The 71,330-nt window shown below is 40.0% G+C and overlaps 5 protein-coding genes and 1 long non-coding RNA gene across 16 annotated transcripts; 4 read left to right on the top strand and 2 right to left on the bottom strand.

Annotated features, from left to right (window-relative positions):
- The first annotated feature begins 5,105 nt into the window (after nt 1-5,105).
- On the top strand, nt 5,106-6,002 carry LOC113272800. Its single transcript, XM_026522598.1, has one exon. It carries the CDS (start codon nt 5,106-5,108, stop codon nt 6,000-6,002), a length of 897 nt encoding a protein of 298 aa, XP_026378383.1.
- A 367-nt stretch (nt 6,003-6,369) lies between these two features.
- Nucleotides 6,370-7,225, top strand: LOC113272801. Its single transcript, XM_026522599.1, has 3 exons — nt 6,370-6,672; nt 6,789-7,017; nt 7,122-7,225. Exons 1-3 carry the CDS (start codon nt 6,370-6,372, stop codon nt 7,223-7,225), a joined length of 636 nt encoding a protein of 211 aa, XP_026378384.1.
- Nucleotides 7,226-21,252: 14,027 nt separating this feature from the next.
- Nucleotides 21,253-25,273, top strand: LOC113276119. Of its 8 annotated transcripts, XR_003324021.1 has the most exons (9): nt 21,253-21,550; nt 21,643-21,698; nt 21,982-22,175; nt 22,308-22,377; nt 22,745-22,913; nt 23,733-23,864; nt 23,970-24,054; nt 24,341-24,382; nt 25,017-25,273. It is a non-coding gene; the product is annotated as an uncharacterized LOC113276119 (long non-coding RNA). The 8 variants fall into 8 exon arrangements; XR_003324022.1 differs by lacking the exon at nt 22,745-22,913 and adding an exon at nt 22,699-22,744 and having other exon boundaries at nt 23,733-24,054; XR_003324020.1 differs by having other exon boundaries at nt 22,745-23,875.
- A 415-nt stretch (nt 25,274-25,688) lies between these two features.
- On the top strand, nt 25,689-28,389 carry LOC113276120 (translation initiation factor IF-2-like). 4 transcript variants are annotated; one of them, XM_026525701.1, is made up of 3 exons: nt 25,689-25,825; nt 26,158-26,752; nt 27,932-28,389. In XM_026525701.1, exons 2-3 carry the CDS (start codon nt 26,286-26,288, stop codon nt 28,134-28,136), a joined length of 672 nt encoding a protein of 223 aa, XP_026381486.1. In that variant the 5' UTR covers nt 25,689-25,825; nt 26,158-26,285; the 3' UTR covers nt 28,137-28,389. The 4 variants fall into 4 exon arrangements, with proteins under 4 accessions (XP_026381486.1, XP_026381489.1, XP_026381488.1 ...); XM_026525704.1 differs by lacking the exon at nt 27,932-28,389 and adding an exon at nt 27,658-27,864; XM_026525703.1 differs by having other exon boundaries at nt 25,693-25,825; nt 26,332-26,752.
- On the bottom strand, nt 28,342-29,848 carry LOC113272802. Its single transcript, XM_026522600.1, has 6 exons — nt 29,783-29,848; nt 29,518-29,702; nt 29,174-29,192; nt 28,840-29,046; nt 28,511-28,726; nt 28,342-28,404 (listed from the first exon to the last, which is right to left on the bottom strand). The coding sequence occupies exons 1-6, from the start codon at nt 29,846-29,848 to the stop codon at nt 28,342-28,344; spliced, it is 756 nt and encodes a 251-aa protein (XP_026378385.1).
- Nucleotides 29,849-59,757: 29,909 nt separating this feature from the next.
- LOC113272803 lies at nt 59,758-60,567 on the bottom strand. The gene has a single exon (XM_026522601.1). The coding sequence runs from the start codon at nt 60,565-60,567 to the stop codon at nt 59,758-59,760; it is 810 nt and encodes a 269-aa protein (XP_026378386.1).
- Between the last annotated feature and the right edge of the window lie 10,763 nt (nt 60,568-71,330).

Below are 71,330 nucleotides of genomic sequence, written 5' to 3' on the forward strand. Positions count from 1 at the left end.
TGTGGCAGACTTCTATTGGGAGGTGATGTCGCGACAACGTGAATTCATCTGTGGGATATATTTATGTGTTGTTTCAAAATGAAAATGGGGGTCGGACATAGTGCCGCAACTAGAGAAGGGTTTTTAAGTTTTGTTTTCTATTCTTCGTTTTTATTAGCTAGAGTTTGATTTATTTATATTGATTTATGGTTTTTTGAGAAAACCATGTCTAGCTAATCCATGTTAGGGTGAACGGATGAAGTTGTAGGTGATTTATTTTATGTTCTTGAATAAAGTTTCTACCAATTGAACTTAATGATAATGTTTGTGATTCTCTTTCAATGTTTCACCTTCTAGCTATATTTTTCATGTTCTATGCCATGTATAGTCCATAGTTAGATTAGTAGAAGAACTCATTGAACCTTTGGAATAATTGAATTATGAATTTCATTGGACTATTTATGCCATGTATATCTAGTGCTTAAGAATTCTACATTAAGGTGACAACAAATTACCATATTGAAAATGATAATTCTTGACAACGATTCTTAATGAAATATCTTCCGTGTACAAGTAGCTAGGTTTGCTATTTTACATGAGTATTAGAGAATTTTGTGATTGAATACAAATAACTTTCCTACAACGGATTCCTGAAACCTTAACACTTTCACATCTTTGGTTACATATTTATTATTTTGCTATCATTTTTTCCTAATTTCTGAAAACTCTCAAAAGCATCATATTCGATTACTTGGTTTTTTTGGTATTAGTTGGTAGAGTATTTCACACTCCTCGTGGGAACGACCTGTACTTTCCATTGTCTACTAGTTAGACACTGTGCACTTGTAGTTTATTATTGTAGGTTTCCGAGCCTACCACTAGTCTTTCTAGAGAAACTGAAAACTCTAAGTTCGGGGGTGATTATCATTCTCCGTGTGCTTTAACTCTTAGAAAGGTCCCTCACTTGGGACTTCATACTATCTCTCTCGAACCTAATAATGTACAGGAAGAAGTTCAGTTGTTAGAAACCCATCCTCTGGTTGATGTGGTTTACCCAGGCGATAATACCCAAATTGACTTTGTTTTCCCACCAAATATTTTTCAGCCAATTGTGGGAACCAATAAGTTTCAGATGTGTCAGTTATTAAGTTTTGAGACTAAACCTAACTACTTTAGCATATTAGGGTCGACACATTTGCTTAAGGAAGACCGCCACTTTCATTGTGGTCAACTACGTGAGTCAAAGTTGATTGACTTTAAGGATTCGCAGTTATTTAGGTTATTATTATGTGCTTCTAAGTTTTTACTTGAGTTTTTCTAGACTCTAATACCTGCATCGGATCTTAGCTACGAGGAAATGAAATCCATGAAAATATTTTATCTAGACCCAGTTACAGAACCTGAACCTGAACCACATCTAGATTTGTCTAGATGTAGTTGTCTTAAACAGGAAAATAGACAAGGGTGTGCTTTATTTGTCAGTTTTATGTTGCAGATTCCTTTTATTTGTGGTAGCTTTATTTGGTTTTGATGATCCACAAATATTCCGGCTACTACTTTATGATTTTATGAGGTGACTAATCCTTTCTTAGTCTGGCTGAAGACTTTAAACTTAGCACTTGCTGGGAGGTAAACCAAGTTTTCGATACTCTGGTAATATCCTTCCCCACTTCCTTTAGATAGTAACAATTTCTCCTTGTTCATGTTTTTAATTTTATCTTTAGAACATTGAGAACAATGTTAGATTTAAGTGTGTGGGAGTGGTTATTAAATTTTTATTTTTCTTTTTTTTCAGGAATTTTCTTACATATTGTGACCAGCTCTTGAGCGGGTCTAAAAACAAAAAATTATGATTATTAGGGTTATGACCAGCTATGTAGCGGGTCTTTTCTTTTTTCTTGCATGTTATGACCAGCTGTGTAGCGGGTTTGGGAAAAAAAACCTGCAATATAGCGGGTCTCTCTCTCTCTCTATATATATATATGACCAGCTGTATAGCGGGTCAATTTTCTGTTTTGCTCGAGGACTAGCAAAATGTGAGTGTGGGGGAATTTGATGAGCACGCAAGTGTGAGCAGTTTCACCCATAAATACATTAGCTGGGACTCATTTTATCACTAATAAACTTGTTTGTAGGTGTTTTTGGGCAATAAACATTTTTGGAAAAATCAGATCGAAAAATTGTTAAAGGCACCCCCGCAGGGCATTTGCTAAGAGGATAAGAGGCACTCAATTACTAAGGGGCACCTGATTTACTATTCACACCCCTGGTGGATAAGGGGCACCTCCTTCTTCTTCGTTTAGAAAATAAAAATTGGCGGGAAAGCGTGTTTGATACAGGCAGAATTAGGGTTAGATATTTGGGCGTGCTTTAAGGATATTCAATGGCTGAAACTGTTAGGGATGACTTGAATCAGATTAACAAGACTGGTATGGTCGTCAGAATCAAAGAAATTGGGCTGGATAATCACGTTGAAGAAAACAGGGAAGAAGTTAGAAAACACGATATTTCTGTTAGAAATTTCCGGGAAAATTGGCGAGATTCAATCGCCCCAAGGAGTTGTAATCACCCTGTTACGGTTGACCAGAGGTGGTAAGGTGTTTTGTTTCGACAAACTTGGGCTGCATCGTTGGATTGAAGCAAATAGAGGACACGAGTTCTTCACGGGTTCTGTTTGAGTTACAGTGTTCATAACGTGTTTTGTTTGTGTTTGGAGTATGTTGAGTCGTAACAGAGGCATTGTGGAGATAAGAAAAGATATTATACACGTAATTGACAGCTGAAGACGCATGGCAGGCAAGAAAGTAAAGAAAACAACCCGAAAATATATTTTCTTAATTACGAGTTATTGTGCAGATTTATGGAACTAATGTGGTCCTGTCAAGTCCTGTCGAGTATATATAGAGTTCTGAAGAGTTGGAAAGCGGGAGTTGCAGAGCTTGTCTCCGCTGCTGCCACTGAAGAAGAAGAAGAAGAAGAACACAGAACAACAGGTAAAAAACAGTCGCAGAAAACGTTACCTATATTTTCAAATTCAATATCTTTGTAACAATTTCTGTAACAATTATTTCGAATTCGCAACAGTGTGAACGTCAACAGGTAAAAGAGGAGAGAGCGATGAGAAAGAAACAGAGAGAGAGCGATGGAGGCACAAAAAAGCTTATTCAGCTTGATAGGAAAAGCGAAATCACTCTGGAGATGACAGGTGAGAAGGAAATGGTGACGATTTTAGAAAGCGTATGGGGTGGTGCTAGAGCATGGCTAGCATTTCCAAAGAAGGCGGTGTCATGGGTGATTTTTATGTTGAAGTCGATTCATAAAGGGAAGAATAAGGAGGTAAAATATGAAAACATGGTTGAAGATATGATTTTTATTATCAAGGTACAGTCAAATCAAGGTGGCGAGTATATTAGGATTTCTAGACGTTTGAAAGGTGATGAAGAAAAATCCTATAGCATATGTATTCCAAGCGAAGAAAATAAGAGTTGTTGGTCTATTTTGGCTGAGGTTTTTGACCTATACCTGGAGAAGATATGCTGGAAGGAGATGAGTCAATCTCTGCCTAAAGATGTGGATTTTCCCAGAAGTGGAGGATCTATAAAGTCCATATTAAAGAGAACATGAGTCGTAACATTTTACAGGAGATTGGGATGGAATCAATTCACTGTGTTGATTAAAAGGTAGTTGGGTATTACAAGATTTATGGAGATTGAAGGTGTATCAATGTTGGAGGGGTTGTTGGAGATGGAGGAGGAGGAGTGGAAGAAAATATGGAAGCCATTAAAATGGAATTATAAAGGTGTGAATTTATCTCTGGCAATGTGGACTGGTGATTTAGTTACTAAGTCAAAGAAGGTGTTGGTGCCGGTGAAGCAACAAAAGAGAGATTCAGTAATATATTCAGTTGATAAGGTCTCTGAGACAGTCCACTGGTTTAAAATTAGGCGATCATCGGCTGCTAAATGGTCATCGGAGGTGATCACAAGAATAGGGAACGAGTTATCATTTGGAGGCTTTTCTAGAATTGCGACTGAAACATTAAGGATGGAGGGGAAATGGTTTTTCAGAATTGTTGTCACTGGTAATGTCAGTAAAATTCCGGCGGTGCTGGTGGTAGAGGTGGCTGGACTGAAGGTGGTGCTAACGGCGGAATGGGATCCTAATTATCAGGAGAAAGTCAAGTTTCTGGAGCTAAATTATCTCCAGGAAGTTAGAAATTTTGATTTTTTGACTAAGGAGTTGTTTCCGGTGAAAATTCAAAATGCTGTTAACGGCAATTTGTTGGCGCGTAATCAGGCACTAGTTATGGAAAGCTTAACTAGAACTGAGTCAGATGGTAGAAGGGAGTCAGAAGTTGATGCTGGAAACTTAATGGCTGAGTCAGATGGTGGATCTGGTACTTGGGTAAATGGGTCGAATATGGGGTTAAATCCAAAAACCAATTTTGGTCAAATGGTCATGTTTGGTCAGGACAATAATAATTCTACTAATCGATTTAGGGTTTTATAAATTCCCAAATTGAAAATGTGGAAATGGAAGAAGGGGAGATTAATGAGGGGGTAGGAGATTTTGCGATGGAGTATGATAGGGTGGTGGAGATGAATATGTTGTCAGACATTGAGAATCAGGTAGTAATGAAGCTTGGAGACTTGCAATTATCGTATACAGAAAGCATGGAGAAGGTGATGGAGGCAGCTGGGTTGATGATGCTTCATTGTTGTACATATGGGGGAGTATGTGATGGAGATAGACAAGTTCTAAAGGAAGTTGTTATGAAACAAGTGGTGAAGTACAAGGAGAGGTTTAGGAAGATAAATGAAGAGAGAGTTATTTCTGTTGTTCAGAGGATTGAGGGGGAATGGTCGTCGGAGCTGGCTTTGGTTGAAATTGATACCTCAAGAGGGGTGGAGGTGGTTCCAAATTCATTGTTAGATGTTAATGGATCTTAAATTAATTAGCTGGAATTTTCGTGGGATGAATGATTTTGATAAGATGGTGACTCTAAAAAATCTGGTTTTTAATTAGAAGTGTGATGTGTTAATAATTCAGGAGACAAAGATGATGAAAATCAATCAATGGTTGATTAAGAAAATTTGGTGTGACATTGAGTTTGATTTTGGGAGTATATGCCATCAACTGGTATCTGTGGTGGTAGTGGGGGTCTCCTTACAATCTGGAATACAAACAAGCTGATTAGAGATGATGGAAGAATGAGTAAGAATATTATCTACAATCTTTTTACTCAGAATACTGATGGTTTTAAATGGGTGATTTGTAACATGTATTCACCTTGTGAGTACAATGAAAGGGCTTTGTTTTGGTCTGATTTAGATGAGGTTAGGCATTGGTGGAGTGGTCCCATTTGCTATGCAGGAGATGTTAATGCAGTTAGATGTGATGAGGAGAGGAATAGAGGAGAAGGTGATAGCAGAAACAAGGATTTTCTAAATAACTTCATTACTAGTCATGAATTGGTGGATCTGCCATTATTGGGAGGTGTTTATACTTGGTCTGATATGCAGGTAAACCCATTATTGTGCAGGTTGAATAGATTTTTGCTTAGTATGGATATGGATTTGAGGTTTCCAGCTGCAATTCAGTTGGCTCTTACTAGGGTCACCTCAGATCATAAGCCTATTATGTTGATGACTAAACCTGATATTATGTGTAAACCATACTTTAAGTTTGAAAACAGTTGGATTTTGCATAAGGATTTTTTGAAGAAGGTGGAGGAATGGTGGAGAATAATGCATTTTCAAGAAATTCCAAATTTTGTGTTCTTTAAGAAACTACAAAATTTGAAGAATTGGAGTAGGGAGGAATTTGGGGGTGTGAAGAGGGAGAAGGTTGTGTTAACTGAGAAGATTGATTGTTTAGATCAGATGGAGGAATCTCATGTTTTGTCTCAGGATCAGTTTGAAGAGAGAATCAATTGTATGTTGAGGTTGAAGAACATAACATTTTTGGAAGCAAGGAAGTGGCATTCAGAAGCAAAGCAGAATGAATTTAGGTGGGGAGATTGAAATACTTCATATTTCTGTAGAATTGCAAATGCAAGAAAAAAGAGAAATACTATAGCTAAACTTGAGATTGATGGTGAAGAATGTTTTGATCAAACAAAAATCAGAATGGAGATAAGAATTTGTTTAAGGAACATAATGATGTAGCTTTTTCTGTTGATAACTTGGATTTTAAAATGTTGGAGGGTGATGAGAATATGGAGTTGGAGATGGAGTTTACTAAAGAGGAAGTTTTTGCAGTGATAAAGCAATTTGGAGCTAATAAATCTCCAGGCCCATATGGGTTTTCTATGGAGTTCTATAAGTCTTGCTGGCACATTATTAAGGAGGATTTCATGAAGGTGATGGGTGAGTTCTGTAGTAGAGGAAAATGGTATTGGAGGCTGAACTGTTCATTTGTTTCTTTGATCCAAAGAAGGAGGATTCTAGTACTTCTAAGGATTTTAGGCCTCTCAGTCTACCGGGTAGTGCTTATAAAGTGTTATCTAAGGTGCTTGCAAACAAGTTGAAGATGGTAATGCATAAATTAGTGTCTGATTATCAAGGGGCTTTTGTTAAGGAGAGGCAAATTCTGGATGGAGTATTAATTGCTGGGGAATGTATTGAAAGTAGATTGAAGGAGAAGAAGCCTGGTGTCTTGTGTAAGATTGACATGGAGAAAACATTTGATAATGTGAAGTGAAAGACTCTTTTGAGAATTATGGAGAAACATGGTTTTGGTAACAAGTGGATTTCTTGGATAAAATGGTGTATTTATTCAGCTCACATTTTAGTTCTTGTTAATGGTAGTCAACTGAGAGGATCAAGCCTTCTAAAGGGTTGATACAGGGGGATTCTTTGTCCCCTTTTCTTTTCTTATTGGTGGTAGAAGTGTTATCAAAATTGCTGATGGATGCAGTGACTAGAGGACAGCTTCATGGCTTTCAGGTTAAGGATAATGGTTGTATTATTTCACATCTTCAATTTGCAGATGATACTCTTTTGTTCTTGGATGCTATGTGGAGGAGATTAGAAGATTGTATCTCATTTTGAATTCTTTTGAGATGTTAACAGGGTTAAAATTAAATTTGGAAAAGAGTTCATTAATTAGTGTTGGTGTTGATAGTGTTGTTTCTTCTTTAGATTTGGAGTTGGGTTGCAAGGTGGAGAAGTTTCCAATTAAGTATTTAGGGATGCCTATAGGAGCTACTTCTAGGTGTGCCTCTGTGTGGGATGAAGTTATTTAAAGAATGGAGAGTAAACTTGCTTCTTGGAAAAAGAAATTTTTGAACAAGGAAGGTAGATTGGTGTTGATTAAGAGTTGTCTTGCAAGCTTTCCTGTGTACTTTTTGTCATTGATTCACATGCCAACTGAGGTGGAGAAGAAGTTAAATAGGCTGATGAGGAATTTTTTGTGGGATTCTAGTGAAAATAGGAGGAAAATGTGTTGGGTTTCATGGCTAAAGATTTGTAAGCCAAAGCATTTAGGGGGTTTAGGTATAAAGAATCTCAGATGTACTAGTAAATCTCTTAAAGCAAAATGGATTTGGAGGTAGTAAAAGAAGATGCTTTGGAGAAAGGTAGTGCAGCAGAAATTCTGCAACAATCCATTATGCTTCTTCCAAGTGATGATGCAAGGCCAAAGGGAAGGGTGTGTGGAAGAATATTCTTAATTCTTCTTCTTTTTTGCAGGATAATGTTTCTTTTAAATTGAACAATGGAAAGGCTATTAGGTTTTGGTTGGATAAATGGTCAATCTTGTGGAATCTCAAAGAGAGGTTTGCAGTCATTTATAAAGCTTGCAGAAATAAGATGGCTTCAGTTGCAGAGATGGAAGACTGGTTTGTGATGTTTAGGGGTGTGCAGAAAAATCGAAACCGCGATTTTCACCCGCAACCGTCCGCAAAATTACGGGTGAAAACCAATCCGCAAGAGTCTAGGGACCGGACACGGTTGAGTTTTCAAATCCGCAAGGTTTAGCGGGTTGGTTGCAGTTGGTTTTGTAAATCCGCGGATTAACCCGCACAGTAGGGTAGTAAGGGTATTTAATAGAGTTACTAAGGATAATATTGGAAGTTTGGGTTTTATATATAAACTTCTTTATCCTAAAGAAATTCAGAAACCTAAATAGATGAACCATCCTGTCTCTCTTCCCTGATTCCTACCGAAAACGACAATTCAAGTTGGATTTTTGCAAGATTTCTCCATAGAGAGTTGATTCATCTTCTCCTTATGTCAATTTCGCCGTTACTCAAACCAGAAATATCAAGAAATCGGTAAGGTTTTTCTTCTTAAGTCATGCTGAAATCAATTAGATTTTTATTCTTACATTTTTTATTCTTTTTCTGAATGAATTTGTTAGATTCTTCTGTGATGTAAGTCTAATCAGGTAAAGCCTAATCGTAAACTATTCGTTTTCTGATTCTCTTGTATCTTTATGTTCGCATATCTAAGTTGTTTGAAAATATCGTTAACATAATTGCTTCTTAATGTTAAATCATGGTAGAATAATATCATCTTAGCGGTTCTAAGAGACGGTAAACTTGTCACATGTTTGGATTACTTTGGATCTTCTAAAGAAAGTTTGTGGGTGTAGTAAAAACTAAAAAAACAGATTTAATCAGAAAATGGGATCTCAAAGTGAACCAACAGCAAAAACATCACTAAATTGCTGTTGAAATCTATGAGAAAAAATCGGTGTTTAGAAGAGTATTAAAGATCAGTCACCAACTAATCTTCTTAGCATATAATTTTCTCTTGGGTTTTTTTTTCAGTTTTATCTTGTGTTATTGTGCATTGTTTACTCTAGGTTTGGTGTGTGTGCATTGGTTATTAGTCAAGTCCTTTTGTATATTGATTGTTGCGGTTGGGTGTTCAATTTCTGTAAAGATTGTTCAAATGAAAGACAAATTAAAGAATTGCAACAACACATTCCACTAAAAGTAAGAAGAAAAGATCCACTCTTTGATTAGTGTGTCCATCTCTCAATTGCTTCTACCGCATCTCTGAGTGCATGTTCCCTTCAGTACATGACTGATTGAGAGGGACACTTTAGTGTTGTGCATAAATGCATGTGAAAACCCCTCCAGGAAACTTCAGAGTATGAGTATTATAAAACTTCAGAGTTTGTACAAGAAGGACTTACTTCAGGATTTGCACAATGAATATTTCTAGTGGCTAACTTCATAATAACAAATCATGGTAAAGTAGTAGCATCTTAGCAGTATTTGTTTCTTAGAGATGGGAAATTTTTCTTTGGTTGTTCTTTGTTGTTTGATTTCATTTTTTAAAATATTTATTGTTTATTTTTGATGAAATGGTGATAGTAACATAATATGTAAAACATCATTTTATTTCATTTATCTATCTAATTAGGAGCAAATTAGGAGCAGTTTGGCAGCTTAAGTTGTTGTTTCAATGATGTTTTTTTGATTCGACCTAACCTTTAACAACAGATTATCCCATGTGTTATGTGTACTGCTAGTCACTAGTGTATATAGAAAGCAAACATTTTTGTTTGTGTATCTTTCGCTTAGTATCTTTGTTAATGTCTATATGCCACCTCCATCGTTGCATTTCCTCCTCCTTAGAAAGATACCATGTATTGTGTTATGGGAATGTTTTTTTCTTTCTTATATTTGAATTTTTTTACTTGATAGGCAGCTAGCTGGTCTCTAAGTACTGATGTTAAGACCCTTTGCAATAAATATAACAACATGTAATAAAACCAATAACCTTTTCTGTAATAAGGCTGCATGTGAAGCTGTCAAGGATAATTTGATAGTGAGATTAATTGAACAGTAGGGCATAATGTGGGACTTAAGTCCTGATAGACAATTTCCTAATCATCATCTCTTTTGGGATAAACGGCTAACTAGCATGGGATTGGGTCAGTGTGTATACAACCAACGGATACCTTGAGTCCTTGAGTGAAAAAGTGATTTCAGACGAATTTTAACTGCCAACATAAAGTGGTCTCATATTTTTGGCTTAGATGATGTAATCCATCCATTTTTTCACATTTCATATAGTTGCGATTCCTGTATTTGGAATCTGAAATGGTAACTAACTACTTGTCCAAGTCTAACTTGAACCTTTTTAGGTAGTAGTAGAAGTAGTAGAGCACTTCATCCCAATACTTTTTGTGCCCCTTCCTTCCTCCAATAATCTATTTTTTCTTTCTTTCCAAGCTGTGCTATCCTCTTTTTATTTGTGTCGTGCACATGCTTGATTTATATTTTATAATAGATACCCCTTATTACAAAACAAACATTTCTTTCTGAACAAGTTCAGGCAAAATAAATAATGTAATGTCCACTTAATTCAGCCAAAACTTATTATGTGATGTGCCTGTAATTGAAGTGTTAACATGAGCTGCAGTTCTATTATTTTCGCATTTTGAATTTGACTTCAATTTCGTCAGTGTACTAATAAATGTTCTACCGATAACTTGTTGGAAGAAGATACAATAATTTAATTAGCATTATCAATTTGTTCAGTTCAAACACCGGGAACTAGTATCTGATGCAATGAATTGAAAGTCCAGTCGTGTTTAAGCAAAATCGCCACCTTTCATTCTGTTTCTCTTGTTTTGTTGATCACCTGGTAACTCCTCATTTTACAGATGCGGAAGAAATCTTGAAGGAAATTCCTGACATATCTATTATTATGGATTGAATGGACTAGTACTCAAATCCAATGACTCTTTTTTGGCGGCAGAAGTTTCATTGGCTTGGCACCAGACTTGCTATTGCATTTGATAGTTTACCTTCCGTTGTTGCAAGAATTAGTATTTTTTTTGTTTACGTGGAAAAAAAACACAATACTCTTTTGTGTAACTGTTAACTGTTATCTTTTGTGTTAAAATTGTAGTTTCTGAACTTAGAATTTTTGTTTGTTTTTTTTTCCCTGACTAAATCCGCGGTTAATCCGCATCCGGTCCGTATCATCCGCTGATCCGCGGATGTGAAATCCGCGGGTGATTGGACTGGACAATTTTCCAAATCCGCAACTTTGACGGATTGGTTGCCGCTGACCCCTAATCTGCAACCGTCCGTCCATTGCACACCCTTAGTGATGTTAGGAGAAGGTTAACAACTGCTGAGCAGCTAGAATGGGATTTGTTGTGTAATGCTCTGGGTCCAGTTCATATCTTAGATGAAGAGGAGGATGAAGTTGATATTCTGGGAGGTTTTTCAGTAAAGAAATTTTATGAGGCTCAAGTGCAAGAGGTGGAGGAACACTGTAATTATCATAAGTATTTGTGGAGAAAGAACATTCCTTCTAAGGTTAGTTTCATGTTGTGGGCTAATTTTCATGATTCTTTACCTAAAAGGAGTATGTTACACCATAGAAGAGTGGAGATTGAGGATGTGCATTGTTTGTTTTGTAAGGAGCATGTAGAGACGGCAGATCATCTGTTTCTTCACTGTAAGTATGCTTTTGAAGTTTGGTCCTACTTTATCAAGGCTTTTAAAGTTTCATGGGTTTTTCCGTCGAATGTGAAGCAATTGTTTGAGATGTGGAGTTTTAATGTTTTATATGGGAGGTGTAAAGATGTCTGGTGGAAGATGATTTATGCAGTTTTGTGGCACTTGTGGAAGGAGAGAAATAGTAGAGCTTTTGGCGGAAGAGAAATGAATGTTGAGGAACTATGTTTGCTTATTAGACAGACTATAGTTATTTGGTTGTCGGAATTGGATGTTTATAAGGATTGTAATGTTTCACAAATTCTGTTTATGTGGGATACAGTACTTCACATGTAGTTGGAAGTTAATCTGTTCCTAGGATCCTTTTCTTGTAAATATCTTTTGGATTAATATATAACCTTTTCAATTCAAAAAAACAGTGGGTTCTGTAATGATTATAACTGTTACAAGCACACTGCTTTATACATTTTCTCTTTGCAAACGCCTTTTTGAGCAATGAAAAATTCCTTTGAGTGTATTTTCACCATGTGGAGCTAGAACCCATTACTGGGACAACAGAGGAAGACGAATTTCATACATGGGTAAAATTATTTAATTCATTTTAAGACTTTTGCATTAATTTTAATTGAAATATGATTTGAATTAATTGGTTGTCATTTAATTTGATGAAGTATGCTTAGCCTAAATGTTTTGATACATCATGCTTAGGATTTACAACTAATCTTTTGAGAATCTACCTTGGCAAAATCAGAGTCCATGTTAATTTTATTTATTGAGCTTTAAATGTTGAGAATAAATAAATTGAACCCTATGTTATGAATTCGACGAAATCCTAGTCCCAGTAACTCTCTTCGTCCCGTGAAAATACTTTGTATATATTTTTCTTTTATTTTAGTTTATTAATTCTTAAAATCAATCTCATCAAGTCCGAGTGAACGACAACCTATTTACCACTATATAAAATTCTTTTTTGACGCCGCCGACGCGGACTTATTTTTAGATTTTTTTTTAATTATTATTTTTGTCCTTTTTTACGCGTTTTGGTATTTTCTGTTTCCTTTCAGATTCGGAGCTAAGCTAAAGAGAAAGTGCCGAAAAGAAAAGCAAAGCCCAAAAAGAGAAGAAAAAAGGAATCCAAAAGCAATGAAGAAGAAGATTTTGTAAATAATTATTTTATTTTATTTTATTTTTATTTTTAGAAACTGTAATTACGGATTTTATTTTTGTAATCTTTTATTTTTGTGTTTTTTTTTGGACTTTAATTTTGAACTTTTGGACATTACTATTTTTAAAACCCTAAAGAAGGGTGAATTTAAATAAAACTGTTGCAGGGAAGGACGACAGTTACGATACTGTCTCGGCCCCTCAGGTTCGTACGCTGACATTGGAGTCGGTGGCTTGAGTCGACTTCAACAGTTCATCGCCCGTCTGGTACGGGAGGTAAGACTCTATCCACCCACGCATCCCTTGTCAGTGGGTTTTATTTTGTGTTGAGAATGTCGAACTGGTATTATAATAGCCAATATAACGAATATCCGACTGAGCAACATGGACATTATTCCTATTATGACCATAGTTAGGCCTGTCAATATTTGTCCGATATCCGGTATCCGTTTCCGAGTATTCGAGATCCTATAGGATTTTATCCGTTTTATGGGATATCGGATATCGGATCGGATATTTTATCGGATATTTCTTCCTTAACATATCGAAAACGGATTAGACCCCATCCGAAATGTTAATATCCGATATCCGATAGTATAGGACTTATTTATAATTTATCCTAATTTCGAGTCTAGTATCGGATATTATCGGATATTGTCCGATAAATATCCCATAAGTGTCCATTATGAAAATGTTTTACAAGGGTTTTTAAGCTTTTTTGTTATAACCGGATACTATTGGATATTTATCGGATATCCGACAGCTTAGCCTATCGGAATCGATATCTGATTTTGATATCCTATAGGATATTATCGGATATCGAATATCCGGTAGTGCTTAACATGTCGGATATCGGATTTCTAAATATCCGACGGATATTCTTCCATTGACAGGCCTAACCATAGTGTGAATAGTGGTTGGGAACGCCATCCTTTTGAAGGATATGGGTCATACCATAGTGGTCCAAATTACTATCCACATGCATACCGGTCATACGAGCAAAATAATTATATTTCTCCTCAGCTAGAGTCGGCACGTAGGATACTTGTGTCAACACATAAGTTACTTGAGTCGACATATGAGTCAACTGAAACAAATGACTTAGTTATGGAAGGAAGAATCGTAACCAAGAGTGAACCTTCTATACATGATACCATCAGGAAGTCTTGTGAGTCGACTCGGAAGCGTTTGTTAGAGGCGCAAAATGCTCGATATAGTGTTTCCAATAGTACCCTTAAAAATGAGGATAGTTATACACATAATCAAGATAACGAGGTTAGAATTGGTAACACTACTTGTTTAGATGAGGTTCGATCATTTTCATGTTATTATTATGATGATGATTATGATGATGATAGTTTTGTTGAAGAATCTGAAATATGTAGGCATAGTGACCAGGAATTTGTTACTCTGGTTGAGCACAGACCAACCACATCATGTCTACCACATCACCTACTCAGAGATCAGCACCGCATACCCAAGGCCTGCATAAAGCTGCGCGTCAACAACCACATCGCGACTAATATGTGTCTAAAACACCTTAATATTTGTCTATTGTTTATGCTTTCTTTGCTAAGTTTTCTTGTAAATTATGTATCTTATGCTTAGTTTTGTGTGTTTAGGTACTTTGGAGTCACTTGGAACAAAAGAAGAAGAAACGTCGCTTAAAAGGGCAAGGCGGATTATTTCTCATTATTTGCTTTCATTTCTTCATCTCGGTCTGAAAAGTATGTCGGCTTTAGTGATGCAAATTTATCTGTCTGAAAAGCATGAAAACTTTAGTGATGAAAAGAAATTTAAGAGAAGAAGTGGATTTGAGAAGTAAGAGACCGCTGCTGTTGGTGGAAGAATTCAAGGAAGAAGAAAGCGTTCATTTGGAGCAAAAAGGGCTAAAGCATCATTTCGTATGCATGTGTTATTGGGAGCATAATGGAGGAAGAGGGGGCTGTCATTCTTTGGTGGCCTTTCTACATGTCCTGGGTGCCTTTAGGAATTCCAATTCCTACACAAAATTCAGAGAAGAATTTCTTATTATTATTACACATCTGAAATCGAGAAAGAAGATAGTAGTGAGGATAGAGGCGTTGTTGTCTGAGAGTGAAGCTGAAGATAGAGATGGAGATCCAAATGAATTCGTGATGAAGAACAGAGTAGGTTTAGGCACTGAGAAGATCATGGAATGCTGGTTATCTGTTGCAAAAGAAGATGGTTTCTTTCTGTCAATTTGGAGGGGAATCATATGGAGGATTTGGTGAAGATTAATGGAGATTTAGGGTTGGTAATGGATGAAAAAGATGAGGTTTTTGTTGAATTTATCTTTCAGTGTAAGAAATTATAGAAATTGAGTCGAATCTGTGATGGTCATCAAAGATAGGGTTTGAATCTGAGTTATGAGAAGAGATGGGTTACTGTGTTGTTGGTGGTTTTGAATCAGTGAAATGCAGGAAAGTGATAGCTTGGGTCTGGTGGAGTTCGAGACAAGGAATGAGAAATTGGCAAGAACTGAAGTCCTCTTGGAGTGCTGCATTAGCTGAATGATTAGGAATGGAGAAGGTGTAGGAAGCTGAGACAAAGAATGATGGAAGATGTTGGCGGTCTGTGTTAGTATGATGCAGAGGTGTTGTAGGATGATGGTTGCAACGGAATTGAACTGAAATTGGTGATGTAGTGGCTGGTCTGAGATGGCAGCTGAGCTGCAAATGGTGATTGCAATTGATGTTGATGGTTGAGATGATAATTGCAGCTGCAGTTCGAGACTCGCATGTATGTGCAGTGCAGGAATGGATACTGGTGGAGTTGTTGCCGTGGAGTTCAGCTTGCTACTTTCTCAGTGGGGTGACTGAATTGGTGGTGTCCTTAAATTGCAGTTGAGATTAAGAAGCTGCTACAAGTGGTTTCTGAATGGTGTTGATACAGAGATTGGATGATGCAGTGGTGAATGGGAGAGCATATGAAGCAAATGTATAGATGTATGGTAGGATTGCAACTGGTTTCTGCCTTCATCAATTCGTCAACCACCTTACCAGCAAATGCAATAGAAGTATATCTTTTAGGAGAAAATAGGCTCAGGATAATTACACCTGGGGACTGCCAGCACGGGATGTCTTCACATCCCTCGACCAGGTTATTTTTTGATATCAGCATCATCACTGTCAAAGCTTTACGAGCCGCAGTAATTCCTCAACATGAAGCCGTACACCTGCATCAAAGACTCCAAAAGTATGCCGCAGAGATATTTTCACATATCCAGCCACGCCATCGGATCTAGCGCGCATCTACAACTCCTTAAAAGACTGCATTGTATTCTCAAGCCGACTCAAAAATACAGATCTAGTAATCAAACAGAAGTGTAACTGGGGACTGCTCAATCGCATCTCATTCCGTACAACAATCCAAGATTCAGAAGATAGTTCAAAGGGTGTCGCCTGATACGAAGTCCTTGAATACTTGATAGTAGCATGTCGGAAGCGGAACGCTTCTCAGCTGGCCTACTCCACCCAATGGATCCGGAAGATTTTTCCCATACAAGCATCTCAAGCATATCATCATCGCAATCAGAAGGGCAAGAATATGCATATGAGCTAAAGAGTCAGATAAATACAATTTCGTTCCAGTCAATGCTCAGGAGTTTAAAGAACATTTTTAATTGCGACTCAGCAGTCCAGACACCAAACAACTTAAAGTCAAGTCCTCTTGCAATTGAGCGAAATGGAGTTTGGAAAATTTTGAAATCCACCGGAGAGGCTAAATACTCATTTTTCTGGAGACACAACCTTATTACACATTCCGGAGAGGATCGATGGAGTTCACTCAAGTTTTGATGAAATTTCAAAACCATGAAAGTTATACGTACAACTAAAATTCATACTTGCAAAAAGAAAAGACAAGATGTACTTACCTTGCCGCTGACGATTGGCACGATGGAGCTACTGACATCGACGAAGAGGTGCTGCAGACAGAAGCATGGAGCCGGACGAGCAACAAAAAACAAAAGAGGGTCGATACCCCTTTTTACGAACGGGGTTTCTAGAGTTCGAACAGAAGAAGGATTCCTTCTTGCTACATGAACGGGAATAGATGGATGGGCCCACAACACCCATACCCCATAGTCAAGCTAGCAACATGCTACTACGAAGACCACTAGCCGCGCGGTACCGTTGCTGAAGTCCGATTAGAATCTTCCTGGTAATATCTATCTTCTCGTCTTTTCAATTTTAATTTCGTCTGTCACCATCTAGTGCTTACCCCGCAACAATGTCACTGTTACGTGCTAAGCAGGGGACTTAATGTTGATGGTGGTTTTTAGCATAGGGCGAAAACTGTAAAAATTTGTCTACCTGACTCGGCATCAGAAGTAGTAGACCCTGATATGTTTATATTCCGCAAGGAATTTGAAGAACATATCAAAATTTGATGAGTGTCTATGTCTCTCTTCATATTATAATGAAACTCAAGCTCCTAGATGAATTGTTCACTAGTATAGAGCCTGATGAGTATTTAAGCTCCTAGACGTATTACTCACTAATGCCGGAGCCTGCCGAGTATTTATTCTATGCTATGTTTTCCAGCCGAACTCTTGATGTTGACATGACATGAAAATTAATGTTCGCTCACAGCAGAGTGGCATGAATTTCCCGAAGTGTCAGGATTAAGATATGCATGGAAGTACTCAATTAGACACATACAAAATTATGTTGTCCTCTGAAGTATAATTAGTGATTTTGTATGTACGCACAAAATTCACCAGAAATTGATTGATTTTGTGTTAGCATACATAATTCAATTTTTCTAACCTAATTTTACTAATTTACAAAAATTAGGTCTTTTTTGCGGCCTGCGCAATATCTCGAACCCTATTGGTCGAGCCAAACCTAGGTAAGCTAGGAAATTAATCCTCCATGGACTAATAGGAGGAAAATCCTACCAAAAGTAGAAAATAACAAGTAAAAGAGAAACCGCGACACATAAAAGAAGCAGCAAAAGGAAGCACGGCCACACCAATTGGCCGGCCGGTTTGCCCTAGCAGGCACTGCCCATGGCTGGCCGGAAGCGCCCCATGTTAATGCTTCCTGGCTCCTCTTTCCCTACCGACCAATCAGATCACTCCAAAAGCGCTACACGCACTTTTAAATAAAGTTGGAAGTTGGTTGGTCGACGCATCTAATTCCTTAAGGAACCTAATATAGTCTTTCCATGTCAGTCTTAAAACGATCACGGCCGCACGTTTTGGCCATTCGATTTATCAAGTCTAGCCACCTCCTAACATGGTCGTACAAGCACCATCAGGCACACCGACGACCCCACTAATGCTTAGGCCAATTGGAATCCTTCCCACTTGCAAACGGAGCCACCAAACGATTACCCAAAGTGGGTTGGCCGCGTGAGTTACATAACCCTAATTTATGCTAGCAACAGTATTTTGCTGCCGCAAAACGATCTTGGGCGCCCAACTTTGCCAGCCGAATTGACGGGCCTAGATTCAATCTCAATCAACGGGCAAGGTGCGGGTACGCTCACCAGCGGCCCGATTATTGTGCTGGCCGATCGAATAGCTCCCAACATGTGACTAACACCAAAAACTGTTAGCCCCAAAGTAGGTTAGCCACACGGCTATTAAACCCTAAATTGAATTAATGGTAGTATGTAACTGCCGCAAATCATCTCGGCCGTCTAATTTCGCTAGCCGGATCAACCGACTTAGATCTAATTTTAGGGGACCAATGATATGTCGTCGTGATTACCGGCCACCCCTCTTCCATAAGGAACAATCGGCCAAGCCGCGGCCTGCCTATATGGCTCATAAACAATCACCCAAAAATTCGGGCTGTCAATAGGAATTTTAAATAAATTCAACAACAGCTGTTAAAAGCCGCAAATCATCTTGGTCGTCCAACTTCGCAAGCCGAATTGACCGGCCTAGACCAAATCTTAGGCGACCAATAAGATGTCGCCGTGGTTGCCAACCGTCACTCTCCTATAAGGACCGATCGGCCTATTTTTGGCGCGCATGAACGGCTGCCAGCAGCTTCTCGAAAATGGCTGGTCATGCTCTTTTTAAGACATTAGGCTTCGCGACTAATTTAAGACATCTTTATAAAACGATGCTTTATGATCATTGATTGGTTTTAGCTGCTTGCTTAAAAACGATGCATTATACGCATCGATGTTATATAAATATTGATTTCACAAATAATTCAATTATTTGACCTAAGAAGCGTTACGTGCTATTTCTTGCGGCAAGCCTCATGGCTTGGCTTGTAATACATGACCACCCGCCGCCTAGTTTGTGCGTGATTGGTCAAAATAACTAGTTCTTGCAAACAAGACCCACTCAACAACCTGCTGCATATTTTCACGAAAATACTCGAGACATCAAACATGTCGCAAACTGGGGGATGTCATCGGGATATTGGTCTGGCGGTTTACAGCGTGCGGCGTGCAACATACCCATTATGATAAAGTTTCAGGAAAAGAGGACAGTTAGTGGCAGCAGAGAAGTGGTGGGTGTACACTGACCCGTCTTCCCTCATTGTAAGACGCGTTTTTCAACATTTTCACACGATCTCCACTTCTCCATCACTCAACTACTTCCACTTCCTATGAGATCAGGGTGCGTTCAACTGTGATTTATATAAATATGTTTTCAACCCATTTCAACCAACAACGATTATCAACACAAGTATCCATAAAAAAACCCAAAGAACTCATAGCTTGCATTCCGCAAGCGAGTTCCACATTCTGATACAAGTCATAAAACAACCACACTTTCAGAGTTAACCATTCTTATTTCAACACCTTCTTCGCTTCCCTCCCTAAGATCAACCCTTCTCATTCACTTTGTGACCGAAGCAACACTGGAACGGCCATTTCTTGGTTTAGGCCAGAATTGTACAGATTGATTTCTCGAATCTAAAGTACTCCCGTGCAGTGCATTTTTTTAGAGTTTAGATTCGTTTCTCGGCGGCACACCCAAATTTACCCTTTCCAACATAATCAGTTTTTACCCCAAAACACACGTGCACCTCCTTAAGACAAGAAAAAAAAAAAGATAACCATTCCATTCTGTTAGGGTACCGACCCCAACTCGTCATAAGCCCATGGGTAGAACTCAACTCGAAAACCGGTTGACTAGATGAGGGAACCCATTGACTTATAAACTACCCAATTAAGCCCCATCTAACTAATGTGGGACTAAGGTCCCAACATCCCACGACGCTTCCAGACCCAACGTCCTCGTTGGCACACTCTATCGACACTGACCCGGCGGTAGCCCTTTTCTTATGACGGCTCCACTCGACTATTTATATTCAATGCGGTGACAACTACGCCCATACATAGATGCCCATACACCTTAATCCAGCATATACGTCACCCCTTCCGTGGAGTGGGTATGGGTCGTGGTGGTGGGATCTAATACCAAATGTTAGGGTACCGACAAGGGGAGAGCATTTTATCCGTAATACGCGGATTTAACCGGAACCAACCTTATTTGTGCGGATAGATGTCCGAACCGTTCACTAATGGATTGGACGCGGATGTAATTTTTGAAATCCAACGGATTGTGGATTGGATCCGGATGCAACCTTGAAAATTCGTTGGATATCCATACCCGTTAGATTAAGGGTATTTATATAGTTTCTTGAAAATATATGGATAGTTTTAGAATTTTTAGGTGTTTGCTTGGAGTATTGTCCATGGCCTAATTAGAAATTCGGGGTACGGAGGAAAGTTCGGGATGGCATACGTACAATAATTATTCGGATTCAGATATATCGGATTCGTCAAAAATCCGTTCAACGATTCGTTGTTCGGCAGTAGTTTGGAATGGCATACGTTCGGATATAATTCGTTTTTAAGATATGGAGTCGGCTTAAGAAATTCGACATGTATAAAAAAATAAAAATACAGAATTTAGAAATGTGTAATGATGATTTGAAGTTTAAATGCGTTATAAACTAGATACCTTCTAATAGTAGCACTAACAAATGGTTGGTCGGGTGGTTAATGCCCTAATGTGGGAGTTTCAGGTGCTGTGTTCGAACCTCGCAGACTGCATATTTTTTGGAAAAATGTTATAATAGGCCGAGTTGAACCACCGAGTTGAGTGAGTTGGACCGAGTTGTGCTATCAGGAGTTGAGTGAGTTGGATCGAGTTGTGCTAACCAGGTAAACGAACTAGGTAGGCGTATAATTCGCGATATATTCGTGAACCCCATATAGTTCGCGTACTAGGGACGATGTTCAATGTATTCGGCTGTATGATTCGAATTCGGACGATTCGGATACGTTCGGGAATGATTCACGAATAATTCGGCGAATTACTAACTAGGGTCCATTGCACTTCTATATTTATATACATATATAAAATGTGTAGGTTCTATGAGAAGTCATCTATATAGACTTTATTTTTTCATTATAAATTTTAACTAACACAAATCCATTGGATTATCCGCATCCAATCTGTTTATTCATACATCCATTTGGATGCAAATCCGTTGGACGTTGGATTGGATGCGGATGCCAAGTTTAAAATCCGTAGTGTATTGGCTTGGATGCGGATGAAGTGAAAACCGGTCCATACCGGCCCATGCTCACACCTAGTACCGACCCCAACTCATCATAAACTCATGAGTAGAACTCAATTGGAATGACTAGATGAGGAGACCCATTAACTTATAAACTACCCAATTAAGCCCCATCTAACCTTCTTTCTCCTCTCTAAGAAAAATGGAGATAAACTGATTTTGATTTTGTGAACACAGATCAAACCCAGTTACAGAATCCTCTGTTACTTACCGAAATCATCAAAGTCAATAACTGATTTTGTAAACCTAGAAAGCGGTATAAAAAAAACCTATTTGCAAAAATCAAAATCTTTGATTTTGTAAACCTGGAAATTAATTTTCACTCTTAGCTCGAAACTCTTAGAAAAAAATTGAATTTTTAGAAGTAAAAACCCTTGAAGATCTCTAACCTCAGGTAAGGAAATAACCCTTTTACTGAAATCAAAATTATCTTTGATTTGTAAACCCTAGAAGTTTGATTTCTAATCTTGTGTTTGAATTTTGCAGAAGAAGATCTAAATGCAAATTATAGAAGATTCAAGTACAAATCCTGGAAGGTTCAGGTATAAACTCCAACCCTATTACATGTTGTTTCCAATCTATTCTTTTTTGTTGATCTGATATCTCAAATATTTTTTAGGTTTTATTTTAGGTGATTCAGTAAATGCAGCTAAGAAGTTTGGGATTTGTAGAATCCTCAAGGTTCTACCGTGAAAATAATATTCCCCCTATGTTTTGGTTTTTACTGTCCTATGTTCTTTACTGGGTTCTTTTGTTTTAGGACTTCAGGTTTCATGTTCTTTTAGTTTGATGCATATTAATAACACAGTTTTTCTTTTTCAACAGCTTAAAGTGGGTATGGTTCAAAGCTTTTCATGGATCTGTTACGGGATAAGGTTCATACAATCAATTTTTTGCGGGATAAGATTCATACAATCAATTTTTTGGCTTGCATTTTACTACTGGGATTATAGGTCTAAATTGCTATACCCATTGGAATCACTAAAGCAACAATCTAAATTACTCATCATTATCCTAGTGTAAGTCTTATCACATTCTCAAATAAACTACCAACTGTTTGGAGTTCACTCTTATCGTGTAGTTAATTGATGTTATGTATGTCTGTAAGTTTAATTAATCCTACTTTTGTGTTTCAATATGTTTTTGCGCAGGTTTGTGCCTACGATAACAACATATACATGATGTTATAGGAGCTTGAGGGCATGGGACAATGTTTTCATGGTAATCATCACTGCACCTTATTCAAGAATTTGGAACACGGGAAAGTCACATTTGTACACTTTATGTCGTCTAAGTGTTTGTTGAATGTTTATGTCTCAGTTTAGTAAACATTTGTGTCCTAGCAACTATTGATGTAAATTAACCATTACGTGTCCTGTACACAATTACTCCTTGTCAATAGCTTATGCAAACAATAGTACTAGTGGTACCAACATGAGATGATGTACATACACTTGTAGCATTGGAAGCTGTTTGGAAATTATATTTGACCATGTTTCATTTTAACTCTATATGACAAGTTTCTTGACTTTACTGTAACAGCTATTGTTGTTATAATCTTCCTAAGGGACTTGCATTTCTTCTTCAGGTAAGAGATTTCTTTGTCAAGTAGCTATGGACTTATGGTGTTGTCATGCCTAAACACCATTGGCAGTTTCAGATATTCTTTTTTCTTCTCTTTGCGGAGGCAGAACTGGTGAAAACTACAGTACCCTATAATAAATCTGGATGGGAATAGAAAAGACAGACTGAACTTGGTAACGAGACAAATCTGTAATTCTTACATTACCGCGAGTTACTGTAAACCAGAACTGATGTTTTAGATAAGAATGTGAATTCATCGACTAAAATTGTAGCCTTGTAGGAAGAGTAGAATCTTAACCAAGCAATCAAAACAAATTTGATATGTTCTCGTCCTCTTTGGTGTCTCTTCTGCGTTCTTTCACTTTGTCTAGTGTCGACCAATCTGGAGTGGAGTATAATAATTTGTATTTTCTTAAAGGGCCACGCACACTAACATGATTAAAAAATTTCTTATAATACTACTGGTAGTATTTTTTGGTTTGGAGCTTGTCGTATCTTTTACGTGTCTATTGTGTTTGCACTATACTGACTGAGTTAACATCTTAATACAATCTGGGCTTTAGCTTTCTCCGATAACTTGAGTTTAGTTGGTGGTTGCTTGTTTCTCACAAGCACTTAAATTATCTCTTGTGCACATGCTTAGTACTGATTTCATTCGCTTCTGTATTTCTATTTTTATGTATGTTTATATTAGAAGTTGACTGAAAGTCCACCCACGTTTTATATGCATTCTATGATATACTTCAAATGGAAATCCACGCCTCCTAGATTCTTTGCATTACATGAACCCCTATTAGAAAGTGAGAAATTATTCTTTGATGGACCGGTCTCTCAATGTTCTAATTTGAGTGGAAGCAGGACTTACTCTGAGGTGAAGATGAGCAAAATACCCGACTGTTGTTGAACTTTGATGGACACATTATGTGTAACCTTGAAAATTTGCCTATCTTTGTTCTCGCATTATAAAGAGAGAACATTCTGTTTTTTTCCAGGTTGACGGAATTCAAGGTATTTTGAAAGCATACGACGGCGCCCTGCATGATGTACAATTGATATAATGTATTATGTTGTATTTAGATATTGATGTACTCTCACTTGGGAGATTTGGTTCCTTCCACGAGGTTGTAAGTAATTGGTAGTGCTCTGTCACTGTGAGTCGTTTAGTTTTAGTCGATTAATCTTTAATGAAGTAGTGCCATGAATGATAACAGATAAATTTTTGTAATCAGGTTGGTGTTGGTTTGATGGTGTTTCAACATTTTGGAGGAATCAATGGAGTTTCATTTTACCTAAGCCACATATTCATATCTGCAGGTAAAATCCATTTAGTCCAGCTATTTCTAATAATCCATACTGTCCACAATCTGTTCACCTGTTGGGTATAATCCAGTTCTTCCTTCTTCCTTGTAATTTTTAGTTGCTATATGTACTTGCAAAATTAGCTAGAGGATGATGTTTTTTGGAGATTAAAGAACTTTCATGTTTTTTGGTCACTATAGTTTGCAGGTCTGATGTAAAGTTTTGGTGGCTTTTTGTTATTTTACATTTTATATGAATTGCTGAAGTCGTTACTGAATAATGATTATATGTGGTTATGCAGTGGTTTCCTAGTTGGAGTTGAGAAGCTTTTGTCCAAGAAGAGGTAACTTTACAGTACCAACATCCTTTAGTTTTCTTGCCAGTACTTTACTCTAGATATTTTAATCATTGTGGTTATCTGATGCTAATGGGCATAAAGAATTTTTTTTTGCACAATGCATTAGAAAGATTATATTATTGATATTGTCGATACTCACCTTTGTGTTTTCATTGCAATTGTGGTGTTATTAGTCATTGTGTTGTTAACTTATTATTCATTTGAGTTGATAGTAGTGTAAACGTTCAATTTAGTGTCGATAGAAAATATTTATGTTTCACTGCATTTGCACGCTAACATTGAATCATAGGTTTAATAGTAAATGCTCCTAGTTGATCGTAACAACTGTCCATGTTTCATTGCAACTGTAATGTTAGATGTCATCGTGTCAACTAGAATTTTTGCTGTCGGTATGCCAGTCTAAGTTGTGCGGCTCAATTCATCATCGGACAGTTTACCGTTTCGCTGGTTTGCACTTACTTTTGACAAAGTTTAAAACTGTAAGAACATTATTGGTGTTAATTCAGGTTTTGGTTACAACTTTTTGGTGATTCTGATCCCAAGTGTCAATTGAATTCAGCTAATGATTATTTTGTTGCTGGAAGTAACTCGTGTGTTCATTTGCTTGTTTGAACTGCAGTTGAGGCTGCAGAAAAAGATCAAGTAGACGTTATCCTGAATTTTGGTGGGTGCAGAGCCAGAAAATTTGTTTTCTAGCTTCTTAGATGGTACCTTTACTTCCAAACAATTAAAATTGTGTGTTTCTATTGAAGGATCTTGTATTTGAAATTTGTGTAACAAGTCTAGTTTCACTCCCTGTTACTGGTCTTATGGAAAGATCGGAACAAGATGTTCATGTGCAGAAAATGAAATTGTTCAGGTGCAGGAAATTATGGTTCTGGGAATTCTAATTTAATTTTGAGACGTATATAAGAGTAGTAAACAAACACCTATGTGTTGCGTATAAAGTGTCGCTAATTAATTTTAAGAGAGGCATAAATATGGCCCTTAAATTAATTAAGAGACACTTACAAGTGTCTTGCGCCTCAGAGGATTCCGGACGCATAATTTACACTTATATATGTGTCTTAACGTGGTGTAGTCATAGTGACTAAAAAGTTGGTTAAGAGATGTCCTAGAGCAATTACAAAATATCTAAATTGCCCTCCATTATATAAAACCTACTTCCTCCGTTCATTTTTAATAGGCTGGTTTCTTAAAATAAACGTTTCCAAAAAAATAGGTTGGTTTCTTAATTGGGAGGGTACTAGGTTTCACTTTTACGGTTTTAACCTTCATAAAAACAAAATTTTACGGTTTTGTTTATTTTAGAAAAAACTGATGAAAAAACCAATGAAACCAATCAAATCATATCGTCTCATCTCCATGTTGATGTAGTTGTTGTCGAGGAAAATTTGTCTGGAGCTGCTGCTGGTGTTTAAATTAGAGGTATTTTTTCAAACTCAATAAAAATCAATTCTTTTTACTAGGTTTAGCACCAGGAATTGTGGATGATATTCTAAATTTTGATTTTGGTAACTGATTGAATTGCTAAGAATTGAGCCGAAATTACAAACATCTCTGGCTAGAAACACCAATCTCAGGGTACCAGAAACACCAATCTCAAGGTGGAATTCTGTTACTTTGAATGCGTAAAGGCCTGTTGCCTGGTTATTATCACATGGGTTTTGTTTTAATGTTTTGATTTGATTTCCAATAATGTGTTTCGGCTCAATTTCTGAATCTAGCTAAGTTTTTTCTTGATCAATATCATTGTTCAGGTGGTTTCTAATAGAATATGTCGATCTAATATTTGAAGAGATTAAGAATGGGTTGTTGTTAAATCTGTAACTCGAATGAGAATTTTACGCCCACAAGTTGTTTGAAGAAAATCCCGAATGATAATTTCATGTTAGATTGTTCCATTTTAGCTAAGACAATATTGGTGAACACAGAACCGAATGAGTTTCCAGGTTTACTAATGGTGTTGAATGGCAAATCAACATCTGCTAGAGGGTACCCTTATGGAGCTAGTGGGTATCTTGGAGGATATCCTATGGGTGGATATGGAGCAGTAGGTTATGGAGGGACCCCAATCGTGTCTCCCAGGAGTCCACTATGGAATAGCTCTGCGATGGTTGGCTCTCGAAGGAGTCCAATGCCTTTTGGAGGTCCTGCAATGTATCCTGGTTACTTGAATGGGGGTTTCGTGGGAATGCCTGGTGCTGGTTATCGTGGGATTATGGGTCCTACTGCAGCAAATGGGAAATGGAATATGGGTGGTGATGCTCAGATGCCAGGTGCTGCTACATCTCCAGGAGTTGATGGTGGAAAGTTGACTTCATGGAATGTCTTAATACTACAGAACCATATGAGGTCAGTAATTCTTTACAGTTCCAGCTTGTGTTTGAGTTCTATCTCTTATCTTCCGTTTCAGCTGTTTATTCGTGTCTTACTTCCTTAAAGTGTTCTGTTACCTTAAGTTTGTATAAATATGCGAATGTCTCGACACCAACATCCGAAGGATATAGGCATGTGGTGTTGTGATTTGTAGATGGCTGTTTCTAAATGCTTACAATTGGATACCAAATCTCGTGGATTGTGTACCTCACTTGTATTTTATCTTGTTGGTAGACCAATTCACGTTGAAATCGAAATCCTGGATTGAATTTGAATAAACATCATAAACGAAGTAAACAACCAGATTGCCTAGTGTGAGGAGAATTTAAGAACTCAATCAGCGCGCGCAGACTCTCTTCTTTCCAAGTATTTTGAAACTGATTTTTTTTTACAAGGACTAAATGTATGCCTTCAAATGATGGTAAATGACTTAACCAAAATGAAACCTGATGTTATTAAACTTAACAAAACTAGTCATATGTTTTCCAAAGTCAGTGCCTTGTTTGTATTTATTCTCTCTAGCTTTAATGTATATTCCCATTAGCAGCAATAGAATAGGTTGAGTCATTTTGGATCTCTGTTTATGAAGTTCTGGTCTATTCGAATTTTACTGGGTTATGCGAGCTTGTATCTTAGATGGACCAATTCATGTTGAAATAGAAGTCCTTTTACTGAAATTTCAAGTTATATCTTGTCTAGCTGAAGTCATTGTGTATGTGTTCTCTGTGCTTCTTATGGCTTGTCACACTATGCTTCTCTCCTGTGAGATCCTGGACATTGCTTGAACTGATCAACATGGTTCCCATGGTTTCTGATTCCCATGAAGATAAACCCCTTATTCATTAACTTAACTACTGTCTGCATATGTTCTGTTTTTGTAGATTATACTAAAAAACTTAATAGCAATCTTGTAGTTCGAGTTGGAAGTGTATGTAATCGCATTATGAACATCAATTGACATTAGGTCTATTAAGTTATTTCTGTTTATCAGCACTTCTTAAGAACAAGCAATCCTGTATTCGATTTGGAAGTGTGTAATTTAATTACGAACATCAATTGCCATTAGGTCTATTAAGTTATTTCTTTTTATCAGAGCACTCTGAAGAACAATATATGTCAGTAGATGTTAATTATCAATAGCTTGATTGTGTGCAGGTTCTGTTGCAAGAGAGGGGGGGGGGGGGGGGGGGGGGGGGGGGGGGGGGGGGGGGGAGAAAGAGAGGACATACATGAGGGGATTAACAAACAAAACGAACAGAAACTGGAAGAGCTTCATTTTCAACAAATTACTGCTTTTGTCAATCCATGTTGTGTCTTTCATTTGGATACATTTACAGTGTTTTTTTATTTTTTCTTCTGATCTTGTGCATGATTTACAACTATTTCCATCATTTACCATTATTATTAAGACAATCTATGGACTTCAATGGAGTAAGAACAATTGAGAGTGCAGAAGGTAAAAAAAATGGTTGGCGAACTGTTAACGCTCAACTCCTTTTCCTTTTCCTGTACAGACGAATTGTAAAAACACTTGAGGCCTGGTTGAAGTTCTGGATCTGACATGTTTACTTGGAAAGCTTTTCCACAGATTCCATAGCTTTTTCGATAGCATACATCATCTTCTTCGCCTGTACATAAGTGCAGACACAATTATTCAAATATTTTCAATACGGGAGCTGATGCGTAACCTTTAGCGCCATTCAAGTGATGGGTGTATAGTTGAATGAAAATTACCTTACAAACCAAAGAACAAAATCTGAATGAATCAAGCAAGCTCCTGGCACAAATTTCACATGTATTTGTAACTCCTTTACCAGGTCTTAATTGAGGGCGTTCCTTGAGAAAAACGATTTCAACACTGTTGATTACATAATGTTGAACACCAGAAATGTCTATGTGCTTCTGAACTTCATTAACCCTTATAACGTTGTGGTAGTTAGACCTCCTTATCTGCAATTGGTGGAACAAAAATGTTAATAAGAGTTCAATCTTCGAAGTGATTTTTCAAAAATCCAAAAAAAAAATCAAAAAAGAAAAGAAACGAAAAAACTGGGAGAACTTACTTGAACAATGAGATGTTCTCTACGATGAATCAGACAGTAAGAACAAATGGATTTACCCATACAATCCAAGCAGAAATAATTGCATCCACTTTTAGACATTTCTTCCCCATGGTCTCTACAAGGAATGAAATAGTTTGCTTCCAGTAATGGCCTTAACCATTGAGCACCAAAGCCATTGTTTTCTTCCATTGGGATAAGCTGAACGACCTAATCAGAACACACAAAGAGACAAACAGAAATCAATACTAAAATTCCACTGAAACCCAAAAACGAAACCGAAAACTAGAACAAATTTATCTGTAACAAAAAAACATCGAAAGCAATATGACCAAACCAAATCCAACATATTGGACCTGGAGAAACAAACATAAGAACAAGCCAGACAACAGAAATAGAGGAATGACAAAGGCAAAAAAACATCGAAGAACTAACAGAATCTTGGGCGTGGTGCATCAACATATACGTATAGTTTATCACAAACGCATGGAGGCCTAGCAATCCAGCCGCTAGCATATTCATAGTAGATGAATATATGTATGTTTGAAGATGAGTAGCTGAATAGTATTAAGAAACTACTACTACTGCGCCAACAATATAAATGTGGTGGGATATGATAGGATTAGTAAAGATGGAAGGATGTGCGGGTATATGTTCAAGCAGTGGGAGGAGTTAGCTTACTGGTTCGGTGGTTTGGGTGCTGAATCACGAGGTGGACGAATGTGGATGCTTCTCCTATATAGATCAAGCAGTGGCTTCGGATAATAGATCTCTGTGCAATGCTTTCCTGCCAACCCACATACAATCGCTACTGGAGGGAGGTCCATGAGCTTTGCTATCTTCATTTTACTGATATATTTGGCTCTCTGCAAAAACATCATAGTACAAAGGTGTTTTTAGCTACAAGGAATCTTTAAACTAGACATACAAACAACCAAAAACAAACCAGACACAACAAAGTTAGCAGAACAGTAATCAAGAGAGATCTGTCCACAAATTTCTGGAAAGTCATTGCAAGTAATTGTAAGGAAGATGATCACCGTCAAAATCTAATTTGACAACACAAATGGGATATGCAGGCTGTTACTACCAGCTATTATATGTACATAGTCTATCAAATAGTTGCACATTGACTCCATAATCTGGAAAACACTTATATGGGGAAATCCACAAAGATCAATTGTTCTTTAAATTTTTGCGGGAAATGACAAAACACTTATTTTAAACTCTAGCATGGAACAAGAAACCCTCAAGGCTTAAGTATGCGATTTACGATTTCCAGGTCTGTTGATAAGTCAAAGATCCATCATATTCGTTCAAATTGTTACCAGAAAAGGTTCCAGCGAAGGATATCCGAAAGAGGGTACCATACATGACATCTAGTTTCTGCCCCAAGGTTTCAAATTCTCCATGGGAATCAAAAGACAATACATCTACCAACTTTAATAACTTAGCTTAATAAGAATCCAGAATGTAAAGAAAAAAAAAAGAACTACCAGTCATAAAATGGGCTGTCAGTAGAAGAAAGATTTCTAAGGTAAAGTAGCTACAAAGGTGGTGCAATATTACAACCTTTTTTCTTCCGACAAGGTCAGAGGCGTCCTCAAGCCAGCTCTGGTAAATATCGTTTCCGATGATAGTTTGTTTAAAATCCATAGAAAGATGGCCCGTTCTTTTTGTTTTCGTATTCGCTTTCATTTGATTTGCTTTCATAGGGTCTAAAACTGATCAATACCCAATAGGCAAAAAATACATGGTTCCATTTAGCAAAGTTTGAGCAACTTTACAATTTTGAGCAACTGGGAAGTTAATAACAACACTCAGTGGCACAGAATCATGGCTCTTGCAATATGAATGTGACAAAAATATAACAAGTAAATAGATAATCCAACAGAAGTTCAGGGAACATCTCTAAGGCATCAGTATAATGTGATTCTAAAGACCTTTTTAGCAAATGCTCAGGTTATCAAATTCTAAAGAGCTTTTTAGCACCCAATGCCTCAAAATTAGCCAAAGAAACCAACAAGACAATAATAAAATTGTGAGACCCCAGTTTCTTTTAAGTGTTAAGAATCTACAAAGCCAAGGCACACACAGACTCAAGTAACAAGGCAAAGAAAAAAGAAGTTTGAAATCACATACCTGAAGAACTTTGTTGCATAATTTCATACTCCTTTATAAATTCCCTGGCCTCATTCAATACTTGAGGATCACACTCAAGTACATTAGGGAGTTGGCCATCTCTAATTAAACGCCATTTATACATATGAAGAATCTTGTAGCGAATCCCACCCTTGATTCTAAGAATCTCCTTCATGCAAGATTGTAATGTTATGAAAACATTGTTTGCGTCTTCAACCGAGAAATTTTGCTCTCGTCACACTTGCGATAAACTCGTCTAATGTGGTTGGAGCATCAGTATGATGAAGTGCAGAAATAGCGCTGAAGAACCAAAGGTCTAAAACATTCAAGTCGGGGCTGTTCGGAGGTTGACACAACAACTCGATATCTAACCCGTAACTTCTAACCGCTTCCACAATTTTTTTATCATTCTCGTTGACATGTGGTTTTGCATTATCTTGTTGTATAAAGATTTTCTTACAATTATTAACGGTCATTTCTTATTGATAGCAGGAAGCAATTTCTCAATTAAAAAATGCCTCATAACCTCTTTGTCAACAGATTTCATTGCCTTGGTTTCCATTGTCCCAGCTTTGCGGTTTTTGTTGCTCCTTTTTGCGACTTCTTTAACCACAAAAGGCCATATTCCGATCTAACCATCAAAACCCAAGCGAGGACGAGCCACGACCGTTAAAAACATGATTTTGGTGATAAGTTTTTTACTTTTGCACGTGCGTAAAAGCTCTTCTTCTTCGGCATGAAGATAATACTTTTGTGCTCTTTTTGTAATGTAAAACCATTTTTCATCTATATGAATCCGATCCAACATGTCAATGAATGAATTTGAAGATTGGGTCATACCTTTATCTATCATTTTAAGCAAAAATTCACCCTTGCTATCTTGTTTTCATCTGTAAGTCCCGGCCTCAAGGCATTTGACTGTGGTCGAAGATTTCCATCCTTGATTAGTCGATGTACGGTTGATGTTGACAAGTTTAGTTTGTGTGCTATTCCTCTTATTGTTGTTCGTTTGCGAAGAGGTATCAACTTAATTCTATCTATAGAGAATTCAATTCTCTTTCTACCAACTCTATTGACCATCTTAGAAGAAATATCAACCACATCTCCATTTGCATTAGCCAGTTTTGCATCATGTAATAATCTCGAAACCGTTCTAAAACCAATTTCAAACCGAGTGGCAGTATCAGTGATAACTCCCCTGTGAAGTCTCCCATCTGTGCTTCCTTGCATCAATTTTTCAAGAATCATTCTCTTCACATCAGAAGTTATATTCTTCTTCTTATTTCCATGGCGAATAGGTTCTGGTTCTGCAATGGTGTTAATGGGACAATGTATCTCCTCCTCCTCCTCTTCTTCTTCTTCTTCTTCTTCACTATCACCATCATCATTTTCTTCCGGGTAACATTTGTTTAAATCGATGAGACAATATTGATTTAAATCTCGAGTAATTGGAGATGGAATTGTAGGAGTAATTGCAATTATAGTTGATGGAAAATTACCTTGAGATAGATTATCCTCAGGAATTTGATTCAAGTCGAAACCCATTTCACTTGGTAATTTTATCAAACACGTAAAGGGTGAATCCCCATTGACACATACTGAGAATAATAGCCACTTGTTGTTACTGCCTAAAAGAATTCATCACACTAAGTTCTTCTCCATCAATACACGAAAATCATCAAATCACCAACAACCATCAGAAGCACCCTCTGTAGCAGAAACTACTTGAAACCCATCACAAACTTCTCTTCACAATCCTCAGCAGAAGAACCCTCTATAGCAGAAACTACTTAAAACCCATCTTATCGCATTTGTACTTAACCAAGCAGACCCAGAAACTAAACACAGACTTTTTTAATACCAACCCAAGCTCTTGATAAACCTCAATCTAACCAATCAATTGAACATATTTGAATTTGGTAAAAACCAGCAGGAGGAAGTAAAACGACCAAAAGAAGGAGATGAAGAAGAATAAAATATCTAAACAGATTTGAATTTGGTGAAAACCCTAAATTAAAAACAGGAGTAGATTAAAATCCATGGAAAATTATTGATGGTGTGATTAACTTTCGAATTTTGAATTTGGAAAATTGGTTTCTCAGTTTCGTTTGTTTTCGAAAAGAGGAATTTATCGAGAGAGAGGGCAAAAAAGGAAAAATACGAAATAACTGCGGAAATGATTGATTTTGTTAAAAACCTTAATCTTCCTGCTATCCAAACCGTACTATTAAAAAATAATGGAAGGAGTAATAACTAAAGAAAACTTAACCTAGTTTTATTTCCAAATAAACTTCTTCTCCTCTTCCTCTCCATCTACCCAACCATAAAAAAAACGGAACCTCCAATCGTTATCGAAGATCTTATCGATTAAGAAAAAGTATTTCAAACCCCTCAACCACCGAATTAATAAATTGACATAGTTTATTTGAGGTAATATTTGAGAAACCCGTTTCTATTAAGAAAAACTTTTCTTCTTCTCTCTTTTCTCTCTCTTCTCTCTCTTCTCAAAAACTAGAGAAAAACCCATCAACTTCTTCTTCTTTCTTTGCTCAGATTTAGTCCTTTAGGGACTAGATCTGAGCAAAGATTCTTGTTTATAATTATTTTTGTTGTTTTCAATAATTTTTTCGCTATTAGAGTGATTTTTATCTTCGCTATTAGAGTGATTTTTATCTTCGCTATTTGGGCGATTCTATCTACACTTTTATAGTATCTAGTTTCCTTCAACATCCACCAACTATGAATAGATGGATGCTTATTTTTCAGTTGAGTGCATAACAATAGCTACCAAGTTACAAACATCTTGAACTCTTTTATAGTATCTAGTTTTCTGCCAAGTCCTTCCTCAAGACCATGCATGATAGAAATCCATCAACATCCACCAACTATGAATTTCCTTGGAAGAATTTTTGGAATGTCAAGAATATACCTCCTAGAATTCAAACCTTTCTGTGGAGATTGCTCAAGAAGGGACTTCCAGTGGCTCAAAGCATAAGGAAACATATATATGAGATTAATGATGAGTACAAATTTTGTGACAGGAGTGCTGAAACAACAGAGCATCTATTTTTGTATTGTCAAACAACTCAAGCAATCCTCTTTGCTTCCCTCTTAAGCCTAAGAGCAGGTGAGCATCCTGACCTAACAGTAAAAGATTATATTCAGAAGTGGCTTGAGGAAGGAGGAGACCACGCTAAACTGAAGATGGGAGCTTGTTTTTGGTGGGCTATATGGAAAGCCAGAAATGATGTGGTTTTTAACAGAAAGAGGTGTTGCAGAAACTCTGTTATCAAAGAAGCTTTGTGTACAATATGGAGGTCACTGTTGATGAGATTGAGATTATGCCAACTGAGACTGACTATATGGAGAGTAGCAAAGACAATTGGGAACCCCCTGTAGAAAATAGAATCAAAATCAACTTTGATGGAGCTGCAGGGCCTAAAGGGTTTGCCTGTGGAGCTGTTGCGAGAGATAATGTTGCTGAGTTCCAGGGTTGTATGAATAGAACTTTGTCTTATTGCATGCCTGTTGAAGTTGAGGCGTACGGGGCTTTTCTAGCAGTGGAATTGGCAGAAACAAAAGCTTTCAGAGACATTTTGTTCGAATGAGACTCACTAGTAGTTATTAATGCGCTTAAGTACATGCAGTACAAACCCAACTGGCACATTCAGAACACGATAAACAGAATCAATGATCTTATTGGAAGATTCAACTCTACGGAGTTCAGATATATCATAAAGACCGCCAATAATGTGGCACATAGTCTAGCAGCCCTGGATGTTGACACTCACTCTTCTAAAGAGTGGCTTTCGTCCCCTCCTTCTTGTATAAGCTCATATCCTTGAGATTGAGCATTCTAACAATAGCTAGTTTCTGTTTTTTCTTTTTCTTGTTGCTCTCCTTTAAAAAAAAAATTGCAAAAAAAAAAGAAATTGCAACAAAAAAAAAAGTTACAAACATCTTGGAGACAGATAACCTTAAACTTGACGTTTTTTTGTGTTACATAGTACAAATCGCAACATTCTGAAGCATATTTCTTACTTGAAATGTCAATCTAGTTGTTCAATAGTTTTATGAGCGTGTGAGCATGACTTGCTTTTTTTAGAGCATGATCTGTCACAAGAGGCTAAACGAGCAATGTGTTAGAATATTATTTGGAAAAAAATTTGAACTCGCGGCGCGAGTTCAAAATTGAATTTGCAGCATCCTGGCTGTCGGATGATGGAGATCAAACAATCATCGAATAGTGCTTTTAACCGCAGTTATATCCGGTTTTTTAAAACATACGTCGTATCTTCCCAAATAATCTCATATATCTAGTACCCAAAATTTTCTTCTTCTTTCTTAGTTTTGGCGCAAGAGGATTCTTTGTGTCTCATTCTTTAAAAGTCCTAGAGTTTCTATCTATCAGAAGTTCTTATTTTGGAGTTTGTGATGTTAGCTGAAAGCAAAGCTTATAAAATAACAGAGGCGAGATTAGAAGACATAAACACATGAAGAATTGACAAATGATAGCTAAACTAGGAACCAATCGTATAATTAACAAATACAAACATATGCTTTCAGCTTGAGGGGAAGGGAACTAAGAATCAATTAAAGAGAATTACAAATCACGAATGCAAGACGTGCATCGTACCATCACCACTGAATAAATGCAACAATACAACTGCTCTTCAATTTGTGTTAAGTGCTTCCAGGCAACTTGAAGGCAAGGAAACAACCCCACTCAATGCATCACCATTGAATAAATACAGTGGTTTCACCGATGAATAAAATATATACAATGCTCTCCGTTCTTTTTCTTTTGATTCAATATCTTATCCCCACAGTTGAATAGACAATTAAATCATGATCATCGGCATCACTACCTAGTTATAGGTCTGGTTTGAGACTCGTGTTTTATTTTGATCTAGGAAATAAGATAGGTTGAGTCCTTCACATGATCTTTAATAAGTACGGCGTATTTTTGAAACTTCAAGTATCTAACTGTGGTTAGGACTATAGTTTGATTGTTTGATCTCCATCATCCAACAGTCAAGATGCTTCGAATTTAATTTTAAACTCGTGCCGCGAGTTCAAAATTTTTTCCATATTATTTGCTGTTTCTGACTAATCCTTTAAGGGGTTTGTAACCGGTGTCAAATTGTGTTAATGAAGACTATGAAGTTGCTTTTTTGATTCTTAAGTTGAAAGACCATCCACATTTCTCGTGGATGACTCGTACTTTGATTTATAAGTAGTGCTTATCATTGCATTGCGGCTTTGAACTTTTATAAGTAGGATTTCCTTCAAGGTATACTTTCTTGTTTTGACTATTTTAATTTCAAAGTGAAGTTGTTAGGTGGTAAAGATTAACATCAGACCATTACCAGTCATAATTCAGTCATGGAATAGATTAATCATTTCTTTTTAATTTGTTTCTCTCATATTTGGTTAGTATGCAACACCAAAATGACACTTCCTATTCCCTTACATTATGTTAATGTTAAAAAGAGAATAAGAGATTACAATACTCTAATGTGCTACTTTTTTTAATTGGAGTTTCATATTGTACTTGTGAGTTCCCGTTCTAGATTGTTCAAGACATTGTAGGGTCATGCATATTGCATGTTTCGTATCATATTGCATGTTTTTTCTTTTCTTCCAAGAAACATTATTCTCATTTTGATTTGTACATCACTTTATCCTCTTTTTCTTCTTCAGTTTAGGCGAGTTTGTACACAGGGACGCTAATACTTGCATGCCTTAAGGCCAATTTTATGCACCAAGGTTAACAAAACCTCAGTAAGGAATTGTGGTTGCAACTTGCAAACATCCTGATTCCTATGGATTTGATCTAAAAAATTGAGCTCATACTATACAGTTTCTGGTTACGCACATAAGTAAGTTGACACTTGGCATAGCTCTTTCATCAAAGCAGCTACTATCTAGATGAGAGTTGCAGGTAAATTTTATTATTATCTTTACTTCTAATAGCCCTAAAGCAATCTTGTAATCCATATTGTCATGGTAAACTGTTAGGCGCAATCATAGGCACCAGATGCGTTTAGTGCAGAGAGCTCAGAAATCTGCTCATGCATGTGGATAGGGTGAGGGTGTAAGCAATGTCACCTACGCAATTGTCTAAGATTGAACAAATGAACTTAGAAATAGTATTTATGCTCTACATTATATTGTAAGTTCAGTTTAAATTTAAAACATTTGATTTAAGCGTGCTTTGGATGCTTATTTTTCAGTTGACCGCTATACATAGTATCTAGTTTCCTTTAGCCTTTAGTATATCAAAATAACAATAAGCTTGATGTATTGCAGGAAGGATCGAGCCGATGAGTTGATTTTTGCTAGTGAACAAAGTATCTATTTTAGTTATTGATATTTTGTTGCCGGTACAGACTTTCTCCCTGCCAACAAAACCACCAACTCTATCTTCTTCTAATGCTAGTGCATCTACGACCAGTACCCGGTTCAGATGATGGCTCTTTTCAGCAATAAGAGATCAAGCTACTTGTGAACACATAAATCACGATGACATCCACGCTTTCACAAACAATGTTCGCATACAATTATTCATTCTAGAGCTGAAACTATGACGTGTAAAGTTACAAAGGGACGATGACTCATCGACTCAGAGCCATCGGGCTCGTCCTTGTCTAGTCATACGGTGATGAAATAGATAATCGCATGGTAGAATGAATAATAAGTCGAAGCATAAACACAAAGACATAATATAAAGTGCTGAATGTAAATGAGACGGTGATTTACGTGGTTCAGCACTAAGGCCTACATCCACGGGGGTTGTTGTTTCACTATGTAGTTGGGAATTACAAAAATAGTCAAATGACTTTATCTGAAATACGAAGTTAGAAGGGGAAAGGGAATTCATACCTACTCTTCCTATTTATTTCTCTCCTATCTTTACTAAGAATTGGTCCCCCCTTTCTCTCTTGGTGGAGAAGGGTATTTATAGAGTTGATACATGGGGTCCATTGTTAGGGACAATTACAACCTTATCTTCTCGTTCTTTGTTCCGATGCCGCTGGTGTCGAACCACCTCGTTCTCTTCCATAGATCGAGTGACACGTACCCTATCCCTAAGGTATTTAATGCGGGTGGTTGGGGTGATCTGCACGCGTGAGACATCTGTCTGATGCCCCTGTCATGTCTTCCTTGAGATGAGATAAAGCAGATCTTCGGGTGCTCTTCAGTACTTCGCGGTGGCTCGTTCCTTCAATGCTCCCTGGTTCTCAACCATTGGATCAGTTCAAGGATGACCACATACAACTGTTAGACGTTCCTTGGATGTTGGTATGTGGCATCGTATCTTGATTCCCTTAGCCGTGTATCCTCCACGTGTATCTCCTTGGATACGTGGCGAGTGATGAATTGTGTGTATATAATTTGCCCCTTTTCTTCTGATTTGGATGTTTAGTCAAAATTGGAAGAAAACCGTCTTCTTCAATTCTTCATCTCCCCGTAATAACTTCCCTAGAAATAAGGGCACGTTTACCACTATCAGCATTAACTCCCTCTCGAGTCATGGGACGGTTTAAACTTTTTGGATGCTATAAGTAGGAGGGAAGGTGTTGGTGAAATAAATTTGATTCCTTCTTCATTTCCTTGTCAGTTCATTCTCTGAAGTTTTTTCTCCTTCTTCTTCTCTGTTCTTCGGTCATCAATTCCTGCTAGTTTAGTTTATAGAGGTTTAGAGTTATCGGTTATTATTGTTTGCTTGGTGTTCACGGATCATCTGCGTTTTCATCGGGACGTTCCTGATTGAGGTATGAGATTGTCTTTACTTTGATTTTGATTGACTGTTAATCTTCTGCTGCTGCGTTCTTGGTTTCGTGATGAAGAACAAATATACCAAATTATATATACTTGCCCCTGTTCTTTATCACGAAGCCTAGGGATTCCCTTTTGATGATTTTACCTCGTTTTTCGTGTCCATAAATAATTCGGGGTTTTTTGTTTTGCGGTTTTTTAGAATTTCTGAGTGCTATTCCTGATGAGCTTGTAAAAGTTGCCAAACTCTAATATTTTGATATATTTCCTTCTCTGTTTTAACCTTTATTTTGTTTCTGTGCCCCTTCGTAGATATGGCTGATCGTCACCGGGTTCCCTATCAAACTTCGCCGTCAAGACCCTACAGATCCCTACATAGAAGCCTGATACATATCCGCCAAAGGGTGGTCCGCCAAGGTCTTCGCAACCATATCCGCGTGCCCAGAAAGTTCCATCATCTTCGGGTCCGAAGGTTTTTATTACGAAGAAAGGAGATCCACCTAATGGGTCTCGGTATGCGGTTTTTGATGGTGGTTTTTAGCTTAGGGTTAAAATCGCAAAACCTTACATCTGACATGACGTCACTACAATCACTAGCGCATTTATTGAATCATTCAACATACCTACGATAAGAATTACCAGGGTACATTTTTTTTATATAAATGTGTCATGTTCCAAGGCAGAACCCTTAGTATTGACCGACATCATCTTCGTACATATCCTAATTCTCATGCTACCGCGCCAAGGCATGCCAACCATGCCAGCCGCACCACTGTGCCAATGGAAAACCATGCCAGCCACATCTCCGCGCCAAGGCATGCCAACCATGCCAGCCGCACCACAGTGCCAATGGCAAACCATGCCAGCCACGTCTACCGCGCCAAGGCATGCCAACCATGCTAGCCGCACCATGCGCCAATGGCATGCCAAACCCTTGGCCCCACCATGCCAAGACAACCGCACCTTTCCTTAGCCCCAACCGTGCGTCAATGGCATGCCAAACCCTTGGTCCCACCATGCCAAGCCAACCGCACCTTGCCTTGGCCCCACCATGCCAAGCCTTCCGTACCAAACCCTTGGCCCCACTATGCCAAGCCATCCGCGCCATTGGCCTTAGCCCCACCATGCCGTCCTTCCCTATGCGGCTACCAAAACGAAGGCGTGCGACGATCAACGTCCATCCTTCCATCCTAGATGCAAATCCTAGCCGTCCAAGGTCGCAAACAACGCATGGTAACCTTTGGCCCAAAACCCTAGTTTTGGCCACGCCAAACCGCGGCAAGCCATACCATGCTGGCCTTCCCCATGCGGCTAACAAAACGAAGGCGTGCGACGATCAACGACCACCCTTCCATCCTGGATGCAAATCCTAGCCGTCCAACGTCGCCAAACAACGCATGGTAACCTTTGGCCCAAAACCCTAGCTTTGGCCACGCCAAACCGCGCCACACCATGCCGGCTAATGAGTGCTAAAAAGTGCATATTTCTATATATTTTTCTTGGCATTTAACTCATCTTTTGTGCATTAATTCTACATTTTATCCCATATTCTGTATTTTCATTGTTTTCAAGAATAAATATTTTTCTTACTTAATTTTATATTTTTAGGTAATAAATAAAGTATCGACTTCACCTCCCTCACCTCCGTATGCAACAGCCTCACCTTCACCACCTGCTCCGCCATCAGCCATGTCCGCCTCTGCCACCACCACAACTCTCACCAAAGACATCATAGCTCCTACCAACTGAAACCCACTCTTCCCCTACTCCTCTAGCTTTCTATAACATCAATTCCTCGATCTTTTCCTCTCACAGGAACCCTAGGTTAGGGGTTGATGAAATAGATGAGCTAGAAAAGCAATTAGGGCATGGGAAGAACAAGAGAAGACGAAGGAGAGGAAATTGAAGTATGGGTCGACACTTTGGAGCAGTTATCAGAGATTAGGTGAGTCGATTTTGATTTCTATTTCACAACAGAAAACCCTAATTTTACAAATTGAAGATTTTTGGGAATTGTTGATTGTAACTAGAAATAGCAGAGTGGGTGAAGATAATTGAGTAAAATCAGAGTTGTTAGGTGAGTCAATTTTGGATATTTGGTAAACCCTAATTTCACTGATTTGGGGGATTTTTGGGGATTTTGCTTATATGTATAAATAGGTGTTAAGGGTTGTGAATTTGGGCATCTCTGGACTAGCCAGTAGACATTTGAAGAAATTTTAATTACAATTTCAAATTCAGTCCCTTTATCACAGTTGTTTATTTTGAATGTTATGTGTGTGTTGTTTGAATTATCCTGTATGATGTTTATTGTTGTTCACAAGTTTAGCATGAGCTAAACTGCATTAGGCTGAGGCTCAGATGAAGCCTAGTGCACTGTCAAATGGTGAATTGCTAGGATAGTTATCCTGATGTATGTTTTGATTGAGAAATGGGAAGAGATTAATGCTCATAGTGCCTGTGATTGATTGTTCTGTCAAAAGACAGTCAATGCTAGGGGCAAACTAGTGAGCAAATTAGTTTTCCTCCCATTCTAGATGTATGCATAGGATTTTCAACTCAACCTAGGATCACACTGCTTGTCTAGGACACAAAGGTGGATTCTAAGCCCTTAGCTTAGCCACAATCCCTTTTACAGTCACTTAATTTCAGTTCTATTTTGTTCCCTGCTAAATTTACCTTCCTTCACCGTTTTTCTTGCATTTTGAAGCTGTTGTGCACTGAAATCAGTGCACAAACTACCCCTGCCCTTGTCTCACAGCCTTGGTTCATGCCATTTGCCCTCTTTGTTTCACTGCCACTATAACATTGTGATCTTGCATCTTGTTTTACATCATCTGCCAGCATAGTTTAACTTCTTTATGCTCCCACTCCCTGTGGACTAACCCCTTGCTTACCTTCTATACTAAAACTTGGCCTTGTATACTTGCAAGTTTTGTGTGCAACCCCATTTTCACACCACCGGCCTTCCCTATGCGGCTACCAAAACGAAGGAGTGCGACGATCAACGACCACCCTTCCATCCTAGATGTAAATCCTAGCCGTCCAAGGTCGCTAAACAACGCATGATGGTTGTCGTGCCATACTATGTCGGCCTTCCCCATGCGGCTACCAAAACGAAGGCGTGCGACGATCAACGGCCACGCTTCCATCCTAGATGCAAATCCTAGCCGTCCAAGGTCGCCAAACAATGCATGGTAACCTTTGGCCCAAAACCCTAGATTTGGCCACGCCAAACCGCGCCAATGGCATGACAACCACCTTTCCGCACCATATCATGTCGACCTTCCCTATGCGGCTACCAAAACGAAGGTCTGCAATAATCAACGGCCACTTTTTCATCTAAGATGCAGATCTTAGACGTCCAAGGTTACCAGCTAACGCATGTCAACCTTTGGCCCTAGTTTGGTCGCGCCTAAACAAAGCCAAAACCCTAACTTTTGGACGCGCCTAAACTGGGACATATTAAAGCCATACTGATCATACTTTCATGCCATTGGCTACCAAACGAAAGGTTGCAATAATCAACGTCTACCTTCCTCTTAAGATGCAAAATCTCGACCGTTGAAGGTCACCACCGAGCCGGAAAGTCTCCCAAGCTCAACTTTCCAGACAACAACAACATGCTACATGTTTTCCACGAAAACACTCGAGACATCAACACATGTCACAAACTGGGAGATGCTCATTGGGTATTGGTTTGGCGGTTTACAGCAAGCGGCATACACTACGCTCGTTAATAGAAAGTGTCATAAGGATGAGGCAGTTAGTAAATACAGGGAGTAATGGTGAAACGCTTTCTTTTATGGAACATCAATTCCAAGGGTTACCGGTTACCACGTCCTCCCATTTACTCACCCGTTTTCCATTTCTTAATTAGACCAGAGTACGTTTCACTTCGACTTGTATAAATAGGCATTACCTATTTCCACCGAACAACAAGTTCTGGTCAGGAGCATACAACAATCAGAAAACGTTTGCTAGCTTTCCCATCTATTAGCTTCCCACTTTATGATACAAGTTACAAAACAACTACTCTTCCAGAATCAACTATTCTGGTCTCAACATTCTATTCGCTTCCCTCCCCAAAACCAACCCTTCTCCTCCACTTTGTGACCGAAGAAAGTCTGGAACGACCATTTCTTGCTTTAGGCCGGACTTGTACAGATTGATCTCTCGAATCTAAAGTACTCCCTTGCAGTACATTGTTTAGGGTTTTGATTTTTTTTCTCACCCACATCACACGAAATTACCGAAACCAGCATAAACTGTTTTCACCCTCAAACAATTGGCGACCACAGTGGGAGATTGGTCTTTCGGTTACAATGTCAATTTTCAATCCTCGATCTCCTACTTCGACCCAGACGTCAGGACGGTAGAGGCAAACGATCCTCTCAGGGATCGACGACTCAGCTACCAGACGGCCCGATACGATCCTCCCAGGGATCGACGACTCAGTTACCAGACGACCCGATTACCAGTCATGACATGACAAGGGGCGACTGGGTACTTCCCAGAGGTTAAAAGCAAACGATCCGCCCAGGGATTGACGACTCGATTATCAAGTGACTCAGGGACGACTGGGGACTTTCCACAATTGCGGTGCTTCTCACAAAACTCGGACTTGCACCTGACTCATTTTTCGTTAGCAGATCCAAAAAACCGAGTAAGTCTTGCCTAGAAAAAATACATGGTTTACTATTTCAAATTTTCACGGGAATGATAAAACCGATAGCCATGTTATGTTTCATCCCATGTCATCTACCGACAGGCAACGTTCACGGTTCCATATCTTCCCTAGGATGTTTGTGTCACTTACAATCATAATAAAAAATGGCATCATCCTAAAACAGTTCATCCCGAATAATAATCCAAAACCCTCATAGGTAACACTTGTTTATCAACCCAAAAGTCCAGAAAATCAAAACCATAAAGCCAGGTGTTTCATTTGCCTTTCAAAAAAAAAAAAAAAAACAGAATAATTTCAGAAGACAGAAGTGCATTCAAAGGAAGCCATTCAACGGTGTTTTGCTCTTCTCGTAGAAGGCGTCCTTCGTCATTTGGAGGACCGCCTGTTTCATCTCCAACTCTTTGGAAAGCTTTTCGACCTCTGCTTCTTATTGTTTGACCACGTCCGCAGAAGGACCTTTGGTCACCTTGGCCTGCAACTTTTGGATCTCAGAGAAACCCTAACGCCCAGTTCCTCGTGGAATCAGTCACCTACCCGTACGTACCTACTTTGCATAATAACGATTACCAGTCACTATTCATGAGCTATCCGACGCTACTACAGTGATATTCGAAGAGAAGAACAATATTTCTACAGATTCATGGAAGATATACCTATGGATAGTATTTTCCCCAAAGCAAGAAAACAAATTGAAAGAGAAACGCTGGAGTACATAGCTGGAATACGCTTGCCCACTTTATTGCTACCGCTAACACCAGGACGTGAGAACAAAGATAAGAGATAAAAAGGAGAGCCAACCCCTTTCATACGCACTTGGAATTTGAATAAGGAAATGATTTCCTATTTGAGACACATATGGAAAGAGGCAACTGGGCCCGCAAGAACAAGTCCGCGCCACGCCAAGCGAGCGCCGTGCCAAGCCAACGTCGTGCCAAGCCAACAGTCCACGCCATGCCCAGACAACAGTCCGTACCATACCAAATCCAAACCAGCGTCCACGCCAAGCCAGCGCCCATTCCAAGCCGATCCAGCGCTAACAACTTGCATCTTTCCAGCGCCAGCAACTTGCATCCTTCCAGCGCTAACAACTTGCATCTTTCCAGCGCCAGCAGCTTGCATCCTTCCAGCGTTGCCTTTTGAACGCCCAGTAGAAGGGAATCAGCAATCTAATTTCATCACACGTAAAGATCAGGAACAACTTCTCCAAAATCGAAGCAAAAAAAATCAGCAACCTCCCTGAGTTCACAAAGACTCTTTTCCTGTCAGAAGCTGCATGATTTCCGGGGACTTGGCCCACAAAATCGTGCAGTCTATGATGAAACACTTATGTGAGATTCTGTAGGCGCACCGTCAAGACATATTCGCATCCCTCAACCGCACTGCATCAGGGAAGCAGCTGTTTCAAACCAGAGAAGCCGTTCCCAAACCCCAACCTCTCCTGGAAAGCACGATTGATAGATGGAACTGGGGACTCCTAACCATTGTTCGCTTGAAGGGTGTTCAGTTTGACAACACACTGATTAACGTAGCCGCTCCTCTTCAACGTTCGCTCCAACATCCGCTTCACTTCAACGTCCTCCAGCAGCGGCTCCGTTTCAACGTTCGCTCCGACAGCCGCTCCGGTTCAACGCTCGCTCAAGCAGCCGCTCCGCTTCAGCGTTCTCTCCATAAGCTGCTCCAGAATCCGAAGCCGAAGATTCAATGTTTGGCTCCTTAAGTTTCAACATTCTTTCCAAGAGCCGAAGCTGCTTCAACGCCGTTTCTTCCTGCAAAGGGTTGTACCACCACGCTCCCCATGTCAAGGATCACGATCACAGCCAACCAACCTCCTTAGTCATGACCGCCTTTTGATCCATCTCGCCAAAACTCGTGATCATGGACAGTTTGCTCGCTTACGTGTCCATCCAATCCTATTACTTCCATGGATGCCGATACAATTCTATCCAACCTACTCTGTTACCAAGACAATGTAGTCTCTTCTTATTACATCTGCTACCAAGAACTGTTGCCGCTCATTTGTTGATACTAGCCAGAGCTTCACCACAGCAGTAATCACTACAAAAGTAACCTTTACTCCTCCATATTTTAAGTTCCACATGGAAGAAGTAACAAAATCACCAGTACGAACGCACGATGGTGATGTCTTTATCATGGTCAACCCACTGACCATAAGATATGGAAACATGTAAACCATACTTGGGGGCTGAGGATATACACAGAATCCCTTTACTGTCAAAGCTCAGAAGACACATTCAACCAAAAGGTCATAGCCACAACAAGGTCATCTACTCTTCAAGGGTGCGACGCAAGAAAATCATCACCTATCTGTCCAGAAGACACCTTCAATACTTTACAAGGCCGAGGAGGATCCCAAGCCTGCTCAGAGGAAAACAACTTCAGAAACTGAAGAAAAATGCGACTGGGGACTGCTCATCGCAGTCCATCCTAACGACCATCAAACACTCATGAGATAACTCCAGAGACGCGACTGAAACATTTTCTTGAAGAAACAGAGGGAGCCATAATAAACAACATAACTCTCTCATTCCTACCACTTCACTATCCAGGATATTTCATCATGTGATATTCTGATCACCCCAGCGTCACATCCAGAAGAGTACGATAAGCTTATATCAAATCCCGTGGATGTGGATTCAAGGCGATGCAATGAAAGTAGGCTACACATGGGGACTACCAACATGGGATCCTTTCACTCCCCTCAACCAGGTTATTTCTGATTTCAACATCATCACTGTCGAAGTTTTACGAGACGTAGGAATTTCTCAACATGAAGCCGTACATGTGGACCGAAGACTCCAAATGCACGCCACAAAGATACATTCACATATTCGGCCAAGCCATTAGATCTAACAGAAGCATAACTGGGGACTGGTCACCACATCCCATTCCACACGATAGTCCAAGATTCAGAAGATGGTTCGAAGGATGCCACTTGGAACCAAGTCCTTGAAGACTTGATAGTAGCACATCGCCAACGAAACGTCTCCCAATTCATCTATTTCATCTAGTGTCTCCGGAAGATTTCGACCAATACAAGCATCCGCAACATATTGTTATCGCGATCAGAGGGTCCAGGCACTGAACAACCTAAAATCAAGGATAGACCGAAAATGCAACCACATCCATCCGTCCTAATAATACAATGGAGTTTGATAAATTTTGGAATCCACTGGAGATACACTGCAGACGAAAGCACGGATCCGGACGAGCAACAAAAAACAGAAGAAGGTCAATATCTCTTTTTATGCGGACGGAGTTTCTAGAGTCTGAACAAAATAAAGATTCCTTCTTGCTCCATGAAATGGATGACTGGGCGCGACTATGCCACCTCGGGCCCGCAACATCCCTCCTGAATTTTACTGTCGAGCTTTTTTCACCTCTCGAACGAGCTCAAAACCTAAACATTCCCGCTTGGGGAGATAGGAAATTCTTTTTCGTTCATAATGGAGGGGAGGACCGTCAAAATACGAGTTCGTACGATAATTCTACAACGATTCTAGTAAGGGGCGCTAATTAGGGTTGCAACATGCTAAAAACTGAAGCAATTTGTTACCTTCCCGAAGCCAGTCGTCACCTTCCCAGGGAACTGAAGAAAGTTGTTATCTTCCTGAAGCCAGTCGTCACCTTCCCAGGGAACTGAAGCAAGTTGTTACCTTCCCGAAGCCTGTCGTCACCTTCCCAGGAAACTGAAGCAAGTTGTTATCTTCCCGAAGCCAGTCGTCACCTTCCCAGGGAACTGAAGCAAGTTGTTATCTTCCCAAAGAAAGTCATCATCTTCCCACGGAACTAAAGCAAGATGCCATCATTCCACGGGTCCGCAATTCTTCCTGAATTTTACTGTCTAGCTGTTTTCACCTCCCGAACGAGCTCAAAACCTAAATATTCCCGAGACGGCAGATAGGAAATTATTTTCCGTTCATAATGGAGGGGCGGACCGTCCAAATCCTAGTTCGTACTAGAATTCTACAGCCATTCTATTAAAGGGCGCTAATTAGGGTTTCAGCATGCCAAACCCTAATTCAGACAAAGTTGTCATCATCCCATGAAACTGAAGCCGGTCGTCATCCATCCACGGAAATGAAGCCAGTCGTCATCCTTCCAAGGAACTCAAGCTAGCTCCACTCCAAGCCGAGCAATGCAAGTAGCTCCATTTCAAGACGACTAATGCTGACGGCTCCCATTCCAAGCCGACCAACGCCTGCGGCTCCCATTCCAAGCAGACCAATGTATGTGGCTCCCATTACAATCCGACCAACGCCTGTGGCTCCCATTCCAAGCCGACCAACGCCTGCGGTTCCAATTCCAAGCCAACCAATGCATGTGGCTCCCATTCCAAGACGACCAACGCCAACATCTCCGCTCAAGCCGCACCAACACCGACAACTCGCTAATCCAGCACCTCCGCGTTCCTTAGACCAGCCAAGATACGCGTGACCAAGACAAGCCGACAGTCTGCATCTCAACCAGCAACCGCCTCTACCATTTCAATGTCTAGCAAGCAACACCATGAGTAGAATTTACGCAAGGCTGCCAACACAAGAATCACGAATTCTCCTTATCTCTCGAAAAAGGTTAGTCGGGTCTTCCTGACCATCTTTTCATGACTTTCCATTTCGATTTTGTCCTAGCCTGTCACCATCTTATGCTTACCTCGCAACAATGCTCCTGTTCCGAGCTAAGAAAGGGACTTAATGTTGATGGTGGTTTTTAGCTTAGGGTTAAAATCGTAAAACCTTATATCTAACATGACATCACTACAACCACTAGCGCATTTATTGAATAATTCAACATACCTACGATAAGAATTACCAGGGTACCTTTTTTTTTATATACATGTGTCATGTTCCACGGCAGAACCCTTAGTATTGACCGACATCATCTTCGTGCATACCCTAATTCTCATGCTACCGCGCCAAGGCATGCCAACCATGCCATCCGCACCACTGTGGCAATGGAAAACCATGCCAGCCACATCTCCGCGTCAAGGCATGCCAACCATGCTAGCCGCAGCATGCGCCAATGGCATGCCAAACCCTTGGCCCCACCATGCCAAGCCAACCGCACCTTGCCTTGGACCCAACCATGCTAGCCGGACCATGCACCAATGGCATGCCAAAAACTTGGCCCCACCATGCCAAGCCAACCATACCTTTCCTTGGCCCCACCATGCCAAGCCGTCCGTACCAAACCCTTGGCCCCACTATGCCAAGCCATCCGCGCCATTGGCCTTTGCCCCACCATGCCGCCCTTCCCTATGCGGCTACCAAAACGAAGGCGTGCGACGATCAATGGCCACCCTTCCATCCTAGATGCAAATCCTGGCCGTCCAAGGTCGCCAAACAACTCATGGTAACCTTTGGCCCAAAGCCCTAGTTTTGGCCACGCCAAACCGCGCCAAGGCATGCCATGACACATGTGCCAATGACATGCCTTTCCGCATCATACCATGCCGTCCTTCCCCATGCGGTTACCAAAACGAAAGCGTGCGACGATCAACAACCACCCTTCCATCATGGATGCAAATCCTAGCCTTCCAAGGTCGCCAAACAACGCATGGTAACCTTTGGCCCAAAACCCTAGTTTTGGCCACGCCAAACCGCGCTAAGGAATGCCATGCCACATGTGCCAATGGCATGACAACCACCGTGTCGCGCCACGCTATGCAGGCCTTACCTATGCGGCTACCAACGAAGGCGTGCGATGATCAACGGCCACACTTCCATCCTAGATGCAAATCCTATCCGTCCAAGTTCGCCAAACAACGCATGGTAACCTTTGGACCAAAACCCTAGTTTTGGACACGCCAAACCGCGCCAAGGCATGCCATGCCACATGTGCCAATGGCATCCCAACCACCTTGGCATGCAACCACCTTGCCACGCCTTACCATGCCGGCCTTCCCCATGCGGCTACCAAAATGAAGGCGTACGACGATCAACGGCCACCCTTCCATCCTAGATGCAAATCCTAGCCGTCCAAGGTCACCAAACAACGCATGGTAACCTTTGGCCCAAAATCCTAGCTTTGGCCACGCCAACCCGCGCCAAGGCATGCCATGCCACATGTGCCAATGGCATGCTAACCACCATGTCGCGCCATACCATGCCGGCCTTCCCTATGCGGCTACCAAAACGAAGGCCTGCAACAATCAACGACCATTTTTTCATCTAAGATGCAGATCTTAGCCGTCCAAGGTTACCAGCTAACGCATGACAACCTTTGTCCCTAGTTTAGTCGCGCCCACACAAAGCCAAAACCCTAACTTTTGGCCGCGCCTAAACTGGGACATATTAAATCCATACTGATCATACTTTCATGTCACTGGCTACCAAACGAAAGGTTGCAATAATCAACGGCTACCTTCCTCATAAGATGCAAAATCTCGACCGTTGAAGGTCACCACCGAGCTGGCAAGTCTCCTAAGCTCAACTTTCCAGACAACAACAACATACTACATATTTTCCACGAAAACACTCGAGACATCAACACATGTCACAAACTGGGGATGCTCGTTAGGTATTGGGTTGGCGGTTTACAGCGTGCGGCGTAAACTACGCTCGTTATTAGAAAGTGTCAGAAAGATGAGGTGGTTAGTAAATACAGGGAGTAATGGTGAAACGCTTTTTGTATGGAACATCAATTCCAAGCGTTACCGGTTACCACCTCCTCCCATTTACTCACCCGTTTTCCATTTCTTAATGAGACTAGAGTATGTTTCACTTTGGCTTGTATAAATAGGAATTACCTATTTCCACCGAACAACAAGTTCTGGTCAGGAGCATACAACAATCAGAAAACGTTTGCTAGCTTTCCCATATGTTAGCTTCCCACTTTCTGATACAAGTCACAAAACAACTACTCTTCCATAATCAACTATTCTGGTCTCAACACTCTCTTCGCTTTCCTCCCCAAAACCAACCCTTCTCCTCCACTTTGTGACCGAAGCAAGTCTGGAACGACCATTTCTTGGTTTAGGCCGGACTTGTACAGATTGATCTCTCGAATCTAAAGTACTCCCTTGCAGTACATTGTTTAGGGTTTAGATTTGTTTCTCACCCACATCACACGAGATTATCGAAACCAGTAGAAATTGTTTTCACCCTCAAACAGCGGTTAACCGTCCAGTGGCTACCCCCTCTTCTCTGCGTGCTGATCCAAAGGGTGTGCCGCAACCTTCTGCCCAGCGTGTTGATCCAAAGGGTGTTCAGCAACCTTCTCCCTAGCGTGTTGATCCGAAGGGTATGCAAAAACCTTCTCCTCAGCGTGCTGAGCCATTAAATGTTCGTCCTCTTCAATCCCTGCCGCCTCAAGAGTCGATGCATTCGAGACCTAGAGCTTCGCAATCCATTCCTCTGGTGAAGAAGTCTTTTTCAAAATCTACGATGCCCCCAGCGGACTCTCCAAGGAACCCACCATAAGAAAAGGCTCCGATCTAAGTCCTCCAAAAGCGAAGAATCCATTGTTGAACGAGCCCGATGACTCTAAACGTTGCTCCAATGATACGAAGTATTTCAGTGGGGAAAAATAAGGTCACTTTCAAGCATGTGGACCTCGAAGTGTTCAAAAAGAAACATGGCCTTGAATTTTTTGATGTCAAGTTCTTTGCGCCAGATGACGATCTTTCCTATGATATGATTGTGAACTATAAGTACGATGAGTTTCACTTGCTGACTACTATAGGAGCCTTCGAGGTGGGTCTGATGCTTCTCCTGTATAAGTCGGGTGATTCTTTTTACTATGACGTTCTGGATGATCGCGAAGGTTCCACCCACAATACTCATTGTCGTTCAGTGGTGCAGCTAAGTGGGAACTATCTTCGGACCTTGAGGGAGTGTGTTATCTTCATAGTCATGGTGAAACGACGATGACCTACTATACTACCGATCCCTCTGAGAGAGACTTGTATACTCCTGCAAACTTTAATGCCTTCTTTGGGGATTATGTCAACAGCAGGAACCGCGAGCCTTGGAATGTAGGTCTTCATTCAGTTCCTGCTTCTCGTGGTGAGGTTTGTCTCTTAAGTGGGGTGAGTGATTCAAATCTTTGATACGTTCCTGGTACCGAAGGGACTTCTCGGCAGAAACTCTTTCCTAATCGTGAAAAGCTCAAATGTGATCATGACTATGAGTGGCATGCCACCGTTATTGAAGTTGTCGGGTCCTTGGGCTTACGTCTGGGTACCTGGTCCGCGGGGCTGGCGTCCTACCGCTTATAGTCAACCTCGTGATAGCACTCCCGCTCGCTATGGTGACTTCTTCCCCTGGCGGTTGAACTTCGGTGGCATGATTTTCGAATATGCCATTGATACTGCTGACGAAGATGAAAGCTCGGATATTATCCTTCCTCCGAAGGTTAATGCCGCTGCTAAGGTATGGTCCCTTATGTTTCCTCTTTTCTTCTTAGTTTAAGGTAAATAGTCGTCGTTTTGATGTGTTGAGTGTTATATACTTAGGCAAAGAAGAAAAAGAAGATTGGCGCGGTTCAGTTTTCTACTGCCCCTGCGGAGGAGGCAGACTTTCAGGATGAGGTTAACAGCCCCGTGAATGATGAAAATGTTGAGGACGAAGAGGAGGTTACCGATGACGAGGAACGAATAGAGACTTCCCCTCCTAATCATGAGAAGGATGCAAGCAACGACGATGGTACCCACGAATAGAGAGTTACGCCTGACATTCCGATAAACGATCCCCCTATTGGATCGGTGCAAGACCAGGGGAATGGGGATGTTGAGCCTCAGCCAACGAATCCTTCCCCAGATTTTTTTTTGGTAAGATTCATTCTGCTGGGGGTCCGATGGATATTAACGCTGCCCTGGGACTAGCTGAGGATTTTTCTTTGCTCTCACCGAATGATGACTGGGATGTTCTTGGGGATGAAGGTGATAAAACCGTTGGTGGGGTAGGAACCGAGGCTGGTGGAGAAAAGGAAGCTGAAACCGGTGATGAAGAGGCTGTTGGGACCGGTGGCGAAAAAGCAGCTGGTCAAGAGGGAAATTTGGGCGGTGAGGTTGATGAGACTCGTGTAAACGACGAGGCCAGGGCCGAGAAGTGTTCCACTGGTCTAGGGGACGCGTCTGATATTGAAACTTCCGTTGATTCATCTTCGGGGGGTTTTGATAGAGCTCTGATGCAGGATGGTGATGATGCCACCCTGGATTGGATGATGTAGAAAAATCTGATGTTTGTGCCGAACCCTGCCCTAGTGATACCCGGTAAGAAAAACTCTGATGCCTTTACCCGCCAAAGTATGCAACTGTCGTCTCCCGATGACGTTTCCGAAAGTTGGGAGAAGGAATTGGGAGCTACTTCTACCAGCTTACTGGTCGATCCCCCTTTTTCTGTTGCTGAAATGATGGTTATCGCTGATGGGTACCAGTATGGTCATCCCCAACATCGTATTCTTGAAGTAGGTTATCGTAGGTTCCTTATTTTATTGCCGACATACCTTTGTATCAATAGTTATAATTTGTTCATGATTATCGCAGATAATAAGAAGTGAACATTGCAACAACACTCTGTACCAATTCTTCAAGGAGAAGGCCCTCAAGCTTGAGGCGAAACTTCGTCATAGGAAAAAAAAAAAGTTGAACGCTGCTGAAGTGCTTATTGCTGCTAAGGACAAGGATACATTGGAGTTGAAGAACCGTCTGAAGGGGAAGGAGAAGCTCAGAGCCGAAGAGGAGAAGCTTCGCGTGTAGATTGCATCGGTTCTTAGTGAGTTGGAGAGGTCCCAAAAAGATGCTTCGTCTTTTAAAGGTTTGTTTTCTTTTACCACTCTCCTCTTCATCTCTCCCTTCCGTCTTCTTAGTGTGTTGTCTGAGTCTCCCCGCCCTATCTTCAGCGGGTGACACCAGAGAATTGATATGGCTTCGGAATAAGAGGACTCGACAAGCTACCCGGATCAGAGAATTAATTGAGAAAATTAAACGTGAAGACGATAAATGGAACGCTCGGGCCGATGAGCATAATACCCTAGTAGATGAGTGGCGAGAAAGGCGGACCCAAATGGTTGATATGCAGAATAGTTACAATACCGATCTTCGTCAGTTTAATGACATTCTGTTGTGGACTCGTGAGAACCTCCGTGTTGCTCGTGAAAATGCTACTAACTTGGAGGCTAAGGTGACACACTTGGAAGAAGAATTACGTCAAGCTCGTTCTTCCCATGATCCTGAAGTGAAGGATTATATACAATGGCTTGTTCAGGAGAGAGACGATGCCAGAGTTGAGGCTCATGCCCTTAGTAATGCTTTAACCTCTTCTCGGGGTGATGTTGCTCGTTTAGTGGGTTCTGAAAAATATCTCGAAGTTAACATGTACAGGCTTACTAAGGGCATAGAATAAATGAATAACGAAGTCAACCACCTTCGCCATTTGGACGCCATGAAGCATGTAGAGTTGGATGAGTGTCAGTTCTCTCTTACGAATCTTCGGTTGGATTATAAGAAAATTTCAGACGAGTACGATTTTTTTGATGATGCTCGGGACGATGTAGTTAATGAATATGAGATAGCTTCGGCTAGAGTCGAAGGTATACATTTATTTAGCAGCGAAAAGTTATGCGGTTCTTGTTTTCTAACTTATTTGTCTTCTTTTTCAGAGCTCGAGAGACAGCTTGACCTCGCAAATGAAAGGCTTGAAAAGGCTCAATCTGCCCTAGTGCGGCAGCAAGGTCAGACCAACTATTACGAAGGGTTGGCTAAGTCTCGGGATGACGCGGCTAAGGAGGTGACTCGTCTGACATCTGCGCAATCACAATCTGAGCTGAAGACCACCGCGATTACTTATAATGCCCGCTTCCATCTTTTCGAGGAGATCAACAAGACTCTGTTTAAAATTGAGCAAAGTCTTAAGAAAGATTATGGTATTGTAAAGGAGTATCCTCGTCGCCCAATGCCCGAGCCCTTAGCTTATTTTTCTGGTCCTTCGTCGGGTGGGATTGTTCCTTTACCTCAGCAGAAAGATCGTGCTGATAAAGCTGCGTCTTCTATGGGGAAGTAGGGTCTCAGTTGCAGGCCGTTGATATTCGTTGATTACTTGGCTTCGAGCCTATTATTGATGTATTTTGTGTTTTCTACTTGACTTCCCGAACTTGTAATCAACTTTTATGGAATAAATCATCATTTGTTTGAGTATGTACACTTCTGATTTTTCTGCATAGTTAATTCAATTACTTTTTTAGACAGTACACAAATATAGTCAATCAGAATGAATGATTTATGTAGTATAAAGTGTTTGGATGCAATAACGAGGATGTGCACCTTCGTTACTAACTTTGGACCTGTCACCCCGTTGGATAATCCTTGGTTAGGGGATTACTAGACGGTGGGGGTTGATGCAGCGTTCCCGGGTATGTAATGCGTTATTAAAATATTTACATGCATTCATTCCGCTGATACGCTGCCTTATTAGTTGGTTGGGTATCTCTTATACAGGAAGCCTTCCCCATGGTCCTACACTCATAGACACTGATAGGGGAGTCCCGAGAGATTGTAAATAGTTACTTTCTTAAATAGAGACTTTGTAAAAAGCTTGTTGGATTGATGCAGCGTTCCCGGGTATGTAATCTGTTATTAATATATTTACAGGCATTCATTCCGCTGATACGCTTCCTTTATTGATTGTAAATAGTTACTTTCCCCAATGGGAATCTTGCAAAAAGTTTGTTCGATTGATGAATTGAGGTCTGCTATTCCTTTTCCATAGATAAAAACATATCAAGCGGGTACACCGTCTTCTTCTTCTGGTGCTCTTCACGCAGGTGCACAACTACGTTGCTTTTTATGGATGGTGCGGCTTGAGATACTTTGCATTCCACGGGTGTCTGAGTACTTCTCCTTTTAAGTTACGCAGGTAGTAGGATCCATTCCATGCAATATCATGTATGACAAAAGGTCCCCCCCATGTTGGTTCCAGTTTACCCCATTTCTTCTCTCGCTGGTATTAGGGTATGGTTCTCAGCACATACTGTCCTTCTACAAAGTTTCTAAGCTTAACCTTTTATTGTACTCCCTCGCCAGTCTTCGTTGGTAATTTTCCATCTTCTGCAGCGCCACTTCCCTTCTTTCTTCGAGATCATCGAGCCATACCAGCATCATATCCGTTGTGAGGTTCTTCTTCCATGCTTCGGTCTTCGTGGTTGGCATGATGATCTCTGTTGGGATGACTACTTCGGCTTTGTAAGTGAGGAGGAACGGTGATTCTCCTGTGGCCAACCTTCGGGTTTTTCGGTATTCCCATAACACATTGTGTTATTGCTCACACCATCATCCCTTGTGTTCGTCCAACTGCTTTTTGAGTATGAGGGCAAGGGTCTTGTTCATGGCTTCCGCTTGGCCATTGCTTTGAGGATATATGGGGGTCAATTTGTTCTTTCTGATCTTGAAGGTATCAAAGAGCATGTCGATGTTATTCCCTTGCAGCTGCTTGCCGTTGTCGGAGACAATCTCCGCTGGGATGCCGAACCTGCAAATAATATTTTGGAAGATGAACGTGAAAACATCTGAGTCGCAGATTCTTGATAGGGTCTTGGCTTCTACCTATTTAATAAAATAATCAGTGGCTACTATCAAGAATCGTCTTTTCCCCGATCCTTCGATCAGGTGTCCCACAATATCTATACCCCATTTTGAGAAAGGCCATGGACTATCCACAGAATTCAGCTTTGTTGCAGGTGCATGGATTCTTTTGGAAAAGTGCTGGCATTCCTCACATCTCCTTGACATTCTCGCAGCATCTCGTATCATTGTTGGCCAGTAATACCCCTGCATTTTTGCCTTATCTTCTAATGATCTCATTCTGTTGTGGTTGCCCGCATCTCCGTAGTGTATGTCTTTCAACATCCGATGTCCTTCTTCTTTTGACAGGCAGCGTAACAATGGTTCAAGGAAAGACTTTTTATATAAGATTACATCTCGCAGTCATACCTTCCTGCTTTCGATTGCACCTTCCTAGCTTGTTTGAAGTCCGCAGGCAGCGTCCCTTCTTTGAGGAAAAGGTGAACTTCGGTTCTCAAATCCTTTTTCGTTCTTGAAATCTTCGTATTCGTTGGCTCTTGTCATGATATCATCTTCGTGAAAGTCGTCATTTATGTTTTCTTCTACGTCATCGTCAGCGATATCCCCCCCTACGTCGTCTTTACGATTTGCAGCGAAGGCTTCCTGAGGGATGACTGAGGGTTCGTATACTCTCGTTATCTTGATTGCCTTGATGCCTTCGTCTCTTCGATGTATAATCTAAGGCGTCAGCGTGCCTGAGTTCCTTTCTGCCTAAGTGCCGGAATTTGATAGTTGGTATTTGGGATGCCAGAGTCTGACCAGAGCCATGTATGCTGAAAGGGTCTCATCATAGACATTATATTCTAACCATATTTTTCGTATGACCAGTTGCGAATCGCTTGTCAGTTGCACATCGTTATTCTCATTTCTATTATCAAACGAAGAGCGTGTACCGCAGCTTCGTATTCGACGATATTATTGGTATGCCCTTTGAATTCCAACCTCAATTCATGCACGATCCTTTCTCCAGTTTGAGTGGTGATTACGATAACTATGCCCGCACCTTCCCTATTCTTCGATCCGTCAACGAAAACCTCCAACGTCTTTGATTTGAGAGCTCGAGAATATCGACTGGGTCTTTGGCTTCATCTACTTCTGGTATGACCCTCACTTCTCCGTCGTTGTCCAGGGATAGATCTGCTAGGAAGTCCTCCAAGACTTGCGATTTTTGGGAGTGTTGGATTTCATGGATAATGTTGAACTGATCAAGGTGGGTGTTCCACTTTGTTATCCTTCCTACTTTTCCAGCGTTTTTGAGAACTTTCTCCAATGGTGCTTTGCATGGAACACGGATATAGTGAGTCAAAAAGTAAGTCCTTAGCTTTTGGGTAGCCCATACTAGCGCCAAGATGAGTTGCTCGATCTTCGTATAGTTTCTTTCAGCCACGTTGAAGGTTTTACTGATGTAGTAAATAGGTTGCTCTATCTTTGTATTTTTTTTAACCAATACTGTGCTGACTGCATCTTCTTTTGTTGCTATGTATAGGGCCAATACCTTGTGGGGATCAGGCTTTTGTAGGATCGGGATCGTGGCCAGGTATTCCTTATTCTTTTGAAAAGCTTCTTCGCACTCAGTGGTCCATTCAAACTTGCTTCCTTTTTTGAGGATGTTGAAAAAATGTTCGCATTTATCCGATGACCTGGCGATAAATCTACCCAGAGCTGCTAAGGATCCGTTTATCTTTTGGACTTCTTTAAGGTTCTTCGGGGACAACATTTCTACGATAAACCATATCTTCGCCGGATCTACTTCGATGCCCCTCTTCGTTACTAGATACCCAAGAAACTTCCCTGAGGTGACACCGAATGTGTGTTTTTCTGGGTTTACTTTCATATGGTGTTTCCTCATTGCTTCAAAGATATCCCTCAGATTTTGATGGTGATCCTTGCGCAGCTTGCTTTTGACGAGCATATCATCGACATAGACTCTAAGGTATTACCGATCCATGGCTTGAAGATAGCATCAACCATCCTCTGGTATGTTGCCCCTTCGTTTCGAAGTCCGAAGGGCATCCTCGTGTAGCAATATAAGCCGTGCGGGATGTAGAATTTTGTGTGTTGTTGATCTTCTTCTACCAGCGCCACTTGGTTGTAACCAGAATATCTATCCATGAATGATAATTCTTCGTATCTTTCAACATCTTCAACCAGTTGATCGATGCTTAAGAGTGGATAACTATCCTTCAGACATGCTTTATTGAGGTTGGTGAAATCGATGCATATCCTTACCCATCCATTATTTTTTGGCATGATGACCATGTTCGATATCCATGTCGGATATTTGACTTCCTTGATGAACCATGCTTCTAACAGCTTGCGGAGTTCCTTCTCTATTGCTTCATGATACTATGGTGCTACTTTACGTACTTTCTGCCTGAAAGGTGGTGTGCTTGGCTTTATACGGAGTTCGTGTTGGATTATCTTTGGATCAATCCCCGGCATGTCCCCCAGTTTCTATGCAAAGATATCTTCGTACTCCACGAGTAGCGTGATTAGGGACATCTCTATTTCCTTGTCCATTACGGTCCCTATCTTGATCATCTTCGGATTCTCTTTGGTCCCTATGTGGATCTCCTTCACAGGTTCTACAGGTGTGAACGTGGGTTTTGGTTCCCCTAGGAGAGGAACATTCTTTAATTGCTATTTGTTTGGTTCTTCAATTTCTTTAGCTGTTGAAGTACTTGCTTCCGTGTTTAGAACGACGCTACCCTTCATCAGACTTTTTCCGGAAATCTCTTCGAGATAAAGGTCAATTGCTTTTTCTTTCGCAGCTTCTTTGTTTCTGGCCCTTCGGGATTTCCACTGCTCATCTTGTTCGTTGTTGAGCTGATTTTGTAGAGCCTGGCATTCCCGAGCGGTGACTTGATCTCCTTTTATTTCCATTACCCCTTCGGGTGTTGGGAATCTGAGGTATTGGTGATAAGTCTCCGCCACTCCTTTGAGCTTGTGCACCCATCTTCGGCCAATAATGGCATTATAAGGGGAAGGAGTATCTACCACGCTGATTCATGTGTCTACTTTCATGGGGCCTGCGTTTACTTGCAAGACGATGTCTCCTAATGGCTTCGTAGGTGCTCCGTTAAACCCATAAATGGTGTAGTACGAAGACATTAATTGTTCGTTGTTAAGCTCCATTCGTTTGAATGTTTCATTAAACATAACATTAACTGAGCTCCCTCCGTCGATGAGGATCTTCTTGATAATGCATCCTACTACTGGTAACGTGAGGACCAAAGGATCATTGTGATCTTTCATATCCTCTTCGATGTCTTCAGCGTCGAAAGTCATGGGTGCGTCCATCGAATATTCGTGTTCGTCTACCTCCACTCCATCGATTTTGTACAATTCACAGTGGTCTTCAAATTGCTTCCTTAACCTTCTACCTATTTGCGTTGTTAGCGAAGGCCCTGCGGCTTCGGAGCATGAGATGGTGTTAAGGCAATTGCACCTGCTTGCTTCGTTTGGTCCTATCTTCGGTATCCACTTTATGTATGTACTGCTTGAGATCTCCTACGTCGATCAGCTTTTGGATCATTATCTTGAGGTTTTTGCATTTCTCGGTCTGGTGTCCATTGAAGCAATGGTATTCGCAGTATTCCTTAGATTTCTCGGACCTTGGGGGCTGTTTCCATTTGGACCATGGCCACTCAAGATTTTCCCGTCCTTTGATCTCCCTTATGATGCGAGAGTAGCTTGCGTTTAGCCTCGTGTAGACCTGGTCTTCGAATTTTCAATCCTCACGTCGACGATCATCTCTTCGTTCTTTCCTATCCTTGCTAGGTCGTTCGCCAGAACCACCCCTTTTGGATCCGCTGACTTGCTCCACCGAGTTGGTTTGATGAGGTTTTTGAGTCTGGGCTCTGGGTTTTTTACGCTGAATCTCCTCCAGACTGGCATGTTTTTCTATGATGACTCGAAGATATCCTTCGATAGTGGGGATGGTACCATGAATCTCGACGAATAGCGGGCTCATCTTGTTTAGCCCCCATTTGTAGCAATTGATACTGACCACTGGATCGACGTTCCCTATGGCCTGACAGATCTTGTACCATCTGTCAGTATATTCCTTGATCGTCTCCTTATATCGGATTGCCAGCGGTAAGAGCTTGTTCATTCCGGTGTTGACGATCTTGTTGTACATGTAGGTTGCCAAGAACTTCTCATTGATTTGGTCATAGGAATCAATGGAGTCCGGTGGCAGGTTATCGAACCAAGACAGCGCGGATCCTTTAAGACTTGAAGGAAAATATATGCAAAGTATTGCATCGTCATAATCCCACAGGGACAGGATTTGATTGTAATAACGAAGATGGGCAGCGGGATCACAGGATCCGTCGTAACACTCGAAGGATGGGAAAGAGCATTTCTGGGAGATGAGAGATTTGGTTAAACGCTGGGTTAGCGGGTTAGTGTTGGCTTCCTTCATCACTTGTCCAGTCTTCCGCCCCGCTGCTTGGCTTTCAACTGCTTGATTTCCGCCATAATTTCCGCACGAAGATTCTCCATTGCCTGCTGGTGCTCCTGGTGAATGGTGGATCATCCTGGTCTCGGGATCTCGCTATCGAAGTAGTCTGAGTCCTCTGGATTGTAATCTGGGTCGGATCTTCGATTTCCTCTGGCATCTATTTGGTTAAGCGGCTGCGAGTTGTTCATAGTGGCCACTACCATCCTTCGTTCCTGATTTAGTAGTGGTGCCATGGAGTTAGCCTCGTCGTGTGAATTTTCCACCTCTGCGCTTTGGGCGATCCTATCCTTGAGTTGTTGGTTCTCCTGCGCCAGTAGAGCTACCGCGTCCGCGTATACCCTCTGGTTCTTCCTTAATTCTTCCAACTCTGCCATCATCCGGACAGAGTGATTTGATCCTTGGTTCGGCGTCCTCCCCTGCATCTGTCCACCGGCCACTACGGTGTTATCTTCGCCAATAATTTGTATCAACGGGACCGGAGGGTCAATCTGCGGGGCTTCCTGTGCGGGTTGATTTGTTATCAGAAGATGTTGATTAACTTGAAGTGGCAGATTCTGTTCGTTAGTGAGCGGCGTCCCATAGAGTGGTTTCTGTATCACTGACTCTGCCATCCCTTCACGCTGTTCATTTGGCCGGGTGGCTGCTGTCACTTTGGAGGCTCATGCTCTGGATGTTCCTGCTTTAGAGGCTCCCCCTTTGGCAGCAGCGGCCTTCAATGCTTCCGCTGCTATTGCGCTGGCATCCAAAGGCATCGTGCTCTCAGCTCCATCTTGTCTCTTGTATGCTTCCTTTAGCTTTTCGCCTTTTTGTTTGCTGCGAGTCATTACCGGGGTTGTCCTTGGAGCGTCTTTTGATGATGCTTTGGATTTTCCTACATCCTTCGTTTTTTCCATCATCGATCCTCTCTCTTTTTCTGCACAAGAAAATTATTATCGAAGAAATGATATCCGCGCGTGTTGGGTCAGATACGTTAGTCTAAACTGAGCTCCCTTGGGAATCCTGTAAAGAAGATCTAGAGATCTTAAATTTAATGACATGTAATCCGCTGTCTTAAAACATATAGGTCTATTGATCGATCTGAAAATATAGTTTTAAAGGGTCTTATCTTAAACATAGATTTTGGCGAAGTTAGCATTATAATAATAGCATAAGCCTGCTAACGGGTTCTCGTGTTTTAAATATGATGGTTGGAAAACGTAGAGCTCGCTACCATAAGTTTGATTTTTAAAGATAAAAACTTGGGGTTATCCTAAAAATGCAGATCCTTTAAAAAGGAAAGTGGATCTGCCCATAAATCTGATTTTCAAAGACAACTTGAAGTTATCTTAAAAAACGTGGATCTTGTAAAAATGAAAGTAGATCCACTATAGATTTGCTTTTTAAAGTCAAAAATTTAAAATCGTCTTAAAAAAAACGTAGAGCTTGTAAAGATGAAAGTAGATCTACCCATAGATTTGTTTGTTGGAAAAATAATGCTTGCTAAGGCAGCTTCAAGCGCTGTTATTTTCAGAGAACAATGCTTGGAACAAAAAGAATGCGGAAAATCACAGGATAAGATAAATCTTTTACCGGGACAAAGTACCTGTTTCTGGCGCCAGATTGTGAACACGTAAATCACGATGGCATCCACGTGTTCACAAACAATGTTCGCATACAATCATTCATTCTAGAACTGAAACTATTATGCGTAAAGTTACAAAGGGACGATGACTCATCGACTCAGAGCCGTCGGGCTCGTCCTTGTCTAGTCATACGGTGATGAGATAGATAATCGCATGGTAGAATGAATAATAAGTCGAAGCATAAACACAAATACATAATATAAAGTGTTGAATGTAAATGAGACGGTGATTTACGTGGTTCAGCACTAAGGCCTACATCCATGGGGGTTGTTGTTTCACTATGTAGTTGGGAGTTACAAAAATAGTCGAATGACTTTATCTAAAAGACGAAGTTAGAAGGGGAAAGGGAATTCATACCTACTCTTCCTATTTCCCTCTCTCCTATCTTTACTAAGAATTGGTCCCCCTATCCTTTCTCTCTTGGTGGATAAGGGTATTTATAGAGTTGATACATGAGGTCCACTGTCAGGGACAGTTACAACCTTATCTTCTCGTTCTTTGTTTCGATGCCGCTTGTGTCTTCGTTCCTAACCGATGCCCCCAGCGGTTATGCTTGATGACGATGAACCACCTCGTTCTCTTCCATAGATCGAGTGACACGTACCCTATGCCTAAGATATTTAATGCGGGTGGTTGGGGTGATCTGCACGCGTCAGATATCCGTATGATGCCCCTGTCATGTCTTCGTCAGTGGGCTAATCTTAGCCATTGGTCCTGGGTCTGCCTTGAGATGAGATAAAGCATATCTTCGGGTGCTCTTCAGTACTTCGCGGTGGCTCGTTCCTTCAGTGCTCCCTGGTTCTCAACCATTAGATCAGTTCAACGATGACCACATACAATTGTTAGACGTTCCTTGGATGTTGGTATGTGGCATCGTATCTTGATGCCTGATAGACGCATTTATGTGTCTATTTTAATCTCAATTGTATATATAGTTAGTGCTCGATTTTGTATTTATTTTGGCATTTTATGTCTTTGTAGGTGTTTTTGGAAAAATAAGAATTTGTCTCGAAAAGTGGTATTTGCGCTCGTGGGAAAAAACTACTAAAGGCATCCCTCATTTGGATAAGGGGCACCTCAGTTACTAAGGGGCATCCACTTGCTATTTACACCCCAGGGCATCCAGTGGATAAAGGCTCCTAAACTTTGGATTCAGGGCAGTCCTTCAATCATTCAAACGAGTTTTGGCGGGAAATTGTTTTCTTCTCCTGCGTGTTTTACTGGCAGAGTTGGGCGTTTCTGGCAGATATTCAATCACGAAGCATGTTTGGGTTGGACTATACTTGACTAAACAGGGCTATTATAAGAGATTTAACGGATCAAACTGGGCGGGATAATCGGTTCTCGGCTAAACAGGGAAGAAACTTATTCACCTGCGTAAAGTTTGGATTGATTCCGGAAGATATTTTCGCGAGCTTTCTTTTTGGATATGGATCATTATGGGATTGATACGAGTATAAAGGAGCGGTGACGTATTTTGTGAAGTTAAAAAGGAATCAAATCCTTGTATTCTCGGGAATTATCTAAAACAGGGGAGGAGTAATACTCGGGGGTTGTTTTTAGTTATTACGTGAACTGAAGAAAGAAAATATCTTCTGTTCGATTTGTTTCTATCCTAAGAAAAGTGTTGAACAGCTATGATTTAATGAAAGCCGCGTATGGAAGATAAATGTGGAAGAAAAGTCTGAGACTTTCGTATGAACAAAATAGAGAATCTAATCGGGTTTGCACGGTGTTGTGGTATATAAAAAACTACTGGGAGTTCCAGAGGGAGTAGTCTAGACTTTGGGGACCGAGCAGAGGTGTTAGGGTAGCTGCAAGTGGAGTTGCAGGAAAAATACCTTATTCTGCTGCTGCTGCTGAAGAAGGAGAAAACGAAAAACATTGGACCTACAGAGACGGTCGCAGTTGTACTACACTAGAAAACTATCGTTCTTCTACAATTTTAGAAGCTTGTAACAGTAACGTCTGTAACACCCTTACAGCGTTGCAAATCCCCTTGTTACACAATTTCTTCAATAAAACACCTTTTTGAGCTATGGATTATTATTTTGTGCGTGTTTTTGATATGAGGAGCTAAACCCCGTCACTAGGACAATGGAGGAAGCCATGTTTCACAATTGAGTGGTAACTATATTTGATTCTTTTGACTTTCTGCATTATGTTTAATCGATTTATGATTTTCATTAATTAGATGTGATTTCGTTTGATGGTATATGCTTATACGTAAGATCTTTTGATATACCATGCTTGTGATTTACATCTACCATTTTAGAAATCAACCTTTGGCAAAGAATAAGAGTCTACAAAAGAGCTATAATTGTTAAGAATCATTGTATGAACCAATTGAATGTGATTAATGGTGGAATCTTGAGTCCTAGTCTCTCTCGATATTTGTGACAACCTTTTGTATATATTATCTTTATTTTTAGTGTTTTTCTATTTTTAAATCTGAAATCAGTCTCAACAAGTTCGAGAAACGAACACTTTACTTACCACTATAAAATCACAACAATTTTTGGCGCCGCCGACGCGGACTTGTGTTTAGATTTGTTTTAGGTTTCTTTTTCTTTTTATTAATTTTTTTCTTTTTTACGCGTTTTAGTATTTTTCGATTCTTTTCAGATTTGGAGCGAAGCTACAAGGAAAGAAAAAGCGCTATAACAGGAAAGCATCGCCAGAGAAGGAAACGAAAGAGGAATCTGAAAGGAGTGAAGAAGAAGATTTTGTATATAGTTATTTTGTTTATGTTTAGAAACTGTAAATAGGATTTTATTTTTGTAATTTTTCTTTTCCTTTGTGGACATTTTTATTTTTGGACTGGACATTATTATTATTTTGAAACCCTAAGGAAGGGTTAAAAATTAAATATAAACTGTTTGCAGGGAAGGACGACAGTTACGATACTATCTCAGCCCCTCGGGTTCGTACACTGACATTGGAGTCGGCGGCCTGAGTCGACTTCAACGGTTCATCGCCAGTCTGGTACGGGAGGTAAGACTCTATCCACCCACGAATCCCCTGTCAGTGGGTTTTATTTTGTGTGACAACTCACACCACTGCAATAGAATGCCGAACTGGTATTACAATAACCAATACAACGAATATCCGACTGAGTTTCAAAATGGATGTTACTACTTTGACCATAGTGTGAATAGTGTTTGGGAACATCAGCCTTTTGAAGGTTATGGTCCATACCATGGTGAGCCCAATTACTATCCATACGCCCACCGGTCGTACGATTCTTCTCTACTAGAGTCCGAATGTAAGTTAGCTGAGTCGACACAAAAGTTACTTGAGTCGACACATAGTTCAGCTGAGATGAATAACTTAGTTATGACTAAAAGCAATGCAACGTGTGAACCTTCTTTCCTAGATAAAATCAGGAAGTCATGTGAGTCGACTCAGAAAATGTTGTTAGAGGCCCAGGAAAGAACTGCTCAAGATAGTCTTAATTTCCAATATAGTGTTTCCAATAGTACCCTTGAAAATGAGGATAGTTATTTGCATAATCAGGATGACGAGGATAAAATTGGTTACACTACTTGTTTGGATGAGGTTCAACCATTTTCATGTTCTTATAATGATGATTATGATGAGGATAATATTGATGAAGAATTTGAAATATGTAGGCATAGTGATCAGGAATTTTGTTACTCCAATTAAGCTTTACGATGATAATATTATTTCTAGTTCAAATCCAAATAATTTTAATAATTATTCACCTATTCAAAAGGACGAGGACTTGACTAGAGATACCCCCGTTTTAGACGATGTAGTATTTCCTGTTTACGAAGTCGATAATGGTTTAGAGGAACGAGTTTATTCTGAAAATACTGTTTTAGAGTCTAGCGATTTAGAAACAATAGACTTAGAAAAAGAAAATGAACTCGTCGAGATGAGTGAGGATGTACCTGACTTATAAGAATCAATTGACCATTTTCATGAATTAGCCTTGAAATTAGGGAAGTTGTGACTAGTCTTTCTAAAGACAATGAAAACTCTAAGTTTGGGGGTGATTATCATTCTCCATGTGATTTAACTCTTAGAAAGGTCCCTCACTTGGGACTTGACAAATGTGCCTCAACCATTTTACAAGATTATCTTCATACACGTTTTCCTGAACCTAGTGATGTCCACAAGAAATTTCAGTTATTAGAAACCCATCCTCTAGTTGATGTGGTTTACCTAGGCTATGATACCCAGATTGACTTTGTTTTCCCACCAAATATTTTTCTTCCAAATGTGGGAATGTTTGATTTTCAAATATGTCGAATATTAAGTTTTGAGACTAAACCTAATTATTTTAGGAGATTAGGGTCGACATACTTGTTTAAGGAAGATCACCACTCTCATTGTGGTCAGCTGTGTAAGTCAAATCTGATTGACTTAGATGATCCTCAATTATTCAGGTTATTATTATGTGCTTTTAAGTTTTTATTTGAGTTTTTCCAGACTCTAGAACCTGAACATTTGGATCTAACCTATGAGGAAACGCAACCCATGAAAATATTTTATTTGGACCCAGTTATAGATCCTGAACCTGAACCACAACTAGATGTAGTTATCTTAAACAGGAAACTAGACAAGGGTGTGCTTTAGTTGTTCATTTTCTTGGCATGTTGCAGATTCCTTGTATTTGTGATAACTCTATTTGGTTTTGATGACCCACACATATTTCGGCTATTACTTTATGATTTTATAAGGTGACTAATCCTTTCTTAGTCTGGCTGAAGACATTAAACTTAGCACTTCTTGGGAGGTAACCCATTCTCATGCAACACGGTAATAGCTTTCCTTATCTCTTTTGCTTCAAATGGTAACAGTTTCTCCTTGTTCATGCTTTTAATTTGATCTTTAGAACATTGAGGACAATGTTAGATTTAAGTTTGGGGGTATAGGAGAAACTTTTTAGTTGCATAATTAAACTCCAGAGCCTACAAATTTATGCCTATTAAGGATGGCACTAACCAATCTAAGTGGATGGAAGCATTTTGGTTGTAGGAGTTGAGGAACCAATCTGACTAGATGGCAACATCTAAAGAGTCTATTCATAAAAGCACAGAGCTCAGGTGTTAGAAATAACATGATAGTTTCACCATATCTCGTTGAGTCCTTTTCACTTCTGTTTTTATTTTGTTTTGTTTTTAAACTATGTTTCTCTAAGTGATTAGGTGGGGCTCACGATTCAAGTTGTTACCAATGCTAGGGTGAATTAGAGTGATTGAGATACAAAAAAAAAAATTGAAAAAAAAGAAAAATAAAAAGAAAAAAAAAAGAGAAATTGAGACCAGACCATCAGACCAACTAGAATAAATTCAAAAAAGTCGACCACTGGAACCCTTGTATATGCCAGTTGTGTTGACCTATGATAGACGCATTTATGTGTCTAATATATCTCAATTGTATATAGTGTTAGTGCTCGATTCTATACTTATTTGGTTATTTTATTTATTTGTAGGTGTTTTTAGAAGAATAAGGTTTTGCCGCAAAATTGGCTAAAAATATGGCATTTGGACCTCTGTAGATAGCATACCGGAAGCTCCCCAGAAGTGTACCGGAAGTACCCCAAAAATAGCTCGGAGGAACCACGAAAAAGTGCGGAAAACATCCCAGAAGAATTTCTAAAGGCACTCCTAAGTTGGATAAGGGGCACCCCAATTCAGGGCATGTGTTAAAGGGACATCATAACTGGATTAGGGGGGGTCAGTTTCCTTCTCAAAATTCAAAACAGAAACTGACGGGAAAAATGGCAGCAGCGAAGAACAGTTTTGAAAGTGGAATTTGAGCGAGTTTTGAGGAGATTCAATGGATGTATTTGGTACGTATGGACTCTAGAAGACATAACAGGACTGTTGCAAGCAATTAGACCCAACCAATTGGGCTGGATAAGCCGGAAGAAGAGATCAAAGTCCAGGCAGAGAGACGTGTCCTGCTGTTCACTGTCGAAGATTTTGTGGAGATTTTGGGAGACTTTTACGCTGGATAATCATGTATTTGGTCCTGTTCAAGTCATAGGAAGAGTTTGGTGGCTATTTTATAGCTAACAGACGCGTACAAAGCAAGAGAAAAGAGATTTCTCTCTCAACTGCACGTGAAGAAAAAGGGAGATAAACTCGGATTTAATCGAGTTATTTGGACCCTGTTGTGTATATAAAGGCTGTTGAGAAGTGGTAGAGAGTTTTTTATCAAGAGTTTGGGAAGGTTTGGGACGCATAGGAGCGAAGAAGAAGGATTAACAGCAATTCCCACCTGCTGCTGCTGCTGCCATTAGAGGACCTTGAAGAACACGAAGAACAGACTGCACAGAGCAGTCTTATTTTCCGCAGCGTCAACAGCAGCAGCGGAGTGTCGTTTCTTTACTGCAGTTCCCTGGTATCGTTTATTTTTGGACGTATTCTGTGAGTCTTAGAATCACTGTTTTATAACTTTTGACTCTTTTAATCATATTTTGAGCATCAAATATATATTTTTAGAACATGATTATTATGAATAGCTAAACCCCATTACTGGGATGATGGAGGAAACCATTCTTTATGCATGAGTAATTCTATTTAATTCTTTTATGACTATTTGCACTATTATGAGTTGATTTATGATTTTTATTGATTATTTGTGATTTTATCTGATGATGTATGCTTAGTCTAGGAACTCTTGATGCATCATGCTTATGATTTACATATAATACTTTATAGAATCTATTTTTTTTTTGCAAAGAAAAGAGTCGATATTTGTTATCATTAAAAGTTATAATTGTCTAGAATTAATAGTTGATTCGCATGAGTATAAGAATTGTTGGAATCCTGAGTCCCAGTATCTCTTGATCCTGTGACAAATTTTGTATATATTTTTGTTTTAAAAATCTTTTCAAGTCCGAGCAACGAATCCTTATTTACCGCAATCGAATTACTCCAACGACCTAGAGTTAGGATTATCAATCACTGGTTCCCTTGTATATGCCAGTGTGTTGATATTAGTCAGACTAGTATCTCAGTCTATTAGGATAGGTTCATTTTAGCGGAGGCCTTCAGACAGATATGAGAAACACCGTTCACCTAGTAAACATCAAAACCATCTATGTTTTTCTATATCCATCTTCTTGATCTATCCATGTGATTAGTTTTGATTCCGGATATTGATGTCCATAGTGCGACTATCGGAGTAGAGCTCTGTCACTTATATATGAATTTTAGTATGCTTGAGTACGAACTCGTGTACAACAATTGGAATTTCGCATCAGGGTACTTCCTCTTGTAATCAATAAGTATGTCAACCAAGTCTTTAGTTCCTTCCAAGGTTCTGTGTAGATAGCTAGGGTTTGGAGAGTAAAGGTTTTGTGGGTATATCTCTGGTATGCCCTCCGGAGACAACACTCCGCCAACTAGGGACACTTAGGGGTTTAAAGGCTTATTGCATATGCTAAATGCAATCGACGATACCTGCGACAGTGAGTTAGGATTTTATTTTGTAAATTTGATTTACTCGAGGACTAGCAAATAATAAGTTTGGGGGTATTTGATAGACGCATTTATGTGTCTATTTTGATCCCAATTGTATATATTGTTAGTGCTCGATTTTGTATTTATTTTGGCATTTTATGTCTTTGTAGGTGTTTTTGGAAAAATAACCTTTTACAGAGAATTTGTCTCGAAAAGTGGTATTTGCGCTCGTGGGAAAAAAACTACTAAAAGCATCCCTCATTTGGATAAGGGACACCTCAGTTACTAAGGGGAATCCACTTGTTATTTACACCCCAGGGCATCCAGTGGATAAAGGCTCCTAAACTTTGGATTCAGGGCAGTCCTTCTTCAATCATTCAAACGAGTTTTGGGGGGAAATTGTTTTCTTCTCCTGTGTGTTTTACTGGCAGAGTTGGGCGTTTCTGGCAGAGATTCAATCACGAAGCATGTTTGGGTTGGACTATACTTGACTAAACAAGGCTGTTATAAGAGATTTAACGGATCAAACTGGGCTGGATAATCGGTTCTCGGCTAAACGGGGAAGAAACTTATTCACCTGCGTAAAGTTTGGATTGATTCCGGAAGAGATTTTCGCAAGCTTTCTTTTTGGATATGGGTCGTTATGGGCTTGATACGAGTATAAAGGAGCGGTGACGTATTTTGTGAAGTTAAAAAGGAATCAAATCCTTGTATTCTCGGGAATTATCTAAAACAGGGGAGGAGTAATACTCGGGGGTTGTTTTTAGTTATTACGTGAACTGAAGAAAGAAAATATCTTCTGTTCGATTTGTTTCTATCCTAAGAAAATTTTTGAATAGCTATGATTTAATGAAAGTCGCGTATGGAAGATATATGTGGATAAAAAGTCCCAGACTTTCTTATGAACAAAATAGAGAATTTAATCGGGTTTGCACGGTGTTGTGGTATATATAAACACTACTGGGAGTTCCAGGGGGAGTAGTCTAGACTTTGGGGACCGAGCATAGGTGTTAGGGTAGCTGCAAGTGGAGTTGCAGGAAAAATACCTTATTCTGCTGCTGCTGCTGAAGAAGGAGAAAACGAAGAACATTGGACCTACAGAGACGTTCGCAGTTGTGCTACACTAGAAAACTATCGTTCTTCTACAATCTTAGAAGCTTGTAACAGTAACGTATGTAACACCCTTACAGCGTTGCAAATCCCCCTGTTACACAATTTCTTCAATAAAACACCTTTTTGAGCTATGGATTATTATTTTGTGCGTGTTTTTGATATGAGGAGCTAAACCCCATCACTAGGACAATGGAGGAAGCCATGTTTCACAATTGAGTGGTAACTATATTTGATTCTTTTGACTTTTTGCATTATGTTTAATCGATTTATGATTTTCATTAATTAGTTGTGATTTCGTTTGATGGTATATGCTTAGACGTAAGATCTTTTGATATACCATGCTTGTGATTTACATCTACCATTTTAGAAATCAACCTTTGGCAAAGAATAAGAGTCTACAAAAGAGCTATAATTGTTAAGAATCATTATATGAACCAATTGAATGTGATTAATGGTGGAATCTTGAGTCCTAGTCTCTCTCGATATTTGTGACAACCTTTTGTATATATTATCTTTATTTTTAGTGTTTTTCTATTTTTAAATCTGAAATCAGTCTCAACAAGTCCGAGAAACGAACACTTTACTTACCACTATAAAATCACAACAATGCCCTTAACCGTGTATCCTCCACGTGTATCTCCTTGGACACGTGGTGAGTGATGAA

Source organism: Papaver somniferum, chromosome 4 (assembly GCF_003573695.1).
Source record: "Papaver somniferum cultivar HN1 chromosome 4, ASM357369v1, whole genome shotgun sequence".
Taxonomy (NCBI): Eukaryota; Viridiplantae; Streptophyta; class Magnoliopsida; order Ranunculales; family Papaveraceae; genus Papaver; species Papaver somniferum.

What these genes read in the sequence shown, in the direction of transcription:
- LOC113272800 (XM_026522598.1), top strand. Translation starts at nt 5,106, where the DNA reads ATGCCATCAACTGGTATCTGTGGTGGTAGTGGGGGTCTCCTTACAATC.
- LOC113272803 (XM_026522601.1), bottom strand. Translation starts at nt 60,567, where the DNA reads ATGATCCACCATTCACCAGGAGCACCAGCAGGCAATGGAGAATCTTCG.
- LOC113276120 (XM_026525701.1), top strand. Translation starts at nt 26,286, where the DNA reads ATGTTAGATTGTTCCATTTTAGCTAAGACAATATTGGTGAACACAGAA. An exon ending in ATACTACAGAACCATATGAG is followed by an intron (nt 26,753 to 27,931) that starts GTCAGTAATTCT and finishes GATTGTGTGCAG; the next exon opens with GTTCTGTTGCAAGAGAGGGG.
- LOC113272801 (XM_026522599.1), top strand. Translation starts at nt 6,370, where the DNA reads ATGGTATTGGAGGCTGAACTGTTCATTTGTTTCTTTGATCCAAAGAAG. An exon ending in TGGAGAAAACATTTGATAAT is followed by an intron (nt 6,673 to 6,788) that starts GTGAAGTGAAAG and finishes TGTTAATGGTAG; the next exon opens with TCAACTGAGAGGATCAAGCC. An exon ending in GTGGAGGAGATTAGAAGATT is followed by an intron (nt 7,018 to 7,121) that starts GTATCTCATTTT and finishes TTTCTTCTTTAG; the next exon opens with ATTTGGAGTTGGGTTGCAAG.
- LOC113272802 (XM_026522600.1), bottom strand. Translation starts at nt 29,848, where the DNA reads ATGACTTTCCAGAAATTTGTGGACAGATCTCTCTTGATTACTGTTCTG. An exon ending in GAGAACATCTCATTGTTCAA is followed by an intron (nt 28,727 to 28,839) that starts GTAAGTTCTCCC and finishes CACCAATTGCAG; the next exon opens with ATAAGGAGGTCTAACTACCA. An exon ending in TTTGTTCTTTGGTTTGTAAG is followed by an intron (nt 28,405 to 28,510) that starts GTAATTTTCATT and finishes ACTTATGTACAG; the next exon opens with GCGAAGAAGATGATGTATGC.